Source organism: Arachis stenosperma, chromosome 4 (assembly GCF_014773155.1).
Source record: "Arachis stenosperma cultivar V10309 chromosome 4, arast.V10309.gnm1.PFL2, whole genome shotgun sequence".
NCBI classification, from domain to species: domain Eukaryota; kingdom Viridiplantae; phylum Streptophyta; class Magnoliopsida; order Fabales; family Fabaceae; genus Arachis; species Arachis stenosperma.
Genome location: NC_080380.1, coordinates 94,207,902 through 94,279,990, shown reverse-complemented (window position 1 = coordinate 94,279,990; position 72,089 = coordinate 94,207,902). Strand labels below are relative to the sequence as shown.

The window sequence follows — 72,089 nt, the reverse complement described above, 5'->3', positions numbered from 1 at the left end:
CCTCTTCTCTGTGATGGTGGCGTTGTCTTTGATGAGCAAGCTCCTCTGAGTTTCTTCATTTTGTACCCAAGTGTTTGGAGGTTGGCTTGTGTGCTCACTGCTGCCACTTGCAAGCCATCAATCCTCTTAGCCATTTGCTCAAATTGTTGTTGGATTGCTGCTGCATCATCTTGTTTTGAGCTAAGATTGATCAACTCCTTCCAACTCCATGACTCTCTTCTCTGTGATGGTTGGCGTTGTCTTTGATGAGCAAAGAAATATTGGTTTTGGCCACCATATCAATGAGGTTTCGAGCTTCCTCTGTGGTTTTCATGAGTTGTAGAGAGCCTCGGCAGAGTGATCAAGAGCTTCTTGAGCTTTAGAGTGAGGCCTTCATAGAAGTTTGTAGCTTGTCCCACTCAGTGAACATCTCTGGTGGACACTTCCTCAATAGAGCCTTGTATCTCTCCATGCTTCATATAGCTCTCGGCCTCAATTGAGTGAAGGTTTGAACCTCTGTCTTCAACCTTAGGACTCTTTGAGGTGGATAGAAATTTGGCAAGGAACTTGCTCACCAAGTCATCCAAGTGTTGAGCTTTCTTTTGGAAAGGTCTCTAGCCATTGAGTTGCTTTATCTCTAAGAGAGAATGGGAAGAAGCAACTTATAGCTATCGGAGTACACCATTTTTTCACTGTATCACAGATTCTCAAAAAGTGGACAAATGTTGGTTTGGATCCTCCAAAGGTCCTCCTCAAAGAACAATTGTTTTGCACCAGTTATGAGTTGTGGCTTGAGTTCAAAGTTGTTGGCATTGACATTGGGAGGAAGAAGCTACTCCCACAATGTTGGCATTAGCAAATGTGTATGAAGCCAAGACTCTTCTCTGTTGGTCATTGTTGGCTCCTCCTCCTGGCTGACTGGTATCTCCTTCCATATCTTGGAATTCCTCCTCAGATTCTTCTTCTTCTCCAACAATATTCTTCCTCTTTCTGCTCTTCTTATTCTCCGAAGTCCTTGGATCAATTTCAAAAATGATAGGAGAGGATCTCCCTATACCTGACATAACAACACACAGCAACAAACACACAACCCAGAGAGTTAACAAACTTCAATCTACTGCTAGAATGAGGTTTTGGTTAGTTTAAGCAAAAATTCAAACAGTTAGTGTATTATTAGGAGTTAGAATAACAAAAGAAAAAGTGCTTAATCTAGACCTCCACTTCACTTAATCATTGTCAATCTATTTCAATCCCCGGCAACGGCGCCAAAAACTTGATGTGTGGAAAGCGATCCAACACAAAACTCACCGGCAAGTGTACCGGGTCGCATCAAGTAATAATAACTCACAAGAGTGAGGTCGATCCCACAGGGATTGAAGGATTGAGCAATTTTAGTTCAGTGGGTGATTTAGTCAAGCGAATCAAGTTGATTGGGTGATTTGTGTAACAAAGTAAATGACAGTAAATGTAAAGGGAAAGGGAAATGGGCAGTAAATTTAAGAACAGAATTGTAAAAGTGCAGAAACTTAAGGAACAAGAAATTAAATGACGAAACTTAAAGTGCAAGAAAGGTAAATTGCAGTAGCTTAAATGACAGAAAGATAATTGCTAGAAGATAAAAGGAATTAAGGAATGGGATTGCAATCTAACAAAGAGAAGTAAATTGCAGTAAAAAGATAGCAAAATAGAATTGGATGCAACAGAAATTTAAACAGTAGGGAATTTAAAGTGCAGTAAAGGTTCACAGAGGAACCAAAGTGATCTCAGGATCCCAAGGGCTTAGGTAGCAGAGCCTAAAACCCAATTTCCTTCCCAGATCTGAAGTTACTAAGCAATTGACAGAAAATTAAGATGAAGCAGTAGAAGAACAGAATTTGGATTGAATATGCAGAAAATAAAGCAAAGAGTTTGAATGGGAATTGGGACAGAATTTCCCCAATTTCACACACCCAATACTCAGAAAAATAGTAAGTAGAATTGCCAAGGGAAATGAGGAAGGAGATCAAGCAATTCTCCTTTGATCCTCTTGGTGCTCGGACAAATCTCTCAAGAAAGCTCAGAAAGGAAGTTCAAAAATTCAAAATGAAAGCCAAAAATGCAAAGCTAAAAAGTAAAGGTAACTAAAGGTCCTAATTACATCAACTAAGTCCTATTTATACATTTCTATTCTTGGATGATGGGATTTGGATGGGCTTTTGGATTGGTGAAGAAATGAATTCAAATCAATTTTAATTTGAATCTTGGCCCAAAACCACTCCCAGGAGGCTCCCTGCCCTTGTAGGGGGCAGGGCAGAAAATTGATGCTTGGTGCTTGGAGTTGGTGCGGCCTTGGTGCTTGTGGTGCAAATTTGTGCGCGTCTGGTAGGAGGTTGGTGCGCCAGAGGCTGCCCTGCCCGCGCCAAGGGCAGGGCGGGAAGCTGATGCCGCGCTTGGTGCGCCATGTTTGAGGAGCGCGCGTGCGCGTGCTGCACGCTGATGCGCGGATGCTCCCTGCCCGCGCCAAGGGCAGGGCAGGAATGTGTTGATGCGCCAAGAAGGAATGTTGCGCGCGGTTGTGCGCCAGGAAACAATTTGGTGCCCAGCTTTTGAATGCTGCCCTGCCCGCGCCAAGGGCAGGGCAAGGTTGCCAATTGCACGCCTCGGGTTCGACTCTGGAGGAAGCAAACACGCTAGTTTTTCTTGGATTTCTTGGCACGCTAGTGGGTGTTAGAGCTTGGCTTCTTCATGCTCCCTTGTTCGAAACTTGTGGCTTGCATAAGCTATTTCCTTGGATTTCTTTCCTTGATGTGCCCGATCCTGCTCTCCACAAGGGCAGGGCAGAATTTGCTTCTCTTGGCTCCAAGGCACCATTTTGTGCTCTGCCCTGGAGTGGGCAGGGCAAGGTTGCCTTGTCTTGTTCGGTCACTTAATGCTGCCCTCCTAGAGGGCATTCTGCCCTTGTGGAGGCAAGGTTGCTTCTCCCATGGTGATGCGGCACGCTTCTCCCTTCTTTGGCCACGCTTCCCTTTTCTTTTGTCACGCTTCTTAGGCCACGCTTTCCATTTTCTTTTCTTTTCTTCACCTAAAATAAACCAAACAACCACTCAAAGCATCACTAAATTCAAGAGGCTTATAAATCAATTAAAATGCAATTAAAATTAGCTTAAACCTCATGATTTATCATTAATTTCATGGTGGTTGCTTGATTTAGAGAAGTTATGCATTTTCACTCCAAATCACTAACTTAGGATGCAAGAAAGTGCATAAATGCTAACAAAACAAGTGAAATTAGCTTGAAAAATGGGTATATGATGACTTGTCATCACTTATCACTTGGTAACTTGGATTAACTAATCCGGGATTATCAACTGAAAGTCCACTATCAAGAGTGACCTTTTCTACAGAACACTTAGTAACCCAAAGAGGTGCTGGTCACCAAGGTCTCAAGAAAGGAAAAATAACAAACCATGTGCCTGTGGTGTGTATGTATGAGGGAAAGAGACTTGAGGAAGTAAGTTCTTAGGGGTATCTTACACCTAGCACCTTAACCAACTGGTTTGGGTGTTGGCTGAAAGCTTATCATAGAGTCGCCCTCTTACAAAGCCTTAGCAAAAGAAAAATAACTTTGAAAAAAAGAAGTAAGGATCAATAAGAAAGAAGTCTCAAAGGATGCAATCAAGAAAGTGACCAAGGAGTTGATAAAGGCTTGAAACCTAAAGGGAGGAACCTAAGTTGCTATGCATGAAACCCCATAAACCAGGAATTCTACTTCTATTTTATCTTCTTGCTCTTTCATTTCATTCTTCTTATGCTTCAGTACTTGCTTAGGACAAGCAAGCTTTAAGTTTGGTGTTGTGATGCCAGGCATCTAGGCCAGTTTCACTGACCTTTTCTTTACTGTTTTAGGGTAGTTTCATGCTTTTCTTAGTGAATAAGACACGTTTTGGATAAAAACACTCACACCTTGATTCAAGCAACTAGTATGAACTTTGCATGATTTCATGAGAATTTTGCTAGAATTTCATGTAAATTGATGATGCATAATCTCATGACTTTGGCTAGAGCTTTGATGCACTTTAATTGCTTGATTTCAGGGCAAGGAAGCAAGGAAGAACACGTTAGTCTTCACGTTAACCTAGTTAACGTAACACTAACGTGGAATGGTAAAAAGCTTACAACGTTAATGAGAAAAGTGATCACCAATAACGCCTGCGAAGCCATCCACAGCTCACGTTACTTGCCAAGTTAACTAAGTTAACGTGGTAGTTAACGTAGAAGCAAAGGGAACTCCAACGTTAAGAAAACGTGAACACCAATAATGTTTTCCTCCAACGTTAGTGGTAAAAGTGAACACCACTAACGTTGGAGAACTTGGCAATGATCCACGTTAAGAGTCACGTTAACCTAGTTAACTGAACTCTAACGTGGAAGAGGAAAACAAAAGCCAACGTTAGTGACACTCACTTTCGCTCTCGAAGGTGAGACACACCCACGTTAAGAGTCACGTTAGCTACACTAACGTGAACTCTAACGTAGGAACAAAAGGCACAAGCAACGTTAATGGGAAAAGTGATTCCCAATAACGTTCGTGAAGGGGTATAAGCCAACGTTATTGGGAAAAGTGAGTCCCAATAACGTTGGCCAAAATTGAGAAGGCAACGTTAGTGGTCACGTTAAGACCACTAACGTTGGAGTTAACGTGGGTACATAAGGGTGGAACGTTAGTGGAAAAAGTGAATGGCACTAACGTTCTCGAACCCACAATGGCACTCAACGTTAATCTCACTAAATACCCAAGCCTAATTCATATTTCTCTGTAAGCTGGGCCCACTAAAGATAAGAACTGCTTCAACTCAAGATCCAGAGCCCACATCCAAGACTTGAAGAACTCACTAGAAGATCAAGAGGAGTAGTATATATAGGAGTAGTTTTGAACTATAGAGAAGCTGGGCACTTTTGGGAACTACTCTCTATAGATTTACTTTTCTACACTTTTAGTATGGATTCTTCTTTTCTGCCATTTTTTATTTCTAGAGCTATGAACAACTAAACCCTTTTCATTGGGTTAGGGAGCTCTGTTGTAATTTGATGGATCAATTATAGTTTTCATTCTTCTTCTTCTTTCTTTTCTCTTGATCTTACTAGAAAGCTTTTGATCTTAATTCAATTGGTTAGTTGTCTTGGAAAAGAAACTCTCCATAATTGGATCTCCTTTGAGACTTGGAAAAGGGATGAGGAGATCATGCTAGAAATGCTTTCTCATGTTGGACCAAATTGGGATTTGCGCGGATATAGTGACATGTAATCCTCCCAACACTTTGATTTGGAAATGCATGTGGTATAATCAGTAACCACACTTCATCTCTTCCCATGAGCAATTAAATCAAGGAATTAGGTAATTGTTCAAGCTTAGAGAGATTGGATTGCCAAGGAATTGGGATCCAATCACTTAAGATTGCCAAGGAGATCAATGAATGCATTGATTGAGGAAGAGATGAGAATGAACTTGATCTGGAGAATGCAACATCTCCTGAACCCAATGATTACCCCATTTCTGATCTTACCCATTCTCTTTACTTTCTGCCATTTATTTTCATGCTCCTTACCCCAAATCCCCATTTAAGATTCTGCACTTTAATTTCTGTTATTTACTTTCAGTCATTTAAATTTCTGCAAGTTCTCAATATAATTTCTGTTTAGCTCAACTAGCATATTCTTCTAACTAAAGTTGTTTGACCAATCAATCCTTGTGGGATTCGACCTCACTCTGTTGTGAGTTTTACTTGACGACAATTCGGTATACTTGCCGAAGGGAAATTTGTTGAGAGACAAGTTTTCATGCATCAGTACAGTACATGTGCATTGCTATTGCCATTTACTTTGAGGCAATTTATCCCCTTTTTATTTTTCTGCTTTTTTTTCTTTTCTTAATAATTTTTTTTTCAATGCATATCATTAAGGTTTTGAATGCATAAACATGTTCTTAACATTTTTCACATTTTTTCACCAAGTCTAACATACTCAATTCCCAAACCAAACGTTTCCAAACCCACTTTTCCCACACTTAATTCATGAGCACTCTCACTAGTCTAAGCTAATCAAGGATTTAAATTAAGGACATTATTGTTTTCCGCTTAGACTTAGTGATGAGCTAAAGTAAAGAACAAGGGGTAAAATAGGCTCAACATTGGTTTGCAAAGGATAATAAAAGGTAAGGCCATATGGGTATGTAAGCTCAGTGAAACAAGGCCTCAATCATATAAGTGCATGCATACATCAAATAATGGAAATATAGAATTAAGCAAGACAAAGATCACAATTTTAGAGAGAAAAACACACAAAAATAAAATATATTGGTTTATAAAATGCAACCAATCACATAGGCTCAAAATTTAACTGGTTTTGTGTGTTCGAACTCTAAACCATGTTCCAATATAATATTTCTTCAAACAAGTTTAAAAAAAAGTTTTGATTTAAATCAGTGAAATGCTCTAAAAAGTTTCTTGAAAAAGAAATTCTTACTTTAACCAAGTTGTTCATACCCTGACCGGGCTCCTCCAACTCGGCAAATCCATGAAAAGGTCCGACCTCGTCCTAAGGCCCACGCCTAAAGGTCGGACCTCGGACAATCAAGCAAAGGAAGGCCCATCAAAAGGAACGCAGCCCAAAACCTAAAGGCCGAAAGGGCCTAGAAAAGGCGGTTCCACAAAGATAGAGATAAAACTCCCAAAGATAAGATAAGATAAGAATATCTTATCCAGGGAAGATCACGGCCAACTACTATAAATACACTGGAGCACCCAGGTATTTCATGCATTCCACATTCTACACTTATCTGCTTGGACCCATGCTAACTTAAGCATCGGAGTGTCATTGCAGGTACAACCACCAACCACTCCACATATCAAGCTCGGGTCCCTGAACCCCCACCTCGGGCCTCTCCAGACGACCGAGCTGCACGTTTCAGGTAACCCTCGGAACATTGGCGCCGTTGCCGGGGACCTGGAGATCATCCCTCTACCATGGCGGACGACCCTCACAACAATGACCACGCTGCATCTGAACAAGAGGAAGAAATCGACACCGGAGAACGTCCGGAAAGCCCTCTATCACCACGCACTCCAGGAGGAAACAAACAGAATCGCCCAAAGACATCACTCCCAAACAAGGATCCAAAATCCCGAAAAAGAAAAGAGCTCGGAAATTCTAGAAGCAGTCCAGGCACAACAAAACCGGCTGAAACGACTCGAAGAGGACATAAAGAAACAGAAAGAAACTGAACAAGATCTGAAGAGGGAGACTCGAAAGCGCAGAGAGAGAAGAAAACTGCGGAAAATAGAGGCCAAACCTGAAAGGCCGGACAGAACGCGGCACCACCCCCGAAGGCAACCATGATCCCTTCACGCAAGATCATGAAGGAGAAGGTACCGCGAAACTTCAAACCACCCGATATGGATCTCTACGACGGCACCACCGATCCAAGTCACCACCTCAGCAATTTCAGAAGCAGAATATACCTAGTCGACGCCTCCGACGCAATTCGGTGCAAAGCCTTCCCCACCACTCTCACCAAGTCAGCCATGAAGTGGTTCGACAACCTGCCACCAAGATCCATCACCAGCTTCGAAGACCTGACCAAAAAATTCCTAACAAGGTTCTCTATTCAAAAGGACAAGACAAAACATGCCCCCAGTCTACTCGGGATCAAACAAGGTAACCAAGAAACCCTCCGAGAATACATGGAGCGATTCAACAAAGCCTGCCTGGACACACAACACTTACCCACGGAAGCAGCCATCATGGGACTAGCAAACGGCCTAAAAGAGGGACCGTTTAGCCAATCCCTATCCAAACGATACCCGACCTCCCTATACGAGGTACAGGAGCGGGCAGAAAATATATCAACATGGAGGAAACCTCCCAGCTAAGAGACTCTTCTAGGAAAGAATCAACCTACCCACTCGAGATCGAGATCGGGAACAGAAGAAGAAAGAAGAACCCAACTCGGACAAGCCACGGAAGTACCACAACTACACCCCTCCGAGTCTCCCTGGTGGACGTCTACAGAGAAGTATGCCACACCGAAAAGATCCCCCCGCCCCGACCTCTAAAACACAAGAGAGCGGGAGAGATCGGACCGAGTACTGTGAATATCACAAACTCTACGGTCATTCTACTAACGACTGCTACGACCTAAAAAATGTTATAGAAAAGCTAGCCAGAGAAGGAAAGCTCGACAGATACATAGCAGAGAAAGGAGAAGAGACCAGGAAGAGAAGGCGGGGAGATAACGAAGGTCGGGTCGAACAAACCCCGCGAACCCCCGAAAGGCACGTACACATGATAATGGAGGTTTTGCAGGTGGTGGAACATCCAGATCCTCACGAAAAGACACCTCAAAGAAGTCTATCATGTCCGAGAAGACAATCCCCTGCCCGAATTACCTACTATCTCATTTACCCGAGAAGATGCTCAAGGGATAATACCCGGGCACGACGATCCAATGGTAATCACCATTATTCTAGCAAACGCCAACTTACATCGAACCCTGATTGACCAGGGAAGTTCAGCAGATATCCTGTTCAAAACGGCCTTCGACAAGCTCGGACTTGAAGAAAAAGAGCTAAAGGCCTATCCCACCGACCTATTTGGGCTAGGGGACACCCCGATCCGTCCCTTAGATACATCTCGCTACACACTACCTTTGGAAGAGGCGAGCAATCTAAAACATTAAGCATCGACTACATTATAGTCGACGTCACTTCAGCATACAATGCCCTCATTGGGCGACCAACCCTGAACAGATTGGCAGCAATAGTCTCGACCCCACACCTCTGTATGAAGTTCCCTACCGCAAAAGGAATCGCTACCCTAAAAGGTGACCAAAAACTAGCGCGGCAATGCTACAACGAAGCCTGAGCCTAAAAGGAAGAGATCAACACAATAGAACTCGGACGAGTTCAAGCCGAAGATCTTCGGCCACAACCAGAGGGAGAAACCGAAAAAGTCCAATTGGGAACACACCTGAAAAAAACAACAACCATAGGAGCAAACCTTGAGGCAGGCCTAAAAGAGGACTCATAACCCTCTTAAAGGGGAATTCCGACCTCTTCGCCTGGAAAGCCTCCGACATGCCAGGCATAAGCCCCGACCTAATGTGCCATAAACTATCAGTATACCCGGGATCCAGACCTGTCCAACAAAGACGCCGGAAGCTCGGACCCGAACGCATGCAAGCGATAGAAGAACAAGTACAAGCACTGCTAGATGCAGGGTTCATTAGGGAAGTAAAATACCCCCTATGGCTCGCAAACGGGTTTGGTAAAAAAGCCTAACGGAAAATGGAGGATGTGCGTCGATTACACGGATCTCAACAAAGCCTGCCCCAAAGACCCATATCCACTACCAAACATCGACGCCTTAGTAGACGCAGCCTCAGGCTACAAATATCTCTCCTTCATGGACGCATATTCGGGATACAATCAAATCCCGATGTACGGACCCACCAAGAAAGACCTCGTTCATAACCCCAAGGGCAAACTACTGCTACGTAGTAATGCCCTTCGGGCTGAAGAACGCAGGGGCAAACCTACCAGAGGCTAATAAACAAAGTGTTCTCAGAGCACATCGGACTACAGCTGGAGGTGTACGTCGACGACATGCTGGTAAAAACACAAGAAGACAGAAACTTGCTGACCGACCTCACCAGTGTCTTCGGCACCCTCAGAAAACACAACATGAGGCTTAACCCGACAAAGTGCACCTTCGCCGCAGAAGCCGGAAAGTTCTTAGGCTTCATGCTGACTCAAAGGGGCATCGAAGCGAACCCAGACAAATGCCAAGCAATACTCCCAGACAAATGCCAAGCAATACTCAATATGAAAAGCCCGACGTGTGTCAAAGAAGTACAGCAACTGAATGGGAGGCTAGCCGCCCTATCAAGATTCTTGGCAGGATCAGCAATAAAATCACTACCTCTCTACTCGCTCCTAAAGAAAGGGAAACCCTTCTCATGGACCCCGGAGTGCGAAAAAGCCTTCCAAGAATTCAAGGAATTCCTCGGGCAGCCACCAATCCTAACCCGACCTTAAAGGAGAAGAACTCGTACTATACCTCTCGGTTGGAAATCGAGCAGTCGCTTCAGCGTTAATACGAGAAATGACCAAGGCAACGCCCCATATACTTTGTAAGCAAAGCACTACAAGGGGCCGAATAAACTATCAGAAGATAGAAAAATTCGCCTACGCCCTAGTGTTCACAGCTCGGAGGCTCCGTCCCTACTTTCAAGCCCACACCATCAAAGTCGGACAAACCAACCCATGAGACACATCCTGCAAAAAAAAGACCTGGCAGGACGAATACTACAATGGGCGGTGGAACTGTCCGAGTTCGACCTCCACTATGAAGCCCGGATGCCATAAAATCTCAGTATCTAGCCGACTTCATTGCAGAATACACTGAAACCCCTGGAACCCCACTCTCATGGAACCTGTATGTCGACGGGTCTCAACAAAACAGGAAGCGGAGCCGGGGTTATACTCGAAAGCGACCAAGGAACGCGGATAGAACTATCCCTAAAATTCGAGTTCCAGGCTTCAAACAACCAAGCCGAATACGAGGCCCTACTAGCAGGTCTAAAGCTAGCCGAAGAGGTCGGAGCCCAGAAAATCACGATCTTCAGCGACTCCCAGGTCGTCACATCACAAGTAAATGGAAGCTACCAGCCAAAGACCAACTATGAAGAAATACCTGGACCAAACACAGGCACAATTACGCCACTTTTCAGAAATACAGATCCAGCACATACCTCGGAACAAAACGCCCGGGCAGACGCCCTCTCAAGCTCGCCAGCACCAAGCCGGAGGCAACAACAGAAGTCTCCTCCAGGAAACCTTACAATCTCCCTCGTGCTAAGAGAAGAAGAACGCTAAATATATCCAGCCAACAGCAAGGATGATGACCCCCATACTCAACTACCTGAAGTCGGGAACTCTCCCCGCCGAAAGAAAGGAAGCTAGAAGACTCACGAAAGACGCCCAGAATTATACTCTAATTCACGACATATTGTACAGAAGAGGATTCTCAAACCCCCTCCTTAGGTGCGTCCCGACCTCAGAAACAAAGAGCGTCCTCGAAGAAGTCCACGGAGGCATGTGTGGGAACCATCTCGGAGCTCGGGCATATCCAAGAAAGTAGTCCGAGCCGGGTTCTACTAGCCGACCTTGCAAAGAGACGCAACGGAATTTGTGAAAATATGCCCCCCTGCCAAAACACGCCAATTTTCACAAGGCACCACCCGAAAAACCTTATCAGCATCACCGCACCATGGCCCTTCGCAAAATGGGGACTTGACCTACTCGGCCCGTTCCCCCAAGGACCGGGGCAAGTCAATACCTCATAGTAGGAGTCGACTACTTCACAAAGTGGATCGAAGCTGAACCCTTAGCCACCATACGGCTCAGAAAAGTCGCAGATTTCTTATACAAAAACATTGTCACAAGTTCGGAGTCCCCTACTCCATCACAACAGACAATGGAACACAGTTCACAGACACAAGTTTTCAGAACTAGGTGGCCGAACTAAAAATCAAACAGCAATTCACCTCAGTCGAGCACCCACAAGCCAATGGACAAGCAGAGGCTGCAAATAAAGTCATCTTGGAAGGGTTAAAACGGAGACTCCAAGAAGCCAAAGAGGCATGGGCCGAGGAGCTCCCCCAGGTACTATGGGCATATCGGGACAACCCCACACTCTACAACGGAGAATCACCATTCCGACTAGCTTACGGATGGAGGCAATGATCCTATCGAATAGATGAAGAGTCACCCAGAGTCATCTTCTACAACGAAGAAAGCAACCCGCAGGCGCAAAAGGAAGAACTCGACCTCCTCCCCGAGGTCGAGAAAGAGCCCGAATCGAGAAGAAGCCCTAAAACGGCGAACGGCACTCAGATACAATCAAAAGGTAATAAAGCGAAGCTTCTCCCTTCACGACCTGATTCTAATCCGAAATGACATCGGAACACAAAAGTCGGGAGAAGGAAAACTAGCTGCAAATTGGAAAGGACCCTACAAGGTAACAGAAGTCTTAGGGATAGGCTATTACAAAATATCCGACCTAGAAGGCAATGAGCTGCCCAGGGCCTGGCACGCCTGTAATCTAAAACGGTACTACAGCTAGAAAAATTTAACCCGAGGTGTACTCTTTTTCCCTACAAGGGTTTTTTAATGAGACACCCGGTTAAATAAGATACCCGACCTAGTCAAGGGTAAACACTCTGTAAATATTCTTTCTTTTTTAATACTAATCAAATTTTTCCTTTTTCCTTTTTCTCCCTCATGATGAAACGAATCCTAGAAAGTACCCCGCCAAGGCGCATTAATTTATGCTCGGCAAAACGCAAAAAATCATTTGCCAAGAGACCACACAAGGTCGGCAAAGATAAAGCGACGAGGTTCAAATTAATGTGAGAAGTTATAAAGCAACTGGTGCGCGAAATTGTGATCACTACAACTTCACACAACTAACCAGCAAGTGCACTGGGTGATCCACAGAGATTGTTGGTATGAAACAAGCTATGGTCATCTTGTAAATCTCAGTCAGGCAGACTCAAATGGGTATAGTGATAAACGAATAAAGCATAAAGATAAAGATAGAGATACTTATGTATATCATTGGTGTAAGAGCTTCAGAACAAGCATATGAAGATGCCTTCCCTTCCGTCTCTGCTTTCCTACTGTCTTCATCCAATCCTTCTTACTCCTTTCCATGGCAAGCTCGTGTAGGGTTTCACTGTTGTCAGCAGCTACCTCCCATCCTCTCAGTGAAAGCGATTGCATATGTCCTGTCACGGCATAGCGGAATTCAGCTGTCGGTTCTCGGTCAGGCCGGAATAATATCCATGATACTTTTGCGTCTGTCACTAACGCCCTAGCCTGCTAGGAGTTTGAAGCACGTCACAGTCATTCAGTCATGAATCCTACTCAGAACACCACAGACAAGGTTAGACCTTCCGGATTCTCTTGAATGCTGCCATCAGTTCTTGCCTATTACCACGAAGATTTCGATTAAAGAATCCAAGAGATATTCACTAAGCCTCAGATGCTTGTAGAACAAGAGTGGTTGTCAGTCACTTTGTCATGGGTGAGAATGGTGATGGGCGTCAATCATCACCTTCATCAAGTTGAAGAACAAGTGATATCTTGGACAAAGAACAAGCGGAATTGAATAGAAGAACAATAGTAATTACATTAATACTCGAGGTACAGCAGAGCTCCACACCTTAATCTATGGTGTGTAGAAACTCCACGTTGAAAAATAAGAACAAGAGTGATCATTGGTTTCGGCCCCAGAGAGGGAACCAGAAGAACCAAGATCTGATCAAAGAACTAGATGTCCAAAGATGAAAATACAATAGTAAAAGGTTCTATATATAGAAAACTAGTAGTCTAAGGTGTACAAAGGTGAGTAAATGACATAAAAATCCACTTCCGGGCCCACTTGGTGTGTGCTTGGGCTGAGAAATGAAGTAATTTTCGTGTAGAGACTCTTCTTGGCGTTTAACTCCCATTTTGGTGCCAGTTTGGGCGTTTAACTCCCATTTAGGTGCCAGTTCCGGCGTTTAACGCTGGGATTTCTGTAGGTGACTTTGAACGCCGGTTTGGGCCATCAAATCTTGGGCAAAGTATGGACTATTATATATTGCTGGAAAGCCCAGGATGTCTACTTTCCAATGCCGTTAAGAGCGCGCCAATTGGGCTTCTGTAGCTCCAGAAAATCCACTTCGAATGCAGGGAGGTCAGAATCCAACAGCATCTACAGTCCTTTCAGTCTGAATCAGATTTTTGCTCAGGTCCTCAATTTCAGCCAGAAAATACCTGAAATCACAGAAAACACACAAATCATAGTAAAGTCCAGAAAAGTGAATTTAACTAAAAAAACTAATAAAAATATACTAAGAACTCAACTAAAACTACTAAAAACATACTAAAAACCAATGCCAAAAAGCGTAAAATTGTTGCTTGTCAAGCAACTGAAAATCAAATAAGATAAAAGAAGAGATATACTATAGACTCCAAATTATCAATGAAACTAAGCTCCAAATTAGATGAGCGGGACTAGTAGCTTTTTGCCTCCGAACAGTTTTGGCATCTCACTTTATCCTTTGAAATTCAGAATGATTGGCTTCTTAGGAACTCAGAATCCAGATAGTGTTATTGATCTCCTAGTTAAGTATGATGATTCTTGAACACAGCTACTTATTGAGTCTTGGCTGTGGCCCAAAGCACTCTGTCTTCCAGTATTACCACCGGATACATACATGCACAGACACATAATTGGGTGAACCTTTTCAGATTGTGACTCAGCTTTGCTAAAGTCCCCAATTAGAGGTGTCCAGGTTCTTAAGCACACTCTTTTTGCGTTGGATCACAACTTTATTTCTTTCTTTTTCTTTTCTTTTTCTTTCCCCCTTTTTTTTTTTTTTTTTTCTGCTTCTTTTTTTTTTTTTTGTATTCACTGCTTTTTCTTGCTTCAAGAATCATTTTTATGATTTTCAGATCCTCAGTAACATGTCTCCTTTTTCATCATTCTTCAAGAGCCAACAATTTTAACATTCATGAACCACAAATTCAAAAGACATATGCACTGTTCAAGCATACATTCAGAAAACAAAAAGTATTGTCACCACATCAAACTAATTAAGCTAGTTTTAAAGATGAATTTGAATCCTGTACTTCTTGTTCTTTTGTGATAAACAGTTTTCATTAAGAAAGGTGATGGATTCATATTCATAGCTTTAAGGCATAGACACTAATGATCATAAGACACAAACATGGATAAGCATAAAGCATAATTTTCGAAAAAACAGAAGAATAAAGAACAAGGAGATTAAAGAACGGGTCCACCTTAGTGATGGCGGCTCTTTCTTCTTCTTGAAGATCCTATGGAGTGCTTGAGCTCCTCAATGTCTCTTCCTTGTCTTTGTTGCTCCTCTCATGATCCTTTGATCTTCTCCAATTTCATGGAGGAGGATGGCATGTTCTTGGTGCTCCACCCTTAGTTGTCCCATGTTGGAACTTAATTTTCCTAGGGAGGTGTTAATTTTCTCCCAGTAGTCTTGTGGAGGAAAGTGCATCCCTTGAGGTATCTCAGGGATTTCTTGATGAGAGGGGTCTCTTGTTTGCTCCATCTTCTTCTTAGTGATGGGCTTGAGGTCATGCCTTCTCAGTTGAACCGGCTTTGGATGCCATAAATGGTTATGAAAAGCAAAAAGCAATGCTTTTACCACACCAAACTTAAAAGGTTTGCTCGTCCTCGAGCAAAAGAAGAAAGAAGAGAGTAGAAGAAGAAGAAATGGAGGAGAGGGAGATGGCTTTGTGGTTCGGCCAAAAGAGGGGAAGAAGTGGTGTTTTATGAAGGATGGATGTGAGTGGTAAAGAGAAAGAGATGTTGAGGTGATTGGTGAATGGGTGAAGAAGAAGAGAGAGTGGTGGGGTTGTTTGGGGATCCTGTGGGGTCCACAGATCCTTAGGTGTCAAGAAAAAGTCATCCCTGCACCAAATGGCATCAAAATCCACGTTTTGAGCCAATTCTGGCGTTAAACGCCGGGCTGGTGCCCATTTCTGGCGTTTAACGCCAGGTTCTTGCCCTTTCCTGGCGTTTAACGCCAGTCTGGTGCCCCCTTTCTGGCGTTAAACACCCAGAATGGTGCCAGACTGGGCGTTAAACGCCCATCTGCTAGGCTTACTGGCGTTTGAACGCCAGCAGCATCTTCCTCCAGGGTGTGCTGTTTTTCTTCCTGTTTTTCATTCTGTTTTTGCTTTTTTCATTGATTTTGTGACTTCTTATGATCATCAACCTACAAAAAAGATAAAATAACAAAAGGAAATAGTTAATTATAAAACATTGGGTTGCCTCCCAACAAGTGCTTCTTTAATGTCAGTAGCTTGACAGAGGGCTCTCATGGAGCCTCACAAATGATCAGAGCAATGTTGGAACCTCCCAACACCAAACTTAGAGTTTGAATGTGGGGGTTCAACACCAAACTTAGAGTTTGGTTGTGGCCTCCCAACACCAAACTTAGAGTTTGACTGTGGGGGCTCTATTTGTCTCTGATTTGAGGGAAGCTCTTCAAGCTTCCTCTCCATGGTGACAGAGGGATATCCTTGAGCCTTTAAACACATAGGATTCTTCATTCACTTGAATGATCAGTTCACCTCCATCAACATCAATCACAGCCTTTACTGTGGCTAGGAAGGGTCTGCCAAGGATGATGGATTCATCCATGCACTTCCCAGGATCTTGTCTCTTTTGAGGTAATTTCTGCCTAGACAAGTCATCCAGTTCTTTGGTGAGCAAGGGAGGTTCATCTTCCCAAGTCTCATTTTCAAATAACTTGTCATTTAGCTTCATGATTGCTCCAAGGTATTTAGCAACTTGCTCTTCAGTGACATACTCATCCTCTTCAGAGGAAGAATACTCATCAGAGCTCATGAATGGCAGAAGTAAGTCCAATGGAATCTCTATGGTCTCATTTTGAGCATCAGATTCCCATTGTTCCTCATTGAGGAACTCAGAGGAGATTGGTACACGCCCACTGAGGTCTTCCTCAGTGGCGTCCACCTCCTCTCTTTCCTCTCCATATTCGGCCATGGTTATTGCTTTGCACTCTCCTTTTGGATTTTCTTCTGTATTACTTGGGAGAGTACTAGGAGGGAGTTCAGTAACTTTCTTGCTCAGCTGACCCACTTGTCCTTCCAAATTTCTGATGGAGGACCTTGTTTCATTCATGAAACTTTGAGTGGTTTTGATTAGATCAGAGACCATGGTTGCTAAGTCAGAGGGGTTCTGCTTAGAGTTCTCTGTCTGTTGCTGAGAAGATGATGGAAAAGGCTTGCCATTGCTAAACCTGTTTCTTCCACCATTATTATTATTGAAACCTTGTTGGTCTCTCTTGATTCTCCATGAGAAATTTGGGTGATTTCTCCATGAAGAATATAGGTGTTTCCATATGGTTCTCCTAGGTAATTCATCTCTTCCATTGAAGGGTTCTCAGGATCATAAGCTTCTTCCTCAGATGAAGCTTCCTTAGTACTGCCATGTGCATTTTGCATTCCAGACAGACTCTGAGAAATTAGATTGACTTGTTGAGTCAATATCTTGTTCTGAGCCAATATGGCATTCAGAGTGTCAATCTCAAGAAACTCTTTCTTCTGACTTGTCCCATTGTTCACAGGATTACTTTCAGAAGTGTACATGAATTGGTTATTTGCAACCATTTCAATGAGCTCTTGAGCCTCTGTAGGCGTCTTCTTCAGTGAAGAGATCCTCCAGCAGAGCTATCCAAAGACATCTTGGATAGTTCAGAGAGACCATCATAGAAAAATACCTATGATGCTCCATTCAGAAAGCATGTCTGAGGGACATTTTCTGATTAGTTGTTTGTATCTTTCCCAAGCTTCATAGGGGATTCTCCATCCTTCTGTCTGAAGGTTTGGACTTCCCTCTAAGCTTACTCAATTTTTGAGGTGGAAAGAACTTTGCCAAGAAGGCATTGACTAGCTTTTCCCAAGAGTCTAGGCTTTCTTTAGGTTGAGAGTCAACCATATTCTAGCTCTGTCTCTTACAGCAAAAGGGAATAGCATCAGTCTATAGACCTCAGGGTCAACCCCATTAGTCTTGACTGTGTCACAGATTTGCAAGAACTCAGCTAAAAACTGATGAGGATCTTCCATTGGAAGTCCATGGAACTTGCAATTCTGTTGCATTAGAGAAACTAATTGAGGCTTAAGCTCAAAGTTGTTTGCTCTAATGGCAGGGATAGAGATGCTTCTCCCATAGAAGTTGGGGGTAGGTGCAGTAAAGTCACCCAGACCTTCCTTGCATTGTTTGCATTGTTGTTGTTTTCGGCTGCCATGTGTTCTTCTTCTTTGAAGAATTCGGTCAGGTCCTCTAAAGAGAGTTGTGTTTTGGCTTCTCTTAGCTTTCTCTTCAAGGTCCTTTCAGGTTCAGGGTCAGCTTTAACAAGAATGCCTTTGTCTTTGTTCCTGCTCATATGAAAGAGAAGAGAACAAGAAAATATGGAATCCTCTATGTCACAGTATAGAGATTCCTTGAGGTGTCAGAGGAAAAGAAAAATGGAAGACAGAGGTAGAAAATTCGAACTTATCAAAGAAGATGGAGTTCGAATTTTGCATTAAGGGATAGTGTTAGTCCATAAACAGAAGGATGTGAGAAGAAGGGAAGTAATTTTCGAAAATTAAGTAAAAGATTTTGAAAAATTTTTGAAAAACACTAATTGATTTTCGAAAATAAGAGTGGGAAAGAAATCAAGTGATTTTTGAAAAAAGATTTTGAAATTAGAAGTTAAAAAGATTTGATTGAAAACTATTTTGAAAAAGATGTGGTTAAGAAGATATGATTGGTTTTTAAAAAAATGTGATTGAGAAAATATGATTTGAAAACAATTTTAAAATATGATTTGAAAACAATTTGAAAAGATATGATTTTAAAAATTAATGACTTGCTAACAAGAAAAGATATGATTCAAACATAAAACCTTCCTTAACAGAAAAGGCAAAAAATGTTCAATCAAATCATTAATTGTTAGTAAGTATCTTTGAAAAAGGAAAGAAATTGATTTTGAAAACATTTGATTGAAAAGATATGATTTGAAAAAGATTTGATTTTGAAAAACTTTGAAAACTTGAAAAAAAATTGATTTGAAAACAAAATTCTTCCCCTAGCACCGTCCTGGCGTTAAACGCCCAGAATGGTATACATTCTGGCGTTTAACGCCCAAAATGCACCCTTTTTGGGCGTTAAACGCCCAACCAGGTACCCTGGCTGGCGTTTAAACGCCAGTCTGCCTTCTTCACTGGGCATTTTTGAATGCCCAGCTTTTTCTGTGTGATTCCTCTGCAGTATGTTCTGAATCTTCAATTCTCTGTATTATTGACTTGAAAAGACACAAATTAAAAATATTTTTGGATTTTTAATAATAAGGAATAATCAAAATGCAATCAAATAACAATGCATGCAAGACACCAAACTTAGCAGTTTGTATACTATTGACACTAACTACATGAGAATGCATATGAGAAACAACAAAACACTCAAGTCAATAGATTTCAAAGATCAAAACAAGAAAATCATCAAGAACAACTGAAGATTAATTAAGACACATGCATAAATTCGAAAAATGCAAGAAGAACAGAAACATGCAATTGACACCAAACTTAAAATGAGACACTAGACTTAAACAAGAAATATTTTTGGATTTTATGATTTTATAAATTTTTTTTTTGTGCTTTTTCGAAAATTAAGTGAAAAGGAAAATAAAGGTATCAAAATTCTTAATGAGAATTCCAGGAATCATGCAATGTTAGTCTAAAGCTTTAGTCTAAGGAATTAGACATAGCTAGCTAAGCTTCAGCAGGACATTGCATTCAAGAGCTAAATTGATGTGATCAATCAGCTTTGGTGATGATAAGAACATCACCTGAAACACTAGAATTCATTCTTAAGAACTCTGAAAAAAAATAATACCTAATCTAAGCAACAAGATGAACCGTCAGTTGTCCATACACAAACAATCCCCGGCAACGGCGCCAAAAACTTGGTGCGCGAAATTGTGATCACTACAACTTCACACAACTAACCAGCAAGTGCACTGGGTCGTCCAAGTAATACCTTACGTGAGTAAGGGTCGATCCCACAGAGATTGTTGGTATGAAACAAGCTATGGTCATCTTGTAAATCTCAGTCAGGCAGACTCAAATGGGTATAGTGATAAACGAATAAAGCATAAAGATAAAGATAGAGATACTTATGTATATCATTGGTGTAAGAGCTTCAGACAAGCATATGAATGCCTTCCCTTCCGTCTCTCTGCTTTCCTACTGTCTTCATCCAATCCTTCTTACTCCTTTCCATGGCAAGCTCGTGTAGGGTTTCACTGTTGTCAGCAGCTACCTCCCATCCTCTCAGTGAAAGCGATTGCATATGTCCTGTCACGGCATAGCGGAATTCAGCTGTCGGTTCTCGGTCAGGCCGGAATAATATCCATTGATACTTTTGCGTCTGTCACTAACGCCCTAGCCTGCTAGGAGTTTGAAGCACGTCACAGTCATTCAGTCATTGAATCCTACTCAGAACACCACAGACAAGGTTAGACCTTCCGGATTCTCTTGAATGCTGCCATCAGTTCTTGCCTATACCACGAAGATTTCGATTAAAAATCCAAGAGATATTCACTAAGCCTCAGATGCTTGTAGAACAAGAGTGGTTGTCAGTCACTTTGTTCATGGGTGAGAATGGTGATGGGCGTCAATCATCACCTTCATCAGTTGAAGAACAAGTGATATCTTGGACAAAGAACAAGCGGAATTGAATAGAAGAACAATAGTAATTACATTAATACTCGAGGTACAGCAGAGCTCCACACCTTAATCTATGGTGTGTAGAAACTCCACGTGAAAATACATAAGAACAAGAGTGATCATTGGTTTCGGCCCCAGAGAGGGAACCAGAAGAACCAAGATCTGATCTAAGAACTAGATGTCAAAGATGAAAATACAATAGTAAAAGGTTCTATATAGAAAACTAGTAGTCTAAGGTGTACAAAGGTGAGTAAATGACATAAAAAATCCACTTCCGGGCCCACTTGGTGTGTGCTTGGGCTGAGAAATGAAGTAATTTTCGTGTAGAGACTCTTCTTGGCGTTTAACTCCCATTTTGGTGCCAGTTTGGGCGTTTAACTCCCATTTAGGTGCCAGTTCCGGCGTTTAACGCTGGGATTTCTGTAGGTGACTTTGAACGCCGGTTTGGGCCATCAAATCTTGGGCAAAGTATGGACTATTATATATTGCTGGAAAGCCCAGGATGTCTACTTTCCAATGCCGTTAAGAGCGCGCCAATTGGGCTTCTGTAGCTCCAGAAAATCCACTTCGAATGCAGGGAGGTCAGAATCCAACAGCATCTACAGTCCTTTTCAGTCTCTGAATCAGATTTTTGCTCAGGTCCCTCAATTTCAGCCAGAAAATACCTGAAATCACAGAAAAACACACAAACTCATAGTAAAGTCCAGAAAAGTGAATTTTAACTAAAAACTAATAAAAATATACTAAGAACTCAACTAAAACTACTAAAAACATACTAAAACCAATGCCAAAAAGCGTACATTTTATCCGCTCATCAGCAACTCTGAAAAGGCTCAAAAGGCCAAATAAAAAGAGATTACAAAAATAACTTAAAAGGCCGACCAACGACAAGGTCGGACCCAACAAAAGGAGGTACTCGAACGCCCGGGGTCCGAGAAAAAGCCCGGATCCAAAAAAGAAGCCTTAAAACGGCGAAAGCCAAAACGCTAGCTAAAAAGTTGTTACCCAAAAAACAACTAAAAAAGCATGAAAGCGGAACAAAAAGGCAAAGCGCACACAAGAGTAAAACAAAAGTTTCAAGCGCTAGCTAAAAAGTTGTTATCCAAAAACAACTAAAAAGCATGAAAGCGGAAACAAAAAAGTCAAAAACGCGAAACACCGCATAATAAGCTAAAAAGTTACTGCAAGTAGCTAAAAGCGAAAAGGCGTCCAAAAGCGTTCACAAAAGAGCCCACAGGCCGGGCAAAAAACCAAAAACAAAAAAGATTACTGTAGATCAAGGTCCTTTCCGGACTCCACATCAACAGAAGGCTGCGGAGGAAACATAGAAATCGGGACTGCATCGACGGCAACGTCATCCCGGTTTAAAACCTCCACACCAGATCCATCCCCGGCCAAAGATGAAGTCGGGTTCTCAACCGGAACATTGGGGTCGGACACCGGAACCTCATCCTCGTTGGGAGCAGGAACAATCTTTCCCTCCACAACAACGTTATCCGTACTAAATAAGCTCAGATCCAGGTCAGGAGCAAGAACCCGGACCTGATCCTTCAAATTTCCAAACATAGCATCCATACCCTTGGCCACATGACCCTCTAGCTCGTAAAAATCATCCCGAGCAGATTGCAACTTCTCCTTTGTCTCCACAAGCTCGGCGTATACCCGAGTATAATTCTCCGTCGCCGCCCTCGCCATCTCCTCAGATGCTTTCGCTGCCGCCACAGCCGCGGTAGCTTTAGCTTTCTCTTTCTCCAAAGAGGCCTCCAGCTCAGTAATCCTAGCAGCCTTCAGCTCACTAATCCTCTCGAACTCAGACTGAGCCTTCTCAAGTCGGGAGCTGGTCGCACCAATGGGAAATTTCTTGAACTCCCGGGCAATAGCAGCATGAAGACTGGCCATCCGAACACAACTCCGCGCCATATACTGAAAATGGTGCTCCATAGACACGTCATCAGTAGAAATAAAAGTCTGAGGGAGAATATGCTGTTCAATCCAACCAAGAGCATCGAAATCCTTATCGTTAAAACCCGCAAGCTCTTGAGAGGTCTTCTGCTTCTTGGGAGGAGGACCCGAGAACGGGGGAGGAGAAGAGGTAGCAGGCCCGGAGGTCGGAGGGTCTTGATTTATAGCTCGGAACTGGGGAGTTGGAATAGTCTTCGACCGAGTCTGAACACCCACGGTAGTCTTCTGCGGAGAAGATCGGGCAGAAGCCTCCCCAGCCTCGATATTTCGAGCAGCCACAGACTTCTTCGTCCGACGAAGGAACTTCATGGAATCCGCCTGAGAAGACATCTCTGCAGAAATAAAAGAAAAGGATTACCACAACAGAAATTCCACCAAAAACAGGCAAAACCAAAATACTAAAAAGAAGAATCTCGGAGAGGTCGGGAAACTACCTAACTCGGAACGGAGAAGGCTTGGATCTCCCAACATTTTCTTCGTATCCAAGTGAGGTGCCCGACCCCATAAACTGCTCACACACCCACAAAAGCCTGCTCAACCTCATCTAGACTCTCAAAAGTATACTTAGCAGACACTACACTCTCCTGCCAACAAAGAGGAAAAGAAGGCTCCCCACTCTCATCCAGAAAGAAAGGTCGGACGTCTCCAGTAGCCCGGACCTTGAAATAAAAGTTCTTGAAATCATGAAAGGACTCATCATAAAGGGTACAAAACTTCCTTCCCTGGTTAGCCCTAAAAGAGACCCAAGACACCTTCCCTCCACCCGACCCCGGCTTCGTCAACACAAACAAGTAGGAAAAAAGAGAAATAGAGGGAGTGACGCCCAAAAACTGACACAAAAGTTGAAACAGCTTTAAAAACGCCCAAGAATTTGGATGGAGCTGCGTAGGGGCAAGGTTACAAGACCACAACACCTCGGACTCCAGGTCGGTAAAAGGAAGTCGGACACTCAGCTTAGAGAAAAAACAATCATAAGCATAAAAGAAGAGCTTCTCGGAACTATCTAAAGGCGGGAAGCAAACTCTCTCCTCGGAATCCGGGGCTACTAGTTCATAATCCCTCTCAGACTCCCTATTCTCACATATGCTACAGTGCCTACGAAACCTAGCCAAATATTCAGAATCTACCACAGAAGGGACTTTTAGAGGAAGAGGGTCTACCCAACCAAGACCACTTGGAATCTTGGTCGACATCGCCTGAAGAACCTTTCGAGACATAAACTCTTACCTACAAAGAAGAAATACAACAGCAAGCAAAAATCACATAAAGCAGACAGCGAAAAACCCGTTCAGCCAAGCAAGAAACAAAAACCCAACAAAGAAAATGCGGCAACCCGGAACAAAGTACCCGAAAAACAAAAAGAGCCCCCCCATATACAAACAAAGCAATGGCGGCGCCTCTTTTCGGGGCAACCCAGGCATAAAGAAAAAGAAACAAACAAGAGCCACACAAAGAACAGAAGCATATGATCACAAGAAGATAGAAACAGGGGAACAAACCTGGAAGAAAGAAAACGAAGGCGAAGAGCTCCGAAGCAAGGAGAACGAAGCGGCGGCGCAGAGGAAACCCCGGAAAGACACACGGAAAGATTCGGGGAAGAAGAAACAAAGAAAGAGAAGCGGCGCTCGAAAAAGGAGATGGCGAAAACTTAGAAAAACAGGAAAGGAGCAGAATAAACGAAGAAAAAGGAAGGGAGCAAATAAATAATGCCTTCACAGAGCCCGAGCGGAAATCGAGGAAAAACGGTAAAATGCAATAAATGCAGAAACGGCCATTTTTGAATTTTGAAAAAACTATTATACCCGAGCTCGACCTCCCAAGAAGGACGAACTCGGGCAGGGGCACTGTTCATACCCTGACCGGGCTCCTCCAACTCGGCAAATCCATGAAAAGGTCCGACCTCGTCCTAAGGCCCACGCCTAAAGGTCGGACCTCGGACAATCAAGCAAAGGAAGGCCCATCAAAAGGAACGCAGCCCAAAACCTAAAGGCCGAAAGGGCCTAGAAAAGGCGGTTCCACAAAGATATAGATAAAACTCCCAAAGATAAGATAAGATAAGAATATCTTATCCAGGGAAGATCACGGCCAACTACTATAAATACACTGGAGCACCCAGGTATTTCATGCATTCCACATTCTACACTTATCTGCTTGGACCCATGCTAACTTAAGCATCGGAGTGTCATTGCAGGTACAACCACCAACCACTCCACATATCAAGCTCGGGTCCCTGAACCCCCACCTCGGGCCTCTCCAGACGACCGAGCTGCACGTTTCAGGTAACCCTCGGAACACAAGTGATGGTAAAGTATGCACAAAATCAAACATGCAAATACACATGCAAATGCAACAATGAAAAACAAAAATTGGTGTTGAGAAGGGACTAACTAACCCGTGGAGATTCGTATCGACCTCCCCACACTTAAAGATTGCACCGTCCTCGGTGCATGCAACGATGTGCAGGTGGGCGGGGGTTGTGGTTCCTCAGCCGGTGCTCGTTGTAGAGTCTTTCTTTTTACCCTTCCTGGTGGCCATACTGAAAAGGGAGAAGAGAAAGGGACATGAAGTCAAAGGTATAGAGCAAGGGAGAGGGCAGTACGAGTAATAATCATGCCAAAATAAAGAAGAATGTCGTTAACACATGGTCGCGATTTCATGAAATTATGACATCAATGGAAACATAGCATGGCATATTAAATCAATTAGATGCAAGATGTGTAAAAGCATGCAGACAAAGGCATGAGAAGCATAGGTCAAGCATCAATTTAAAATAAGCTGGATTAAAGAGCACTTGTATGATGACAATTGTGAATGATAATCTCAAATACAGGTGGATTACAAGTATTGTGAGTTAAAAGAGGAATGAAAGTAATAAATCCAAATATATATGAGAGCCAAATTTAAAATATCAATTGTCAAACCAATCCTTATAATAGTCACAAGCTCCGTTATAATAAAGTAAAATCCAAATAAAGTTCCAACACCAACATAAAAATGCATGAAAATAAAAAAGAAAGGAGAAAGAAGGAAGAAGAAAGAAGGAAGAAGGAGGAAAGGGGAAGAAAGAAATAAGAAAGGAAAAGAAAAAGTAGGATTTGAGGAAGAAAAAGATAAGATATTTTGGCAGATTAAGATAAGCTGTGTAGCGCAGGCGACGCGGACACGTGAGTGACGCGTTCGCGCGGGTAGCGCTTCCATAAAATGACGCGGACACGTCATCCACGCAGTCGCGTGGATCGATTTGTGCCATTAGCGCGAGGGCAGCCTCGCGGTCGCGCAACTCTCTATTTGAAATTCATATTGCCAAATCCTTGGGTGACGCGGTCGCGTGGTTGACGCGATCGCGTGGATGGCCTAAATTTGGAAACAGCACGGACGCGTGGGACACGCGTACGCGTGGCAGGGCTTGTGCTTCTAGCACGAGTCCAGACCAATTCTAGCTCAACTTTCGGCCATACACCCTCTTTACGTCGATTTTGAGGCACGCGTTCGCGTGGGTGACGCGAACGCGTGGGAGGCGTTTGTCCCACATGATGCGGACGCGTCATCGACGTGGTCGCGTGGACCAATTTGTGCCAAAGGCACGCCTCCAGCCGTGCTTTCGCGTGACTCTCTGTCCAACTTGTGACGCGGGCGCGTCAACGACGCTGTCACGTCGCGTGCGAATTTTTTTTATGCAGTATGCAGAATGCAAAATGCAATAAATATCATGCAAAAATTTCAAGTTCAAACAAAATTCAAAAACAAAGCAAAATGGAAAGGAAACGATCATACCATGGTGGGTTGTCTCCCACCTAGCACTTTTAGTTGAAGTCCTTAAGTTGGACACTTGGTGAGCTCCCTGTTATGGTGGCTTGTGCTTGAATTCATCCAGGAATCTCCACCAATGTTTGCAAATCCAATATCCTCCGGGATCCCAAATCTTGTTTCTACACCCGTCTTCAAGTTGATCATCAGTGTTCCAGCCGGGTGGCAAGCAATTTGAATTCTCACTAAAGCGGCCAAACAACTTCCTAGACCCATTCAGTTGAGCTCTACACCAACCTTTGTGTTTAAACTTAAAGCTTCCAACCATAATGAACCTTGCAGGACAATTCTTACCACTGACCATCTTCCTCTTACTCTTGATGCCACAAAGAGCTCTAAGTTGACCATCCGTCTCGAGTAGCCCATATTCAAGTGGAATTAGAAAGCTAAGGGATATGAATTTTACCCACTTGAATGTTGTGAAGGATGATGGCAACTTAGGGGGAGGGGTTTCTAATGAACTTGCAAGCTCCACTCCTTTGTGTTCTTCTTTGACAACTTCCACCTCTTTGCAAGCTTCTTCAATTTCAACCTATTCCTCTTGGTAGCTTTCTTCTGATTTAATTTCTTCTTCATTGTTCACCAAGGGCATGGGAGGTTGTGCTTCTTCTTCTTTAATCTCCATGTCAAGTCCAATGGGAGAGGATTCAAATGTAGATAAGAATTCATTAATGATTGAATCCATCTCTTGATCATCCCTTTCAAAGTCATCAACCATGATATGCCTTGGAGGTTGTACACCCTCTTCAACATCAACATCAAACACCTTGGAAGGAGGCTCTATGAATGGACTTTCCAATGGAGGCTCAGCATCTCCTAAGTCTTCGACCACTTCTTCTTCTTCAATAATTCCGGCTTCCTCCACTTGTTCCAGTACAAAGTCATGATCTTTACTGTCTACTGGAGTTTCTAGTATCTCTTTCATGCTACGTTCTTCATTAGATTCTCCACATGAATCCATGGGGGTTCCTTGAGTTTCCAAACATCTGGAAGGTAATTGATTTATTGCTTGCTCCAGTTGATGAAGGGTTGCATGAAATTGATCTACTGATTCCTTGAGGCGAGCCTGTGATGCTTGGGTCGATCCAAAAATTGGCAGTGGTGGTTCTTGGGTGTAATTGGGGTGGAATTGGGATGGTTCTATATATGGTTCATACGGTTCACAGGGTGGTTGTTATGGTGGATATGGGTTAGGGTCATATGGAGGTGAATGGTAGAAAGGGGCTTGTGACTGTGGTGGTTCAAAGCTATGTTGAGGAGGTGGTTCATCGGCATATGATGGGGCTTGTTGGTAACTACAAGGAGGTCCACCATATCTATCATCCTGGTATGCATTGCAGAGTGGTCTTCGTCCATGATATCTTGGAAGGTGTTGTTGCCTAAAGGGTTGATCAGATCCTCTTGGCTCCATCCATCTTTGATGGCTTAGACCTTGATGCATATTCTTGTTATAGCTTCCTCTTCCTGCAACATAGTTGTAACCAGACTCAAAGCCAAAGGGGTGAGAGTTCATAGTAGTAGGAAAAAAATAAAAACAAAAACTAATAAAAAGAAAATATTTTGAAAAAAAGAAATGATTTTTGAAATAAGATAAGATAAGATTTTGAAAAAGATATAATTTTTGAAAAAAAAAGATAAGATAAAAAAAATTTGAAAATATTTTTTTTAAAAAAATATTTACAATAACCAATAATAAGGCACAAGTTTGCAATTCCCCGACAACGGCGCTATTTTGAAGAGAGAACTTTTACGTGGTCTAGAATTCAGAATAAATTCCCGTTGCAAGTATAGCTTCTAAACCAACAAAAATCCTTTCTTACAAACGTTTTGGTTGTCACAAGTAACAAACCCCTTTAAAATTGATAACCGAGTATTTAAACCTCGGGTCGTCTTCTCAAGGAATTGCAGGGAGGTATGTTCTTATTATTGGTTATGAGTCTTGTAAATTGGGGGTTTTGAAAGTAAGGAAAAAGTATGTTAATTGACAAGTAAAAAATAAATGACTATAAAATAAACTCTTGGCAAGATATGAGAAATTGGAATTCCTATCCTAGTTATCCTTATCGATGGTGATGAGAATTAAGTTTTAATCCCACTTAGTTAACCTTTACTAAGGCAAAGGAAGGTCAAGTGGACTAATTAGTTTGATCCTCAGGTCCCAGCCAATTCCTAAAAAAGGCCTAAAGTTATTGGAATTCAATTCAATTAGCAAAAATAACAATTATCAATCACGATGTGTTTGATAACTCAAGAGTCTCCAATTAATCAATTAAAGCCAAGAATATAAAAAGCTAGATAAAAATTATAGATCTGAAAATACCTCAAATTATATTATTTAAGAAAATTGATAAACCACTATTTTATAGTTTATATTGTGTTTAATTGTGTGGTTTTGTCGTGATCCTTACCCACTTATTCATCAATTTAGCATGCATTTAGATTTCCTTCCTGAATTTATTACATGTTTGAAAATTGCTTCCTAGAGACTTTAATTATTTAATTTTAATTCTCCTTTATTCCATTCGATGCCGTAATCTGTGTGTCAAGTGTTTCAGGCTTTATACGACATGAATGAGACAGAGATTGGAGAGGAAGCTAGCAAAAATGGAAGGAACACAAGAATTTGAGGAGATAACTAGCGAAAAGTGACGCGGTCGCATGGCTCACGCGACCGCGCGAAGGAGCACAAATCGCAGTGATGCGGCCGCATGGCTTGCGCGGCTGCGCAGATTGGAAAGCACAAGCAACGCGGTAGCGTGGACGACGCGAACGCGTAAGAGGAAAAGCGCAAGCGACGCGTCCGCATGGATGACGTGATCGCGTGACATGCGCGATCTGCATAATCTGCAGAATCCAAAACCAGCGATTTTGGACCCTATTTCGGCCCGGTTTTTGGCCCAAAACAGCAGACTAGAGTTAGAGAATATGCAGAAACAACGGAGACACTTTCATTGAGTAGTTTTCAGATCTAGTTTTTCACTCTCTTAGGTTTTTCTCTCTAGTTTTTAGGATTTTAATTTTCAATTGGTCTTAGCATTGGAACATTGAGAATAGTTATTTCCTCATCAAGACTTCATCATTCTAGTTTGTTCTCTTAACTTGGTTTTATTCTTCCATGTTCTTTGTTATGTTCAATTTTGTCATTCAGATACTTTTATGATTAATTAATGCAAGGATTATTTCCTTTTAATTTAATTTCAATTCCAATAATCATGTCTTCTTTTAATTCCCTTTCATGTGCAATGGATTCTTTATTTACAATGCGTGAGTAGTTTCATTACTTGATGGGGAGTTGATTAAAAAGAACTCTTGAGTTGGAAGGATTGAAGGAAAAATTTGTAATTGGGTTTAATGTTGGATTGCTATCCTGTCACCGACGCCAATCCCTTTGAACTAAGTGGGTTGCAACTTGTGAACAGATCTGGCATTCCTACTTGTTTGACTTTCCCTTACCTAGTAAGGGATAACCAAACAGAACAACTATTAATTATAAATTGATCTTACAATCACACCATCAATGATAGAGATTCTAACCAATCAATTCTCACTCAAGGCTTTTATTTATATTATTTAAAATCCCTCAATTTAAATCCCAATTTACTTAGCTTGACTTTTTGGAATATCTGATTAATAAAACAGCACACCTTTCTGCAACTCGTTGGGAGACGACCTGGGACTTAAAACTCCCAGTAATTTTAATTTAAACTTTCTGTGACATATTTCTAAATTGATAGGCAGATTTTCGGTGAGTTAAGAACTATACTTGCAACGTAACCATTTAAATAAATTTTTAATTCACCAGCTTCTGCACTCCATCAATTTTTGTCGCCGTTGCCGGGGAGTTGCAATAGAGTGCTAATTTTATTAATTAGAATTTATTTACTTGCATTTTATTTAATTTTGCTACTATGAGCTGCATGTTTCTTCCGTCAAATGACACGTTCACTTCCTGATCTGCGCTTGCTAATATTCGATCCTGAAATTGAAAGAACAATTTCACGAATAAGGCGAGAACAGCGTAGGTTAGTCCGCTCTGAAGGCGGATCTGAAAGTGAATCTGAGGAAGAAACCAGCCCCCGTTCTACTGATTCGGTTGTTTTACGTGCAGAAAACATGGCAGCTAGAAGAGTTACCATTCAGGAGGAGGGAGCTCCTGATTTTACAATGCAACCGTTTCAAGCACATCATCTAGCGGTAGCTACGGATTTTGAAATAAAGACCGCACTGCTAAATTTGATGCCCAAGTTTCATGGCTTACCTGCTCAAGAGCCTATCAAGCACTTGAGAGATTTCCAGGCAGCCTGTTCTACTGTCAGGCGTGATGGCACTAATGAAACTTCAATTCTGCTGAAAGCTTTTCCGTTCTCTCTTGAGGGAAAAGCAAGAGAGTGGTACTACACTCAACCTCTAGCAAATGTATCCAACTGGGATACACTCAGAAAGGAGTTTATGGAGAAATTCTTTCCATCTGAAGTTACTGATAAACTGAGGAAGGATATCTCTACAATTGTTCAGGATGACAATGAGACTCTCTTTGAATACTGGGAGCGCTTCAATAATCTTCTGGAAGCATGCCCCCACCACATGATTGACAAGATCGTGCTACTCAGCTATATCACACAAGGTATGAGGCCCCAAGATAAGACCATATTGGAAAGTGCCAGCAATGGGTATATGAAGAAGTACAAGACCACTGATGAAGCTTGGAAATTGATCAGTGATTTAGCTGAATCTACTCGGAACCACAGACAGAAGCAAGGCCGTTCAAGGGCCGTTGCAGAAGTATCTTCTGGCATAGAGACTGCTGCTCTAAATCAAAGCATCTGTGAGATGACCAACCTGCTGAAGCAAATGCAGTTAAATCAACAAGCTCAGCAAACTCAACCGCAGCAAAACCAACAACTAGTTCCACAAAGAATTTGTGGAATTTGTGCTGATTACAGCCATTACACTGATGAATGCCCTCAGCTCCAACAAGAAGACAACATGGTGGCATCCACTCACAACTTCTATGACTGCCCCAACCAAGGGTACAATCAAAGTGGAAATAATAACCATGGATGGCAGGACAATTCAAACCAGAGTTGGAGGGACAACAATAATAGGGGAGGCAGAGATAATCAGGGAAATCAGAGGTGGAATAATTACAACAACAGGCAGCAAAATCAACCTTACCGAGCACCTCACCTGAGGCAAAACCAAGGACCACCGAACAATCAGCAGCAAACCTCTCAATTTACTCATTCTTCTGTATCTTCTAATGAAGATTTATTACAAGCTTTTGAGAAAAGACAACTGGCCATGGAAAATACCATCGTGAACAGTATTAACGCCAGTCTGAATGGTTTCACCTATACTCTGCAAGCTTTTATGACACAACTTGGTTCAGCACAAAATTCCAGTAACCAACCTTCAAGCACCCCTGGAATCCCCTCTCAACCACTACCCAATCCAAAGGGAGGCATTAATGCCATCACCCTGAGGTCTGGAACCACACTGCAGGAGAGGCATCAGGAGGAACCAAGCTCACCAGAATACGCCTCAGCTGAAGAGGTGGTAGAAATCGAAGATGTTGAAGAGGAAGAGGATATACAGGACATAGCTGAAGAAGAGATAGCTCAACCACAGGAAGAAGCACAAAAAGGTGCAGGCACCTGGTGCACGAAATTGCACACACTTTTGCAATCCCGCACAACTAACCAGCAAGTGCACTGGGTCGTCCAAGTAATACCTTACGTGAGTAAGGGTCGATCCCACGGAGATTGTCGGCTTGAAGCAAGCTATGGTTATCTTGTAACTCTTAGTCAGGATATCAATAATTATCAGGGTTGATTGTAAAAAGCAAAATAACATGAAATAAGTACTTGTTTTGCAGTAATGGGGAACAGGTTGAGGTTTTGGAGATGCTCTATCTTCTGAACCTCTGCTTTCCTACTGTCTTCTTCTTCAAGCACACAAGGCTCCTTCCATGGCAAGCTGTATGTAGGGTTTCACCGTTGTCAATGACTACCTCCCATCCTCTCAGTGAAAATGTTCAACGCGCTCTGTCACAGCACGGCTATTCATCTGTCGGTTCTCAATCGGGTCGGAATAGAATCCAGTGATTCTTTTGCGTCTGTCACTAACGCCCAGCCCTCAGGAGTTTGAAGCTCATCACAGTCATTCAATCCTTGAATCCTACTCAGAATACCACAGACAAGGTTTAGACCTTCCGGATTCTCTTGAATGCCGCCATCAATTCTAGCTTATACCACGAAGATTCTGATTAAAGAATCTAAGAGATATCTACTCAATCTAAGGTAGAACAGAGGTGGTTGTCAGGAACACGTTCATAGGTGAGAATGATGATGAGTGTCACGGATCATCACATTCATCAGGTTTAGGAACAAGTGATATCTTAGAATGGAAGCAAGCATGATTGAATGAAAAACAGTAGTAATTGCATTAATCCATCAAGACACAGCAGAGCTCCTCACCCCTAACCATGGGGTTTAGAGACTCATGCCATAGAAGATACAATAAGAAACGTGTAAAGTGTCATAAGGTGGAGATACAATATCAAAAGGTCCTATTAATAGTGAACTAGTAACCTAGGGTATACAGAAATGAGTAAATGACGTAAAAATCCACTTTCGGGGTCCACTTGGTGTGTGCTTGGGCTGAGCATTGAAGCTTTCATGTGTAGAGACTTTTTCTGGAGTTAAACGCCAGCTTTTATGCCAGTTTGGGCGTTTAACTCCAATTTTTGTGCCAGTTCCGGCGTTAAACGCTGGGAATTCTGAAGCTGATTTGCAACGCCGGTTTGGGCCATCAAATCTCGGGCAAAGTATGGACTATTATACATTGCTGGAAAGCCCAGGATGTCTACTTTCCAACGACGTTGAGAGCACGCCAATTGGGTTTCTCTAGCTCCAGAAAATCCATTTCGAGTGCAGGGAGGTTAGAATCCAACAGCATCTGCAGTCCTTTTAAGTCTCTGAATCAGATTTTTGCTCAGGACCCTCAATTTCAGCCAGAAAATACCTGAAATCACAGAAAAACACACAAACTCATAGTAAAGTCCAGAAAAGTGAATTTTAACAAAAAATTAATAAAAATATAATAAAAACTAACTAAGATATACTAAAAACATACTAAAAACAATGCCAAAAAGCGTATAAATTATCCGCTCATCAGTACCACAGAAAACACTACTCCCATTCCATTTCCACAACTTGCAAGGAAGCCTAGGAAGCAGCTGGAACCTGATCCTAAAATGGTAGAAATATTCAAAAAGGTTGAGGTAACTGTTCCCCTTTTTGATGTTATTCAGCAGGTACCTAAATATGCAAAGTTTCTAAAAGACTTATGTATCCATAAAGACAAAATTAATGAATTAGAAACTATTCCTTTAGGTAGTTCTATATCTGCTTTAATAGGAGGATTACCTGAAAAATGTAGTGATCCAGGTCCTTGCATAGTTAGTTGTACTATTGGTGGTGTAGTGATTTATGATTGCATGTGTGATTTAGGAGCATGTGTCAGTATAATGCCTTTGTCTATATATGATGTTTTAAGGCTCCCTCCCTTAAAAAGGTCGGCAGCTCGTTTTGTGTTAGCAGATAAAAGCATTATTACAGTGGCTGGAGTTGCTGAAGATGTTTTGGTGAACATTAAAGGACTCACATCTCTCACTGATTTTTATATCTTGGAGATGCCCCATAATGATTCAGATAAGCCATCATCAATCCTACTTGGAAGACCATTCCTGAAGACATCAAAATTCAAATTGGATGCTTTTTCAGGGACATACTCCTTTGAAATAGATGGCCGCATAGTAATCTTCAATCTGAATGGAGTCATTGACAACCCCCCAGAAGATCGTTCTATCTTCCAGTGTGATGTCATAGACGAAAGTGTGGCTGAAGTTCAAAAGGAAGAGTTTGAAGAGAGGCACACTGGACAAGGTCCAAGTGTGGGGACCCTCTTAACTGACAATGAGGACACTTCGCCATTTTCACAAGCCCCAAATAACCCAGAGCCTGCCCATGATCAAAAGTTAGAATTGAAACCTCTCCCTCCACATCTCAAATATGCTTACCTTGAGGATGAGCAGAAGCTTCCGGTTATTATTGCAAGAGAACTGACTTCTCAACAAGAAGAACAGCTACTTGATGTGCTGAGGAAGCATAAGAAGGCAATTGGGTGGAGTTTGGCAGACATAGTGGGAATTAACCCTCAAATATGCGAGCACAGAATATTTTTAAAAGAGGGAGCAAGACCTGTCCATCAACCACAAAGAAGATTGAATCCTACCATCTTGGAAGTTGTCAAAAAGGAAGTGACCAGACTATTGGAGGCCGGTATCATATATCCCATTTCAGACAGTGAATGGGTAAGCCCAGTACAAGTGGTGCCCAAGAAGTCCGGAATCACTACCGTGAAGAATGAGCATGGAGAGCTCATAGCAACTAGAGTTCAGAATGCTTGGAGAGTCTGTATTGACTACAGGCGTCCTAACCAAGCTACTCGTAAGGATCACTACCCACTTCCATTCATTGATCAAATGCTGGATCGCCTGTCAGGTAAATCACATTATTGCTTTTTAGATGGTTACACAGGTTATTTCCAGATTCATATGGCTCCTGAGGATCAGGAAAAGACTACTTTTACATGTCCTTTTGGGACCTACGCTTATAAGAGAATGCCTTTTGGCTTGTGCAATGCACCAGCTACTTTCCAAAGGTGCATGATGAGTCTTTTCTCTAATCTTATTGAGGACTGTATGGAAGTTTTTATGGACGATTTTAGTGTTTATGGTGATTCTTTTAACCTTTGCTTAGATGGATTATCTAGAGTATTAGATAGATGTATTAATATAAACCTTGTATTGAATTTCGAAAAATGCCACTTTATGGTAAAGCAAGGGATTATATTGGGACATGTAGTATCTAATAATGGCATTTCTGTAGACCCAGCAAAGGTGAATGTTATTTCTAGTTTACCTTACCCCTCTTCTGTGAGGGAAGTCCGTTCGTTCCTTGGCTATGCAGGTTTCTACAGGAGATTTATTAAGGACTTTATTAAGGTGGCACTTCCCTTATCCAAATTACTACAAAAGGATATTGAGTTCGAGTTCAGTGAGGATTGCAAACAAGCATTTGATAAGCTAAAGACTGCTCTAACTCAAGCTCCAATTGTGAGAGGACCCGACTGGAGCCAGCCATTTGAAATCATGTGCGATGCTTCCAACCATGCAGTAGGAGCAGCACTGGCTCAGCGTGAAGGTAAGAATCCTTTTGTTATTGCCTATGCGTCTAAGACTTTAGACACTGCCTAGTACAATTATACTACTACTGAGAAAGAGCTGCTTGCTATGGTCTTTGCTCTGGATAAATTCCGGGCTTATTTACTTGGTACTAGAGTAGTAGTATATTCGGACCATGCAGCTCTAAAGTATCTATTGGCTAAAAAGGAATCCAAACCAAGACTTATCCGTTGGATACTGCTGTTACAAGAATTTGATTTAGAAATCAAGGATATGAGTGGTAATCAAAATTTAGTAGCAGACCACTTGAGTCGCCTTGAACATATTAAGGATGATTCTACTCCTATAGATGATAATTTTCCCTTTGACAACCTGCAAGCAGTATCTGAGGTAATCCCTTGGTATGCACCTGTTGCTAATTATTTAGTTAGCCGCACATTTCCCCCACATTTTCTAAACATCAAAGAGACAAGCTGAAAAGCGAGTCTAAATATTATATATGGGATGACCCATATTTATGGAGATGTGGCGCTGACCAGATAATTATATGTTGTGTACCTCAATCAGAATTCCAGTCCATTTTAGAGGCCTGTCACTCATTTGAGAGTGGAGGACATTTTGGCCCCCAATGAACAGCTAGAAAGATCTTAGACTGTGGATTCTGGTGGCCTACTCTTTTTAGAGATGCTGCTGAGTTTTGTAAATCTTGTCACCCATGCCAGAAATTTGGTAACATATCCAAGAGGGATGAGATGCCTCAACAATATATGCTTTTCTGTGAAATTTTTGATGTTTGGGGCATTGACTTCATGGGTCCATTTCAAAATTCTAGTGGATATTTTTATATATTGTTAGCTGTAGATTATGTTTCCAAATGGGTGGAAGCAATTCCTACCCGCACTGATGATGCTAACACTGTTGTTTCCTTTGTGAGAAACCATATTATATGCCGCTTTGGATCACCACGAGCGATCGTGAGCGATCAAGGCACCCATTTTTGTAACAGGAGACTAACAGGATTGATGAAGAAGCATGGGATAATCCATAAAGTTGCAACAACTTACCATCCCCAAACTAATGGGCAAGCCGAGGTGTCAAACAGAGAAATTAAACGTATCTTGCAAAAGATAGTAAAGCCTCACAGAAAAGACTGGAGCACCAGACTACAAGATGCACTGTGGGCATATAGGACAGCATACAAGACACCCATTGGGATGAGTCCCTACCGCTTAGTCTATGGAAAAGCTTGTCATCTCCCAGTTGAAATCGAACACAGAGCCTTCTGGGCAGTTAAAAAGTGCAACATGGGGATTGAGAATGCTGGAGCTGAAAGAAAGTTGCAACTGCAGGAACTGGAGAACCTTCACCTAGAAGCTTATGAGAACTCCAGAATATACAAGGAAAAGATGAAAGCTGTGCATGATCAAAACATCAAGAAGAGAGAGTTCCAACCTGGAGATTTTGTTCTCCTTTACAAATCTCGACTGAGGCTCATGCCCGGTAAGTTGAGATCAGAATGGGAAGGTCCATACAGAATAGAGAAGGCTGAACCGTACGGAGTTTATCACCTAAGCCATCCTTCAAGTTCTGAACTTATTAAGGTTAATGGACACCGCCTGAAGCTATACCATGGTGAGAAGGTGCAGAAAAGCAAGGAGCTTGAGATCTTCCGCCTGGAAGATCCCCACATAGCAACAGATTGAGCTAGTGGAGCGTCTAACTTACGGACGTTAAAGCAAAGTGCTTGGTGGGAGACAACCCACCGCGGTATGATCGTTCTTTTCTTCACTTTTAGTTTTTCTTCTTTAAATAACTCTTCTCTTTATTAGTCCTTTCGTGCTCTTTCAATTACATGTCTTTATCTTTCCTTAAAAAAAAAAATCGCCGTGCGACGCGATCGCACCAGCGACGCATCCGCGTGGCAGGGGGAGTAAAGAAAAATAAAAATGAACAAAAAGTTACGCAGGAGCAGCGCTGGAGTCGTGCCAAAGGCACAAATTATTCCATGCGACCGCGTCACTGACGCGACCGCGTCGCATGGAAATCATGGCCTCCCACGCGACCGCGTGCTCCACGCGGCTGCGTGCCCTGCATTTTCGACGTCAAAGGGTGCACAATGCTATATTGTGCGAGAGTGGTGCTGGATTGGTGCTGGAAGCACAATCCTTGTCACGCGACCACGTCGCCAACGCAGCCGCATCAATTAATTTCTGATGCACACTCACGCGATCGCATGACCCTCGCGATCGCGTCACCCCAATTTGGCAATTGAATTATTTTGAACAGAGAGTTGTGCTGGAGCGAGGCTGCACTCGCGCCCGCAGCACAACGTAGGTCACGCGACCGCGTGACAGACGCGATCGCGTCCCCTTTCCTGATGCGCACTCACGCGAATGCGTGCCTTCTGCGGCCGCGTCGCATGCGCCGCACAGCTCAACTTCAATTGCCAAATTATCTTATCTTTCTTTCCTCCAAATCCTAATTTTTCTTTTCCCTCCTTCCTTCTTCTTTCCCCCTTCCCCTTCTACCTCACCTTTCACTCTCTATCTCTCTCACCACTATTAACAAGGTTTTACCTTCTTCTTCCTTCTTCTCTTTTCTATCATTCTTATTATATTATGTATATATATTATTATTTTCTTTTCCTTTTCTTTTTCTTTTCAAATCTTTATTTTTCCTTCTTCTTCTTTTCCTTTTACATGGTGTTAGAAACCTTTTGAGTCATCATTCCTCATTATATGCTTGTGGATTATTGCAAATTGTTTGACAATTATTTTTCTCCTATTTAAGGGATTGCTTGCATGTTCAATTTCATACTTTTTATCTCTTGTTTAACATGCATGCCATGTGTTTGTGAAAAAGCCCATATAGCACTATGCACTTTTTTACATTACTTTACTCTACTCTGCAATGCTTGCTTTTCACAAATTCCCTTTCATATTTTATTAATTAAATTTAATTGTCAATACAAACGTGATAGTTAGTTTGTTACTGATGCCAAGGCATCTTAGGCTAGTTTCACTAGCATTTTTCTGTTAGTTTTAGTTGTTTTATACATTTTCTTGAGCTTAAAGTAACCAAGAATGGTTAAATGAACAACAAAGCAATGAACCATCCAACAGTATGATTTTGATGCAAATTCCATGAGTTTTTAGTTATATTACTTGAATGCTATGAATGGAAGATTTCTCATGAAATTTTGCAAGACTTTGATGCAGTTGTTTGGATGATTTCAGGGAAGAAGAGGCTAGGCAAGGAAGCAACAAAATCAATAAAGGAAGCTTGAATATCACATGTGGAGTTTAAGCTCCAGTTTAAGCTCCAGTTTAAGCTCCAGTTTAAGCTTAAACTGGAGCTTAAACGCCAAAATCATGAAAGCTGAAAGTGGCGTTTAACTTCCAGTTTAACCTTAAACTGGAAGTTAAATGCCAGAATTGAGAATTGCACCAGGGAGCATTCCCACGTTTAAGCTCCAGTTTAACCTTAAACTGGAGCTTAAACGTGTTCGACTATTTTTTTTCTCCTCCAGGGTTGCTTTCTCATTTCCACGTTTAAGCTTCAGTTTAACCTTAAACTGGAGCTTAAACGTGTTCGACCATTCTCCTCCAGGGTTGCGTTTTGCATTTCCACGTTTAAGCTCCAGTTTAAGCTTAAACTGGAGCTTAAACGTGTTCGACCTTTACCTTCCAGGATGGCTTTCCTCCATTTCCACGTTTAAGCTTCAGTTTAACCTTAAACTGAAGCTTAAACGTGTTCGACAATTCCACACTCCAGGGTTGCCTTCTTCCATTTCCACGTTTAAGCTTCAGTTTAACCTTAAACTGAAGCTTAAACGTGTTCGACTTATATCACCTCCAGGAGTGTCCAACGTTTAAGTTGCAGTTTAAGCTTAAACTGCAACTTAAACGCCACTAATTAAAAAGGTTTCTGGACCAAAGATATTGCAGTTTAAGTTAGCATTTGAGCACAAACATTAACTTAAACGTACTCTGGTATGAAACCCAATTGAATATCATGGTTTATGGGATTGGGCCTGAAGAATTGATGAGTCTGGAATTTCAATTTGTTGAGTCATGTGTCAGTACTTGATTATCACTAAGTTGGCTCAATGAATGTTACAGAATTGGATCAGCAGCCTCATCAGGATTATGGATCATAAACCCAAGGCAAAAGGAAATCAGGAAAAGGCCTCAAAGCCCAAGAAACACAACAGAAGCTCAATTTAGAAAGTGTATAAATAGGATAGAATTTAAGTTTGAAAGGGGATTATTTTATCTTGGATCGGAGAACTTTTGATCATTTTGCTAGTTTTCATCTTTTTGTAATTGAATTCAAAGCTATGACTCACTAAACCCCCTTTCATTGGGTTAGGGAGCTCTATTGTAATTCAATGAATCAATAATAGTTTTTATCTTCTTCTTCAATCTTTTCTCTTGAATTTTGTTAGAAAGCTTCTCGATCTAATTCCATTGGTTAGTTGTCTTGGGAAAGAAACTATCCATAATTGGAATCCTTCGGAACCTTGGGAAAGGAATGGAGGATTCATGCTAGAGAAGCTTTCTCACAGTGAATTGGATTGGGGTTTGGATGGATATTGTGACATGTAATCCTACCAAATTGTGGTTCATGAAACTGTGTGGTATAATCAGTGATCGAACATCATCTCTTCTTATGAACATTTAAACCAAGGGATTGGGAATTTGTTTGTTTTTAGAGAGAATTGGTGAGCCAAGGGATTGGGATCCAATCATATAAGATTGCCAAGCAAAATTCAATGAATGCATTGGTTGAGGAAGGGATAAGAATGTTTTGATTCGGAGATCTCAATATCTCCTGAAACCCAATGAATTCCCCATTTCTGATCTACCACTTTCTCTTTACATTCTGCAATTAAATTCATGCAATCACCCCGATCCCCTTTTAATTTCAGCAATTTAGCTTCTCGCTCTTTAATTCATGCAATTTAAGATTCTGCACTTTCAATTTCTTGCCATTTACGTTTCCTGCCAACTTTACATTCCGCAATTCTCATCTAAATCTTGATTCCGCTCAACTAGAACACACTTCTAATCCGAATTGCTCACTCAACCAATCCTTGTGGGATTCGACCTCACTCTATTGTGAGTTTTTACTTGACGATAACCGGTGCACTTGCCGGAAGGAATTCTTGCCGATCGTGCAATTTCCTAAAATCATAGCTATCAAGTTTATAGCAACATAAAGTTTATGGCGCCGTTGCCGGGGATTGGTTTTCGATTGACAATTCTCAAATTGGAAGTTAACTAGATTGAGCATTTTTCTTATTTTGTTAATTCAGTTCAAGTTACTTGTTGAATTTTAATTTCTGCACTCTGTTACTTGCTTTCTTTCTTTATGCCTTTAAATTCAAGCAACTAACTCACTGACTCACTAACTATTTGAATTAATTCCTCAACTACTCTAACCATACTCTTCCATTAACCAAGAGTATTTCACTTGTTTGTTGCCTGTGCTGTGTTCTTGTATAACAGGTAGGAGAGGAGAGACATCAACTCCTCCATATACCGAACCAGAGAGGACCCTTCATAAACTTAGAAGGGAAGCAAGAGGGAAGAGAGTACTGAGAGAAGAAGAATCTGAAGGAGAATCTGAGGACAATTTTGAGGAAGCTCTAGATCTCAACATGGATAGAGAAGTTCACAACCATGAGAGAGCTGATGGAAACAATGCCATTTTCGAGAGGAGGGTTCTTGGTTCATACATAAACCCAACCTCTGGGAATTGTGGTAGCAGCATTCAGAAACCACCCATTCAGGCCAACAATTTTGAACTCAAACCACAGCTAATATCACTGGTGGAGGATCATTGTTCATTTGGTGGGAGTGCTAATGAAGATCCAAACCAACATCTCACAAAATTCCTGAGAATTTGCGACACTGTGAAGTCCAATGGAGTCCAGGAAGATGCTTATAAACTGCTCTTGTTCCCATTTTCACTTAGGGACAAGGCAGCTAAGTGGCTGGAATCATTCCCAAGGGGAAGCCTAACAACCTGGGATGAGGTGGAAAGCAAGTTTCTGGCACGTTTCTACCCCCCATAAAAGGTCAATAGGCTTCGATCTGAGGTTCAGACTTTTAGACAACAAGATGGTGAAACTCTCTACGAGGCATGGGAGAGGTTCAAGGATTTGACAAGGAAATGCCCACCAGACATGTTCCATGACTGGGTGCAATTGCATATTTTCTATGATGGACTTTCTTATGAATCAAGGAAGGCTGTAGACCATTCATCAGGAGGTTCATTGAACAGGAAAAAGACTGTGGAAGAAGCCATTGAAGTGATTGAGACAGTGGCTGAGAATGAGTACTACTATGCTTCAGAGAGACACAACACTAAGGGAGTCATGGAGCTGAACCATGTTGATACAATTCTAGCCCAAAATAAGGTGTTTGCCAAGCAACTAGCAGAGCTCACCAGGAAATTAGAAACAAATCAAGTGGCTGCAATACACACACAAGATCAAGAGGAAGTAAGCACTGAAGGAGGTGATTGGGAAGAGGCCAACTATGTGGGAAATCAACAAAGGCAACCATATGATCCACATTCCAACACTTACAACCCAGGCTGGAAAAACCACCCAAACTTTGGATGGGGAAACCAGCAAACCCAACCACAAAACCACAAACCTTACAACCCCAACCAACATAACAATTCCACATACCAAAACTCCAACCAAAGATCATACCAAGCCACACAAAACACTTACTCCCAACCACCATATCATGGCCAAAATAATCAACCTGCCCAACCTAATCCAAACCAACAATTTCAAGATCAATTAAACAGGATAGAAGGAATGCTTGCAACCATGGGTCAAGACATAACCGAATTGAAAGCCTTTAAAGAAGAAGTAAATTCTAACTTGCAAAACCAAGGAGCTGCCATCCAGAAGCTAGAAAATCAAATTGGGTATTTGTCTAAGCAAACCCCTGGGCCAAGCGTTTCTCATGCTGCCAAGGCTATTGCAAGGGAAGAATGTAAGGCCATAACCTTCAGAAGTGGAAAGAAGCTAAAGGAGATCTCAAAGGAAACCACAGAGGATGAAGCAAAGGAAAATGCGAGAGACAAGGAACAGGGACAATCTTTTACACCGTCTACAACAAAAGAAAAAGAAAAAGAAGTCCTGAAGCCTTATACACCCAAAGCACCATATCCTCAACGTTTGATGAAAAGTGAAAAAGATGGCCAATTCTCCAGATTTTTGGAGATTTTCAAGAAGCTTCAAATCAACATTCCGTTTGCTGAGGCAATAGAGCAAATGCCACTCTATGCAAAATTCTTAAAGGAATTAATGACCAAGAAGAGAAGCTGGAGAAATGAGGAAACTGTGTTGTTGACTGAAGAATGCAATGCCATCATTCAACACAAATTGCCTCAGAAATTGAAGGATCCAGGCAGTTTCCAAATCCCCTGCATCATAGGAGAAGTCATGGTGGAGAAGGCCTTGTGTGACTTAGGGGCCAGTATCAATTTGATGTCTCTAACAATGATGAGAAGAATGAAGATTGAGGAAGCCAAACCAACAAGAATGGCCCTCCAATTGGCAATCGAACTTTTAAATTCCCTCATGGGATAGTTGAGGATTTGTTGGTGAAAGTGGGAGATTTTATATTTCCTGCTGATTTTGTGGTGTTAGATATGGAGGAAGAAGCCAAAGCTTCGATAATCTTGGGAAGACCCTTCCTGGCTACTGCTGGAGCCATCATAGATGTCCAAAAGGGTGAACTCACTCTTAGACTACATGATGAGCAATTGGTGTTTAACGTATTCAAGGCAATGAGCTATCCATCAGAATCACTAAAGGAATGCATGAGGGTGGATGTAGTGGACATTGCAGTACAAGAAACCTTTGAGGAAACAACAAAGGAAGTGGCAGAGGAGGAGTTCACCAAGGATATTGAAGTTAGTGACATCAAGGCTGCTGAAACAACCATGCCAAGCATGCCAGAGAGAGTGATAGAAGAGAAGGAAGCACCAAAACCTGAGCTCAAAGCATTGCCCCCTAATCTCAAGTATGCATACTTGGGTAGTGATGAGAGCCATCCTGTTATCATTAGCTCTGCCCTGAGCCAAGAACAGGAAGAAGAATTGATCAAGGTGCTACAAACTCATCAAGATGCCATTGGATGGACCCTAGATGATTTGAAGGGGATAAGTTCATCCATATGCATGCATAAAATCTTGTTAGAAGAGGATGCTAGACCCTCCATTCAAGCTCAGAGAAGATTGAATCCCGTCATGAAAGAAGTGGTACAAAAGGAGGTCATGAAGTTATGGCAGGCAGGGGTAATCTACCCCATTTCTGATAGCCCATGGGTTAGTCCCATCCATGTAGTTCCCAAGAAAGGTGGCATAACTGTGGTGCCAAATGAGAGGAACGAACTCATACCCACAAGAACTGTCACTGGGTGGAGGATGTGCATAGACTACAGGAAGCTCAATGAAGCCACCAGAAAAGATCATTTCCCACTCCCATTCATGGATCAGATGCTTGAAAGGCTTGCAGGACATGCTTACTATTGCTTTCTGGATGGATACTCAGGCTATAATCAGATAGTAGTTGATCCAAGAGATCAAGAGAAAACATCATTTGTTTGTCCATATGGAGTTTTTGCTTATAGACGCATGCCCTTTGGATTGTGCAATGCACCTGCCACTTTCCAAAGATGCATGCTGTCCATCTTTTCGGACATGATTGAAAAATTTATTGAGGTTTTCATGGATGATTTTTCTGTGTTTGGAGATTCTTTTCCTAGCTGCCTACACCACCTTGCCTTGGTGCTTAAGAGATGCCAAGAGACCAACCTAGTATTAAACTGGGAAAAGTGTCATTTCATGGTCACAGAAGGAATAGTCCTTGGCCACAAAATCTCTAATAGAGGCATTGAGGTGGACAGAGCTAAGGTGGAACTCATTGAAAAACTACCTCCACCAAGTAATGTCAAGGCAGTTAGGAGTTTTTTGGGACACGCTGGCTTTTACAGAAGGTTTATTAGAGACTTTTCTAAAATAGCCAAACCTTTGAGTAACTTGCTTGTCTCTGATACACCCTTTGTATTTGATAAAAATTGCATGCTAGCCTATGAACTTTTGAAGCAAAAACTTTCCTCTGCACCTATCATTGCCCCACCTGATTGGAACTTACCTTTTGAACTGATGTGTGATGCATCAGACCTTGCTATTGGGGCAGTGTTAGGACAAAGGAAAGACAATTTGGTACATGTGATTTATTATGCCAGTAAAGTCTTGAATGATAACCAAAGGAATTACACAACCACTGAAAAAGAGCTCTTGGCAATAGTCTTTGCATTTGACAAATTTAGATCCTATCTCATTGGATCTAAAGTCATTGTCTTCACTGATCATTCAGCTTTAAAATACTTACTTGCTAAACAAGAATCCAAACCAAGACTTATTAGATGGGTTCTTTTGTTGCAGGAATTTGACATTGAAATCAAAGACAAGAAGGGTGTAGAGAACAAGGTGGCAGACCATTTATCAAGGATACCATGTGAAGAAGGAAGCACACAAAGCACACATATAAATGAGTGCTTTCCTGATGAACAACTCATGGTAATTCACAAAGCACCCTGGTTTGCAGACATAGCAAACTTCAAGGCCACTGGGAGTTTGCCGTTGGAATTTAACAAGCATCAAAGCAAGAAATTGGTAAATGATGCCAAATACTTCATCTGGGACGAACCATACTTGTTCAAAAAATGTTCGGATGGCATACTCAGAAGATGCATATCAGAGGAAGAAGGAAAGGAAGTCTTATGGGACTGCCATGGCTCCACTTATGGAGGACATTTTGCAGGAGAAAGAACAGCAGCTAAGGTGTTGCAGTGTGGTTTTTATTGGCCCACTATCTTCAAAGATGCAAAGGAACTAGTGAAGCACTGCCATGAATGCCAGAAAGCGGGGAACCTGCCAAGAAGAAATGAAATGCCACAACAGTTCATTCTGGAACTTGAATTGTTTGATGTATGGGGGATAGATTTCATGGGACCCTTTCCCACCTCATACTCAAATAATTACATTCTTGTGGCAGTAGACTATGTCTCCAAATAGGTTGAAGCAATAGCAACTCCAACCAATGATAATAAGGTAGTCATGAACTTCCTCAGAAAACACATTTTTTGCCGTTTTGGGGTTCCAAGAGCAATCATCAGTGATGGAGGAAGCCATTTCTGCAACAAACCATTAGAGGCATTGCTTCTAAAATATGGAGTCAAATACAAGGTAGCCACACCATACCATCCACAGACAAGTGGGCAAGCCGAAATATCTAATAGGGAACTCAAAAGAATCCTGGAAAAGACTGTGGGAACTTCAAGGAAGGACTGGTCGATTAAGCTAGATGATGCTCTTTGGGCATATAGGACAGCTTTCAAAACACCAATTGGAATGTCCCTTTACCAACTAGTATATGGAAAAGCTTGCCATTTGCCACTGGAGTTGGAGCACAAGGCATTCTGGGCCTTGAAACTCTTGAACTTGGACAGCAAAGCTGCTGGAGAAAGAAGGATGTTGCAAATTCAAGAGTTGGAAGAATTCAGAGCTGAAGCTTATGAGAATGCCAAAATTTACAAAGAAAGAGCAAAGAAGAAGCATGACAGCAACATAGCCCCAAGGAAATTTGAAGAGGGACAAAAAGTATTGCTCTACAATTCTAGGCTGAAGCTATTTCCAGGGAAGCTAAAATCAAGGTGGTCTGGACCATTCCTTGTCACCAAGGTCTCCCAATATGGACAAGTAGAAATCATGGAAGAAAAGTCACAACGAACCTTCACTGTGAATGGTCAAAGACTCAAACATTACTTGGGAGATGTGGAGGAGAAGGACAAGGTTAAATATCACCTCAACTGAAGCTGACCGTCAAGCTAATGACGTTAAAGAAGCGCTTGTTGGGAGGCAACCCAACCTGAGATCAACTGAACACAACAAATTTTGAATTATATGAAAGGAACAACCATTCTAAGCAATCACAGAAATGCTTAATATCCTTAGCAGCAACTTCATTCCAAGGAGAATTCAAAGATTCAAAGAACAGAAGAGTAAGTAGGAGACTATGTTTGGTGTTCACACACCAACTTAAGACTCAGACACTTGCCCATACATAGTTGAGCTAACCATTCAAGTGCTTGAGAAGCAAGCAACTTCATCACTCTTTGCAGGAAAGGAAACAAGGATCTTAGAAAGAACATGAAGCAACAACTAGGAGAAGAAGGAGAAATCAAATTGTTTCCTGGCAACAAAGAGAAAACAAGAAATTTCACAAGGTGGTGTTGTTCCTTGACCATTCTTTAAAAGGCAAACAAAAGCATGCTTGTTCTGGTTTAAACTGTAATTGTTGAATCTTTCTGGAATGTGAAGTTTTTAGTATGAGTGTTGGTTTACTGCTTTGAATAAAGTGAATGCCTAGATGTTTGGATATAACTTCACCTTCTTAAACAAATGCTTGCCATGCTTGTTCTGTTTCCAAAAAAAAAATAAAAGAAAAGTTTGAACAAAAGTAACTTGGCTCATTTAGTGACAAATCAAGTAGAATTAAGTGGTGGTATGCATGCTTGATTGTTTAGTCAGATCACTGGAAATTGAGTGTAGAATTATCATTTTTGTGTAGAAGTTTGAATACTGTCTATGGATCTTGTTGAATAAATGTCTTTGGCCATGAAAAAGAAAGAAAAAGAAGAAGAAAAAGCCACTGAAAAAGGGCAACCAAAAAGCAAAAAAATTGAGAAAATAAGCTAGGCACCAATGGTTTGAACTTCTGAGACAAATGCCTGTGGTGTTTATGTATTAAGGATATGCTTGGATGAATAGGTTCTGAGGAGTGTTTCAACACTTGGTAACTTGGGTTAACTAACCCAGGATTATCAACCAAAAGTCCATTATCAAGAGCAACCTAAATACAAAACATTTAGTCACACAAAGAGGTGCTGGGCACCAATGTCTCAAGAAGAAATGTGAACTAAAATGCCTGTAGTGGATATGTGTAGTGCACTGATAAGAAAAAGAAAATGCCAAAGGCTTGTGCAACACATGACACTGAGCAAACATGGAGCAAAAGAGCTCTAAGAAAAAGAAAAACAAAGAAGAGAAAAGTGCCAAGGACATAAGAATAACAAGAGGCCATAGCAGTGTTTGATGGATGCAATGAAAAAGTGATAATCTTACCTGATCAGAATGAAAAAGTGATGCTGCAACTTTCTGCATAAAACCCTTCTGATGAACTTCAAATGCTTGCTAATATAGCCAATGTAATTGCTTTCTGTTTCATACTTTCTTCTCAAATAACTCAGGACTTGCTTAGGGACAAGCAAGTATTAAGTTTGGTGTTGTGATGCCAAGGCATCTTAGGCTAGTTTCACTAGCATTTTTCTGTTAGTTTTAGTTGTTTTATACATTTTCTTGAGCTTAAAGTAACCAAGAATGGTTAAATGAACAACAAAGCAATGAACCATCCAACAGTATGATTTTGATGCAAATTCCATGAGTTTTTAGTTATATTACTTGAATGCTATGAATGGAAGATTTCTCATGAAATTTTGCAAGACTTTGATGCAGTTGTTTGGATGATTTCAGGGAAGAAGAGGCTAGGCAAGGAAGCAACAAAATCAATAAAGGAAGCTTGAATATCACATGTGGAGTTTAAGCTCCAGTTTAAGCTCCAGTTTAAGCTTAAACTGGAGCTTAAACGCCAAAATCATGAAAGCTGAAAGTGGCGTTTAACTTCCAGTTTAACCTTAAACTGGAAGTTAAACGCCAGAATTGAGAATTGCACCAGGGAGCATTCCCACATTTAAGCTCCAGTTTAACCTTAAACTGGAGCTTAAACGTGTTCGACTATTTTTTTTCTCCTCCAGGGTTGCTTTCTCATTTCCACGTTTAAGCTTCAGTTTAACCTTAAACTGGAGCTTAAACGTGTTCGACCATTCTCCTCCAGGGTTGCGTTTTGCATTTCCACGTTTAAGCTCCAGTTTAAGCTTAAACTGGAGCTTAAACGTGTTCGACCTTTACCCTCCAGGATGGCTTTCCTCCATTTCCACGTTTAAGCTTCAGTTTAACCTTAAACTGAAGCTTAAACGTGCTTCTACAAAAGGCCTCACTGGAAGTGTCTGGCGTTTAAGCTGCAGTTTAAGCTTAAACTGCAACTTAAACGCCACTCTTGGAAAAGGTTTCTGGGCCAAAAATATTGTGATTTAAGTTAGTCTTTGAGCACAATTATTAACTTAAACTTACTTTGGTATGAAACCCAATTGAATATCATGGTTTATGGGATTGGGCCTGAAGGATTGATGAGTTTGAAATCTCAATTTATTGAGTCATGTGTCATTATTTGATTATCACTAAGTTGGCTCAATGAATGTTACAGAATTTGGATCAGCAGCCTCATCAAGATTATGGATCATAAACCCAAGGCAAAAGGAAATCAAGAAAAGGCCTCAAAGCCCAAGAAACACAACAGAAGCTCAATTTAGAAAGTGTATAAATAGGATAGAATTTAAGTTTGAAAGGGGATTATTTTATCTTGGATCGGAGAACTTTTGATCATTTTGCTAGTTTTCATCTTTTTGTAATTGAATTCAGAGCTATGACTCACTAAACCCCCTTTCATTGGGTTAGGGAGCTCTATTGTAATTCAATGAATCAATAATAGTTTATCTTCTTCTTCAATCTTTTCTCTTGAATTTTGTTAGAAAGCTTCTCGATCTAATTCCATTGAGTAGTTGTCTTGGGAAAGAAACTACTCATACTTGGAATCCTTCGGAGCCTTGGGAAAGGAATGGAGGATTCATGCTAGAGAAGCTTTCTCACAGTGAATTGGATTGGGGTTTGGATGGATATTGTGACATGTAATCCTACCAAATTGTGGTTCATGAAACTGTGTGGTATAATCAGTGATCGAACATCATCTCTTCTTATGAACATTTAAACCAAGGGATTGGGAATTTGTTTGTTTTTAGAGAGAATTGGTGAGCCAAGGGATTGGGATCCAATCATATAAGATTGCCAAGCAAAATTCAATGAATGCATTGGTTGAGGAACGGATAAGAATGTTTTGATTCGGAGATCTCAATATCTCCTGAAACCCAATGAATTCCCCATTTCTGATCTACCACTTTCTCTTTACATTCTGCAATTAAATTCATGCAATCACCCCGATCCCCTTTTAATTTCAGCAATTTAGCTTCTCGCTCTTTAATTCATGCAATTTAAGATTCCGCACTTTCAATTTCTTGCCATTTACGTTTCCTGCCAACTTTACATTCCGCAATTCTCATCTAAATCTTGATTCCGCTCAACTAGAACACACTTCTAATCCGAATTGCTCACTCAACCAATCCTTGTGGGATTCGACCTCACTCTATTGTGAGTTTTTACTTGACGATAACCGGTGCACTTGCCGGAAGGAATTCTTGCCGATCGTGCAATTTCCTAAAATCGTAGCTATCAAGTTTATAGCAACATCAGTTACAAATGGTAACCTAAATTGGACATTGAATGTTTGATATATGCTACTCATGCCTTTGCCTGCATGCCAATAAACCTCTTGTATTCCATTGTCCTACATGCACTTGCTATATTTCCATTGATGAGCTTTTTACATGTAATCCAGACCATGTGTTAGTGCCATTTATCTTTATTGTGCATTGACTATCACTTACAATACCCTCTTCCTTGCTCTATCTTTTTGAATTTAATCTCCTTTCTCTTCCCTTCTTTCAGGATGGCCACCAAGAAAGGAAAAGAGAAAGCTACTTCCAAACCACCAGCAAGAAGAGGAACTAAAAGAGCATTAGTGGCAGAGCCTTCTTCAACCGCAGTCAAGCCCTCAACAAAAAGAGTTAAGAGGATAATAAAGGTTGACGACAAGGAGAAAGCCTTTCCAGCAAAGGACACTGCGCGATTTCCCAATCGCTACTGTGAGCAGATGTTCCCTATCCTAGCAGAAAGGAACTATAACAATGAATACCTTCTTATCCTCCCGTCCAATATTGCCACCTTTGTTGAGCCGCAAATTGAGCGAAGACAATGGGGTTTCCTACGGAGACAGCCAAGGCAGGTCAATCTTTCTTGGGTAGTTGAGTTCTACTCCAACTTCTACATACCAACCCTGCAGTCTATTTATGTCCGGCAGAAACAAGTCCCCATCATAGAAGAGGCTATTTAGCAAGTTCTGAGTCTTCCCCCTTTTCCAGCAGGAATGGACGCTTTTCAAGAAGCCACCCTTTAGCGCCAGAAATACCAATTTGACTGGGACTCCGTTCTTAGAGTCATCGCTTTACCTGGCAGCCGTTGGATCTACGGATACCACCGCAACCGCCCTAAGGGAATCTTGGCTTCCGCACTTACCTTGGAGGCTCGCGTATGGGCACAGATCATGTCCCATTACATCTTTCCGAGCACTCATGAGTCCTCCTTCACTGCGGACATGGCTGTTCTACTATGGTGCATCCTTACAGACCAACCTCTGAATCTCTCAAGACACATCCGGCATGCTATGGAACATGTACAAATCGCGGACAACTTACCTTTTTCCGCCTTGGTCTCAAATCTTGTCTCAGCAGCCGGAGTCTCCTGCAGAGCTGGAGACACCAAAGCCATGCTTCCACGGGATGATCAATATGTCCCTAACGGGAAATACCTCAGATTTTCAGCAGCCACTACATGCCAGCCTACTAAGCCAGTTGAAGATATTCCTTCTTCAACACCACAAGCATCTACCACTGAGAAATTGTTCCAGCAGATACTTGAAAAGTTGGATCGGCATGAACAGAAAGCAAAGATGAGAGAGCGCCGTAACGAGCGCCGATTCAAACACCTCAAGGAGCTACTCAAGGGACGCTTCAGAGACTCAGACACCCCGGACTCCACTTCTTCTACCAGCACCGGGAGCCATGATGATCCCGACTGTGGAGATACTGCCACCAGCCCACCCCTGTTCCTGACAGATGGTACCGAGGACGGTGCAAAGCCTTAAGTGTGGGGAGGTCGGTCAGTACCTGACTTTCGGAGGTAAATTCTCTTCTCTGACACCAATAATTAGGATATTTTAGTTAGATTTTTCTTTCTTTTATAGAATAGAATAAATTGCATAGGTTAGGATAGTTGCATGCATGTTCTACTTGATTGAAAAGACAATAAGTTTCTTTTAAAAAAAATCTATCTTTGGAACAAAATTTCACTAATTTTTCAAAATTTTTATGATAAATCTGCTTGAGTTGTATTTGGAACATGATGTTTGAGCTAAAGAACACACAACCTGTGAAAGATTTGAGCCTTTATGTATGGTTACATTATTTAACCATAATTATTTTATTCCTGTGTGCTTACTTCTCTATGATTGTAATCTATATTTTGTTTTATCTTATATGTCCAATATTTATTATATTTACATGCTTGCACATGATTGAAGCCATTATTTGTTTAAACTCACTTATCCAAATCAAGCCTACCCTTTTCAATTACCCTTGTTAACCACTTTGAGCCTTTAAAACCCCATTTGTTCTATATTTTACCACATTACTAACCTTAAGCTGAAAAACAATTGCATATCCCAAATTGAATCTTTGGTTAGCTTAAGATAGAATTGTGTGTGCTAGTTAAGTATGGGAAATTGTGGGAACAAAAGTTGTTAAGGGAATGTGTCATAAAAATTTAAAGGAAATTTGGATACCCACTCATGTGAAATATAAGAATGAAAATTCTATGTGCATTGATAAGCTTTATTTATAAAAAAAAATCAAATCAATAAATAAGGGGACAAAATTACCCCAATGTTAAATTCAGAATTCAAAGATCAATGCACATATGATAGAATTAAAATACAAGGTTGAAACATGAGTATGGGTTGAAAAAGGGAATTATGGGTAGCTAGGCATGAATTTAAAAGTATATAAAATATATGTATATTAGGTGAGAGCTTAGGTTAATTAAAGATTCAATTTATAAAGCTCACCTAGCCATATGTATATCCTTACCTGCACCTTGGCCCCATTACAACCCTGAAAAGACCTCATGATGTTTGCATTGGTATATTAACTATTGTTGATTGGTTAGGAGAAAAACAAAAGTTAGAAAGCATGACTACAGAAGAATAGAGTGATTACCCTATACACTAGAGATTAGAGCGTACATACATTATCAGTGAGGGTTCAATGCTTGAATTTTCATGTTTCCGGCCTTCATAAGCTATCTTCTTGCACTTTTATCGGTTTTATTATATGATGATAGAATTAGTGGAATTTGATTTGTAATTGTTTTGAAGGGCTTATTTACTTTTGATCAAGTGGATAATAATCATATAGTTGCATTTATTTACATATGTAGGATTGCATTGCATTTCATGAGTTTCTGCATGTTCATACTTATTTCCTTGTCTCCTTCAATTTAGCATGAGGACATGCTAATGTTTAAGTGTGGGGAGGTTGATAAACCACTATTTTATAGTTTATATTGTGTTTAATTGTGTGGTTTTGTCGTGATCCTTACCCACTTATTCATCAATTTAGCATGCATTTAGATTTCCTTCCTGAATTTATTACATGTTTGAAAATTGCTTCCTAGAGACTTTAATTATTTAATTTTAATTCTCCTTTATTCCATTCGATGCCGTAATCTGTGTGTCAAGTGTTTCAGGCTTTATAGGGCATGAATGAGACGGAGATTGGAGAGGAAGCTAGCAAAAATGGAAGGAACACAAGAATTTGAGGAGATAACCAGCGAAAAGTGACGCGGTCGCATGGCTCACGCGACCGCGCGAAGGAGCTCAAATCGCAGTGACGCAGCCGCATGGCTTGCACGGCCGCGCAGATTGGAAAGCACAAGAAACGCGGTAGCGTGGACGACGCGAAAGCTTGAAGAGGAAAAGCGCAAGCGACGCGTCCGCATGGACGACGCGATCGCGTGACATGCGCGATCTGCATAATCTGCAGAATCCGAAATCAGCGATTTTGGACTCTATTTCGGCCCAGTTTTCGGCCCGGAACAGCAGACTAGAGTCAGAGAATATGCAGAAACAACGGAGACACATTCATTGAGTAGTTTTCAGATCTAGTTTTTCACTCTCTTAGGTTTTTCTCTCTAGTTTTTAGGATTTTAATTTTCAATTGGTCTTAGCATTGGAACATTGAGAAGAGTTATTTCCTCATCAAGACTTCATCATTCTAGTTTGTTCTCTTAACTTGGTTTTATTCTTCCATGTTCTTTGTTATGTTCAATTTTGTCATTCAGATACTTTTATGATTAATTAATGCAAAGATTATTTCTTTTTAATTTAATTTCAATTCCAATAATCATGTCTTCTTTTAATTCCCTTTCATGTGCCATGAATTCTTTATTTACAATGCGTGAGTAGTTTCATTACTTGATGGGGAGTTGATTAAAAAGAACTCTTGAGTTGGAAGGATTGAAGGAAAAATTTGTAATTAGGTTAAATGTTGGATTGCTATCCTGTCACCGATGCCAATCCCTTTGAACTAAGTGGGTTGCAACTTGTGAACAGATCTGGCATTCCTACTTGTTTGACTTTCCCTTACCTAGTAAGGGATAACCAAACAGAACAACTATTAATTATAAATTGATCTTACAATCACACCATCAATTATAGAGATTCTAACCAATCAATTCCCACTCAAGGCTTTTATTTATATTATTTAAAATCCCTCAATTTAAATCCCAATTTACTTAGCTCGACTTTTTGGAATATCTGATTAATAAAACAGCACACCTTTCTGCAACTCGTTGGGAGACGACCTGGGACTTAAAACTCACAGTAATTTTAATTTAAACTTTCTATGACATATTTCTAAATTGATAGGCAGATTTTCGGTGAGTTAAGAACTATACTTGCAACGTAACCATTTAAATAAATTTTTAATTCACCAGCTTCTGCACTCCATCAAAAATCCTAACATGTATGGTGCATAAGCCAAATAGGCAACATAAGTAATACAAGCATCAAAGTATCTGAAAGTAAAAGAGAAATACAAAGTAAAAGGAATATTGAACCTAATATGAAGATGAGATAAATCCTAATCCTAATAGAAATCCTAATCCTAAATCCTAAGAGAGATGAGAGAACCTCTCTCTCTCTAAAACTACATCTCAAACCTAAAATTGTGAGTAATGATTCAATCTGAAGTGATCCCCCTGAGTCTCTGCATGTTCCCTGACTTTAATCTGTGTTTCTGGGCCAAAAACTGGGTTAAAATGCGGCCCAGAATCTCTGCCAGTGACTTTTGTAATTCTGCAGATCGCGCACGTCACGCGGCCGCGTCGTTTACACATTCGTGTCACTCAGTGTTTCTCGTACCACGCGTGTGCGTCGTCCACGCATTCGCGTCGTTCGTGCAGCTTCCAATCCGCGCAGTCGCGTCAGGCACGCAAACGCATCACTCTGATTTCTTCTATTTCATGCGGTCGTGTGAGCCATGCGACCGCGTGACTTCTCGCTGGTCATCTCCTTAATTTCTTGTGTTTCCTCCATTTTTGCACGCTTCCTCTTCATGCTCTGAGACATTCCTGCCCTATGAAACCTGAAACACTTAACACACAGATCAACGCATTGAATGGTAATAAGAGAGGATTAAGATTCGCTAAATTAAGACCAAAGAAGCATGTTTTCAATCATAGAACTAAACTAGGAAGGAATTGTAAAATCATGCAAATCATATGAATAAGTGGGTGAAAAGCTTGATAAAACCACTCAATTAAACACAATATAAACCATAAAATAGTGGTTTATGAAGCATTGAGATAGGAAGGGTGTTCAATATACCGTGGAGGAGCAAAATTCCACCATGGATAGCAATAACTACATATTTAGATGCTTCATATCCACTTCCATTTTTTCCACCAGTGCTAAGCAGAACAATGACCTGAATCAGTTGTGCTAATGAGAAATCTATACTTGTTGTCTAGAATACTCAAATTCTCAAGAATACCTGACCAATAATATTAAACCTGCATTGAAAAATAAACCAGACAGAACACTTGTTAGAGAAATAACAACTATTGGAAAGGTCCATTAAAGGAAAATAATGCAAAATGAAAGAACTGATTACAATACCAGCCAGTGCAAAAGGTGCCTAAGTTGGGCCAGCAAGCTTAGCACTCCAATAGTAGAGACCACCAGAAGTTGGATAAGCTGAACAAATCTCAGCCACTGATAAAGCAACAAACATGGTGAAAAAACCAGCAATAAGCCACCCGTAGACCATTGAAAAAGGTCCACCATAGCTCAAGCCAGTGTTGTATAGTGTGGTTACTCCGGTCAGGATCGATATAATAGAAAACGAGAATGCAAAATTTGAGATAGCCCTGCAAAATAGTGTATACTTGAGTGTTCAATACATATAAAGACTGAACTAAATAAATTTCTGATTTCATTTTACTAAAGAGACTGCAGAGTTTAAGTATTTAACAACCACATCTTAGCAAATAGCAAGACACCACAAATGTCATTAATTAAGAGAATTATACATGAAAATGTAGAAAATCACAAGATAAAAAAGCTAGCAGAACAAACCTTACCAGAATTGACAACAACCAGTGACGGGTAGCGTGTAGTGAGGGCGAGCAAGAGAAGAACGAGACTAGAACGGCTGAAATGGAGTGAGGGGAAGCAGAATGTGACCAGAAGACTGAAAAAGACAATGAAGATGGCGAGGCGAGCCGAGAGTGAGTGAGTATGGGGTCAGCAAAGAAAAAGAAAATACAGAACTTTCAACAAAGAAGCGAGAATTAGAAGAAACGTTGAAAAATGGTAACTAAGATATGAAGGGAAAAATTGAACTAACATTATCAAATTCAATTAATATATGAGAGTGTATACTTCTAGAACTTAGAACCATCAAAGATTCACCACCTTTCTAGTTTACTGAAAATGCTAATTGTTACTTCTTGGATTTTTTTAGTGTTCTACACAAAAGATATATATTTGACTATTTAATTAAAAAAATACCATACATAAATTACAATTATAGCATAATCATAAGCTGTAATACTCACTGGGCAGGCTGGGGTATTATAGCAGATGGAGCACTAGGTGTTGTTGCCACTTTCTCTCTAAGACCTTAAACATTTCAAACACATAAGTGTGAAAATTTTAGTTATACAAAATGAATTTCTTGTTCTTTATTATTATAAACAAGTCTAAAACTTTGAAATGCACCCTATGATCATATTAGAAAAATGCTACTCTTCTTCTGCAAGCAATTTTTTGGAACAAAATAAAAAATAAATCGGAACAAGCATGAAACGGAAAAGTAGAAAATCATCACCTTAATTCTTAAGAGATGTACAAGAATAGAACTAACAAAAAGTTTAGAAATCAGAAAAATTCCATCAGGTAAGATGATTAGTCCTCCTTTCTTCACCTACCACTAGGTATTGACGGAGAACAATGAAAAATAATAGAAAATTGCACCTACCAATTCCAGCAACACAATAGCAGATCTCCTCGTCGGTGTGAAGATGCTCTTCAAAGAAGCTTTTGATCTTCTCTTCATAGTTTGGCAATTTCTCTTGGAAAACCTCACAGACATCTTGCAGAAAATGTGCCTCAAGTCAATCTGTAAAAGAGGCACGCATTAACATACATCAAGAATTTTCATAAAGTCATGTTTTTGCATTTTATTCATTCTTATTTGCATATAGTTATTTGTTTCGAGTTTAGAAGTTAGTTCTAAATGAGAGTGTGGCACATGAAATTGTGGAAATGAACATTGGCATAACAAAACCATGTAGGAGTAACCACGTTCTTCACGAATCTTTTCAGCTCTGGATTTGTTTCATAGTTATCAGCATCTAACCTCTAGCTAAGCACTCCAAGTTCTGGAATGTTAACATAATAAAGCCAAATATGTGAGTGTAAATAGTGTTACCATAAAAGTCCTCAATGACACAACTATAACTGGTAGCCTACCACCAAATATGTGAAGGGTTTGATGCAGTATTCTCTAACTCACCAATGATATTAAGAATTGACTATTTATATATAAGTTTTTAGTAAAATAAACAATGCTGTATCCTCTAGCTCAACCTGTTATGTGTTTTTAGTATTTCCATTTATTAATAGTGATCCAAAATATGTTAATCTAAATACATATAAATTAAAAATTTTGTGGAGAAAACATATACTTGGTTAACCGCAGGAGGAGTTGTAGCGAAAGAAAGGAGATGTTCAAGTTTGTTGATAGAAAAATTGCTGACTCCAATTGATTTTGCAAGGCCCAATTTATGACATTGTTCCAGTGAAGTCTAGACTCCCTTTAAGTCAGATGGAACCAAGTCATTTTGATCATGATAAGAGGCTTTAAATAATCCGGGCTCGGCACTCATTGGCCAATGAATCAAGTAGAGATCTTAGTATTCTAATCCAAGATTCCTGCATATAAATTACCACAAGTCCATAAGTTATTCATTCACTACCACAACCATCCCATCTACATCCATGAAAGGCAAAAGAAGCAAAATAGAACATTCAGAATGGCAATGACAATCCCCGATCTCATGAAACATTTTCAACATGAAATAAACAAAACCAACAAACAACCATCGCCCCTAAAGCTCAATTTCAATATGAAATCAATTCAGCCGTGTCCTCAATCACATAGAGAAATCACATACTAACATATAAAAATGGGAATCAACCCTTTCCACACCAAAATGCACGAAGCATCCAAAAATCAAACAACATACAATCTATGGCTTCTAATTTTGATCCGCTGCCGCAATAGTGATTCCAGACGGCAATTAACTAAAATTTCGTCAAAATTTAATTCAAGACTAATTAATAGCAACTAAACAATATTGATCAAAACTATATGGAGATAACTTTATCATCATGCCGTAAACAAAACCAAAAAAAAAAAAAAAAGAAAAACAAGTAATTGAACTAGCTGATGAGAGTTCACTGGCAATAATGATAATCTAAATTATCCAAAACACAAAACAAAGTCGAAATACTTCCTTATATCAAAAATTAAAGCGCCAAATAGTCTCAAACATTAAAATTTGGAATTCAAAAAAAAGAGAAACCTCTCTCTTCTCAGAAGCTATTCTTTTCAATCATGAGGCACTTCGACGTCACCATCAGTAATCTCCTCTTACACATCGACGGTGATAATAACGATAGCTAACACGGAAAGTATTGGCAGCAACGAGTATCAATAATTTAGATCTGGATCGAAGTCAGCAACAATTGAGAAATTGAAGAACTCCGTGAATAGAAAAAAAATTAAAGAAGAGAGAAAATCCTTACCGCAGTGGAGAGTGAAATCGAAAATTTGAATCTGAAGATCTAAAGGCAAGTGATGATTGAGGTCTCAAGAGGAGCGAGATAGGATTTACAGCATTTTTCCAATGTGAGAACGATTGTAAGTGATTTCTATTTACCCTTCAGATTTGTTTATTTGGAAATTGGGAGTGACTTTTAATTGACAATAGGTAACATTTTTAGGAAGTTTTTTAAAAACTAAATATATTTGCTAACATTTATAAATAAATGTTACTTAATATTAAATTTTATGATTATTAATAACACTTTAACAAATGTTAAAAGAGAAATGTTACTAAATCTTCAAAATGTAGTAGTGTATCTTTATGAGTATTTTTCCGAGGGTTACCTGAAACGTGCAGCTCGGTCGTCTGGAGAGGCCCGAGGTGGGGGTTCAGGGACCCGAGCTTGATATGTGGAGTGGTTGGTGGTTGTACCTGCAATGACACTCCGATGCTTAAGTTAGCATGGGTCCAAGCAGATAAGTGTAGAATGTGGAATGCATGAAATACCTGGGTGCTCCAGTGTATTTATAGTAGTTGGCCGTGATCTTCCCTGGATAAGATATTCTTATCTTATCTTATCTTTGGGAGTTTTATCTCTATCTTTGTGGAACCGCCTTTTCTAGGCCCTTTCGGCCTTTAGGTTTTGGGCTGCGTTCCTTTTGATGGGCCTTCCTTTGCTTGATTGTCCGAGGTCCGACCTTTAGGCGTGGGCCTTAGGACGAGGTCGGACCTTTTCATGGATTTGCCGAGTTGGAAGAGCCCGGTCAGGGTATGAACAGTGCCCCTGCCCGAGTTCGTCCTTCTTGGGAGGTCGAGCTTGGGTATAGTAGTTTTTTCAAAATTCAAAAATGGCCGTTTCTGCATTTATTGCATTTTACCGTTTCTCCTCGATTTCCGCTCGGGCTCTGTGAAGGCATTATTTATTTGCTCCCTTCCTTTTTCTTCGTTTATTCTGCTCCTTTCCTGTTTTTCTAAGTTTTCGCCATCTCCTTTTTCGAGCACCGCTTCTCTTTCTTTGTTTCTTCTTCCCCGAATCTTTCCGTGTGTCTTTCCGGGGTTTCCTCTGCGCCGCCGCTTCGTTCTCCTTGCTTCGGAGCTCTTCGCCTTCGTTTTCTTTCTTCCAGGTTTGTTCCCCTGTTTCTATCTTCTTGTGATCATATGCTTCTGTTCTTTGTGTGGCTCTTGTTTGTTTCTTTTTCTTTATGCCTGGGTTGCCCCGAAAAGAGGCGCCGCCATTGCTTTGTTTGTATATGGGGGGGGCTCTTTTTGTTTTTCGGGTACTTTGTTCCGGGTTGCCGCATTTTTCTTTGTTGGGTTTTTGTTTCTTGCTTGGCTGAACGGGTTTTTCGCTGTCTGCTTTATGTAATTTTTGCTTGCTGTTGTATTTCTTCTTTGTAGGTAAGAGTTTTATGTCTCGAAAGGTTCTTCAGGCGATGTCGACCAAGATTCCAAGTGGTCTTGGTTGGGTAGACCCTCTTCCTCTAAAAGTCCCTTCTGTGGTAGATTCTGAATATTTGGCTAGGTTTCGTAGGCACTGTAGCATATGTGAGAATAGGGAGTCTGAGAGGGATTATGAACTAGTAGCCCCGGATTCCGAGGAGAGAGTTTGCTTCCCGCCTTTAGATAGTTCCGAGAAGCTCTTCTTTTATGCTTATGATTGTTTTTTCTCTAAGCTGAGTGTCCGACTTCCTTTTACCGACCTGGAGTCCGAGGTGTTGTGGTCTTGTAACCTTGCCCCTACGCAGCTCCATCCAAATTCTTGGGCGTTTTTAAAGCTGTTTCAACTTTTGTGTCAGTTTTTGGGCATCACTCCCTCTATTTCTCTTTTTTCCTACTTGTTTGTGTTGACGAAGCCGTGGTCGGGTGGAGGGAAGGTGTCTTGGGTCTCTTTTAGGGCTAACCAGGGAAGGAAGTTTTGTACCCTTTATGATGAGTCCTTTCATGATTTCAAGAACTTTTATTTTAAGGTCCGGGCTACTGGAGACGTCCGACCTTTCTTTCTGGATGAGAGTGGGGAGCCTTCTTTTCCTCTTTGTTGGCAGGAGAGTGTAGTGTCTGCTAAGTATACTTTTGAGAGTCTAGATGAGGTTGAGCAGGCTTTTGTGGGTGTGGTGAGCAGTTTATGGGGTCGGGCACCTCACTTGGATACGAAGAAAATGTTGGGAGATCCAAGCCTTCTCCGTTCCGAGTTAGGTAGTTTCCCGACCTCTCCGAGATTCTTCTTTTTTAGTATTTTGGTTTTGCCTGTTTTTGGTGGAATTTCTGTTGTGGTAATCCTTTTCTTTTTATTTCTGCAGAGATGTCTTCTCAGGCGGATTCCATGAAGTTCCTTCGTCGGACGAAGAAGTCTGTGGCTGCTCGAAATATCGAGGCTGGGGAGGCTTCTGCCCGATCTTCTCCGCAGAAGACTACCGTGGGTGTTCAGACTCGGTCGAAGACTATTCCAACTCCCCAGTTCCGAGCTATAAATCAAGACCCTCCGACCTCCGGGCCTGCTACCTCTTCTCCTCCCCCGTTCTCGGGTCCTCCTCCCAAGAAGCAGAAGACCTCTCAAGAGCTTGCGGGTTTTAACGATAAGGATTTCGATGCTCTTGGTTGGATTGAACAGCATATTCTCCCTCAGACTTTTATTTCTACTGATGACGTGTCTATGGAGCACCATTTTCAGTATATGGCGCGGAGTTGTGTTCGGATGGCCAGTCTTCATGCTGCTATTGCCCGGGAGTTCAAGAAATCCCCCATTGGTGCGACCAGCTCCTGACTTGAGAAGGCTCAGTCTGAGTTCGAGAGGATTAGTGAGCTGAAGGCTGCTAGGATTACTGAGCTGGAGGCCTCTTTGGAGAAAGAGAAAGCTAAAGCTACCGCGGCTGTGGCGGCAGCGAAAGCATCTGAGGAGATGGCGAGGGCGGCGACGGAGAATTATACTCGGGTATACGCCGAGCTTGTGGAGACAAAGGAGAAGTTGCAATCTGCTCGGGATGATTTTTACGAGCTAGAGGGTCATGTGGCCAAGGGTATGGATGCTATGTTTGGAAATTTGAAGGATCAGGTCCGGGTTCTTGCTCCTGACCTGGATCTGAGCTTATTTAGTACGGATAACGTTGTTGTGGAGGGAAAGATTGTTCCTGCTCCCAACGAGGATGAGGTTCCGGTGTCCGACCCCAATGTTCCGGTTGAGAACCCGACTTCATCTTTGGCCGGGGATGGATCTGGTGTGGAGGTTTTAAACCGGGATGACGTTGCCGTCGATGCAGTCCCGATTTCTATGTTTCCTCCGCAGCCTTCTGTTGATGTGGAGTCCGGAAAGGACCTTGATCTACAGTAATCTTTTTTGTTTTTGGTTTTTTGCCCGGCCTGTGGGCTCTTTTGTGAACGCTTTGGACGCCTTTTCGCTATTAGCTACTTGTAGTAACTTTTTAGCTTATTATGCGGTGTTTCGCGTTTTTGACTTTTTTGTTTCCGCTTTCATGCTTTTTAGTTGTTTTTGGATAACAACTTTTTAGCTAGCGCTTGAAACTTTTGTTTTACTCTTGTGTGCGCTTTGCCTTTTTGTTCCGCTTTTATGCTTTTTTAGTTGTTTTTTGGGTAACAACTTTTTAGCTAGCGTTTTGGCTTTCGCCGTTTTAAGGCTTCTTTTTTGGATCCGGGCTTTTTCTCGGATCCCGGGCGTTCGAGTACCTCCTTTTGTTGGGTCCGACCTTGTCATTGGTCGGCCTTTTAAGTTATTTTTGTAATCTCTTTTAATTTGGCCTTTTGAGCCTTTTCAGAGTTGCTTTATAACTTCTCACATTAATTTGAACCTCGTCGCTTTATCTTTGCCGACCTTGTGTGGTCTCTTGGCAAATGATTTTTTGCGTTTTGCCGAGCATAAATTAATGCGCCTTGGCGGGGTACTTTCTAGGATTCGTTTCATCATGAGGGAGAAAAAGGAAAAAGGAAAAATTTGATTAGTATTAAAAAAGAAAGAATATTTACAGAGTGTTTACCCTTGACTAGGTCAGGTATCTTATTTAACCGGGTGTCTCATTAAAAAACCCTTGTAGGGAAAAAGAGTACACCTCGGGTTAAATTTTTCTAGCTGTAGTACCGTTTTAGATTACAGGCGTGCCAGGCCCTGGGCAGCTCATTGCCTTCTGGGTCGGATATTTTGTAATAGCCTGTCCCTAAGACTTCTGTTACCTTGTAGGGTCCTTTCCAATTTGCAGCTAGTTTTCCTTCTCCCGACTTTTGTGTTCCGATGTCATTTCGGATTAGAATCAGGTCGTGAATGGAGAAGCTTCGCTTTATTACCTTTTGATTGTATCTGAGTGCCGTTCGCCGTTTTAGGGCTTCTTCTCGGATTCGGGCTCTTTCTCGGACCTCGAGGAGGAGGTCGAGTTCTTCCTTTTGCGCCTGCGGGTTGCTTTCTTCGTTGTAGAAGATGACTCTGGGTGACCCTTCATCTATTTCGATAGGAATCATTGCCTCCATCCCGTAAGCTAGTCGGAATGGTGATTCTCCCGTTGTAGAGTGTGGGGTTGTCCGATATGCCCATAGTACCTGGGGGAGCTCCTCGGCCCATGCCCCTTTGGCTTCTTGGAGTCTCCGTTTTAACCCGGCCAAGATGACTTTATTTGCAGCCTCTGCTTGTCCATTGGCTTGTGGGTGCTCGACTGAGGTGAATTGCTGTTTGATTTTTAGTTCGGCCACCAAGTTCTGAAAACTTGTGTCTGTGAACTGTGTTCCATTGTCTGTTGTGATGGAGTAGGGGACTCCGAACCTTGTGACAATGTTTTTGTATAAGAATCTGCGACTTTTCTGAGCCGTAATGGTGGCTAAGGGTTCAGCTTCGATCCACTTTGTGAAGTAGTCGACTCCTACTATGAGGTATTTGACTTGCCCCGGTCCTTGGGGGAACGGGCCGAGTAGGTCAAGTCCCCATTTTGCGAAGGGCCATGGTGCGGTGATGCTGATAAGGTTTTCGGGTGGTGCCTTGTGAAAATTGGCGTGTTTTTGGCAGGGGGGCATATTTTCACAAATTCCGTTGCGTCTCTTTGCAAGGTCGGCCAGTAGAACCCGGCTCGAACTACTTTCTTGGATAATGCCCGAGCTCCGAGATGGTTCCCACACATGCCTCCGTGGACTTCTTCGAGGACGCTCTTTGTTTCTGAGGTCGGGACGCACCTAAGGAGGGGGTTTGAGAATCCTCTTCTGTACAATACGTCGTGAATTAGCGTATAATTCTGGGCGTCTTTCGTGAGTCTTCTAGCTTCCTTTCTTTCGGCGGGGAGAGTTCCCGACTTCAGGTAGTTGAGTATGGGGGTCATCCATCCTTGCTGTTGGCTGGATATATTTAGCGTTTCTTCCTCTCTTAGCACGGAGGGAGATTGTAAGGTTTCCTGGAGGAGACTTCTGTTGTTGCCTCCGGGCTTGGTGCTGGCGAGCTTTGAGAGGGCGTCTGCCCGGGCGTTTTGTTCCCGAGGTATGTGCTGGATCTGTATTTCTGAAAAGTGGCGTAATTGTGCCTGTGTTTGGTCCAGGTATTTCTTCATAGTTGGGTCTTTGGCCTGGTAGCTTCCATTTACTTGTGATGTGACGACCTGGGAGTCGCTGAAGATCGTGATTTTCTGGGCTCCGACCTCTTCGGCTAGCTTTAGACCTGCTAGTAGGGCCTCGTATTCGGCTTGGTTGTTTGAAGCCTGGAACTCGAATTTTAGGGATAGTTCTATCCGCGTTCCTTGGTCGCTTTCGAGTATAACCCCGGCTCCGCTTCCTGTTTTGTTTGAGGACCCGTCGACATACAGGTTCCATGAGAGTGGGGTTCCAGGGGTTTCAGTGTATTCTGCGATGAAGTCGGCTAGATACTGAGATTTTATGGCAGTCCGGGCTTCATAGTGGAGGTCGAACTCGGACAGTTCCACCGCCCATTGTAGTATTCGTCTTGCCAGGTCTTTTTTTGCAGGATGTGTCTCATGGGTTGGTTTGTCCGGACTTTGATGGTATGGGCTTGAAAGTAGGGACGGAGCCTCCAAGCTGTGAACACTAGGGCGTAGGCGAATTTTTCTATCTTCTGATAGTTTAATTCGGCCCCTTGTAGTGCTTTGCTTACAAAGTATATGGGGCGTTGTCCTTGGTCATTTTCTCGTATTAACGCTGAAGCGACTGCTCGATTTCCAACCGAGAGGTATAGTACGAGTTCTTCTCCTTTTAAAGGTCGGGTTAGGATTGGTGGCTGCCCGAGGAATTCCTTGAATTCTTGGAAGGCTTTTTCGCACTCCGGGGTCCATGAGAAGGGTTTCCCTTTCTTTAGGAGCGAGTAGAGAGGTAGTGATTTTATTGCTGATCCTGCCAAGAATCTTGATAGGGCGGCTAGCCTCCCATTCAGTTGCTGTACTTCTTTGACACACGTCGGGCTTTTCATATTGAGTATTGCTTGGCATTTGTCTGGGTTCGCTTCGATGCCCCTTTGAGTCAGCATGAAGCCTAAGAACTTTCCGGCTTCTGCGGCGAAGGTGCACTTTGTCGGGTTAAGCCTCATGTTGTGTTTTCTGAGGGTGCCGAAGACACTGGTGAGGTCGGTCAGCAAGTTTCTGTCTTCTTGTGTTTTTACCAGCATGTCGTCGACGTACACCTCCAGCTGTAGTCCGATGTGCTCTGAGAACACTTTGTTCATTAGCCTCTGGTAGGTTGCCCCTGCGTTCTTCAGCCCGAAGGGCATTACTACGTAGCAGTAGTTTGCCCTTGGGGTTATGAACGAGGTCTTTTCTTGGTCGGGTCCGTACATCGGGATTTGATTGTATCCCGAATATGCGTCCATGAAGGAGAGATATCTGTAGCCTGAGGCTGCGTCTACTAAGGCGTCGATGTTTGGTAGTGGATATGGGTCTTTGGGGCAGGCTTTGTTGAGATCCGTGTAATCGACGCACATCCTCCATTTTCCGTTAGGCTTTTTTACCAGGACCACGTTTGCGAGCCATAGGGGGTATTTTACTTCCCTAATGAACCCTGCATCTAGCAGTGCTTGTACTTGTTCTTCTATCGCTTGCATGCGTTCGGGTCCGAGCTTCCGGCGTCTTTGTTGGACAGGTCTGGATCCCGGGTATACTGATAGTTTATGGCACATTAGGTCGGGGCTTATGCCTGGCATGTCGGAGGCTTTCCAGGCGAAGAGGTCGGAATTCCCCTTTAAGAGGGTTATGAGTTCCTCTTTTAGGCCTGCCTCAAGGTTTGCTCCTATGTTTGTTGTTTTTTCAGGTGTGTTCCCAATCTGGACTTTTTCGGTTTCTCCCTCTGGTTGTGGCCGAAGATCTTCTCGGGCTTGAACTCGTCCGAGTTCTATTGTGTTGATCTCTTTCCCTTTTAGGCTCAGGCTTTCGTTGTAGCATTGCCGCGCTAGTTTTTGGTCACCTTTTAGGGTAGCGATTCCTTTTGCGGTAGGGAACTTCATACAGAGGTGTGGGGTCGAGATTATTGCTGCCAATCTGTTCAGGGTTGGTCGCCCAATGAGGGCATTGTATGCTGAAGTGACGTCGACTATAATGTAGTCGATGCTTAATGTTTTAGATTGCTCGCCTCTTCCAAAGGTAGTGTGTAGCGAGATGTATCCTAAGGGACGGATCGGGGTGTCCCCTAGCCCAAATAGGTCGGTGGGATAGGCCTTTAGCTCTTTTTCTTCAAGTCCGAGCTTGTCGAAGGCCGTTTTGAACAGGATATCTGCTGAACTTCCCTGGTCAATCAGGGTTCGATGTAAGTTGGCGTTTGCTAGAATAATGGTGATTACCATTGGGTCGTCGTGCCCGGGTATTATCCCTTGAGCATCTTCTCGGGTAAATGAGATAGTAGGTAATTCGGGCAGGGGATTGTCTTCTCGGACATGATAGACTTCTTTGAGGTGTCTTTTTCGTGAGGATCTGGATGTTCCACCACCTGCAAAACCTCCATTTATCATGTGTACGTGCCTTTCGGGGGTTCGCGGGGTTTGTTCGACCCGACCTTCGTTATCTCCCCGCCTTCTCTTCCTGGTCTCTTCTCCTTTCTCTGCTATGTATCTGTCGAGCTTTCCTTCTCTGGCTAGCTTTTCTATAACATTTTTTAGGTCGTAGCAGTCGTTAGTAGAATGACCGTAGAGTTTGTGATATTCACAGTACTCGGTCCGATCTCTCCCCGCTCTCTTGTGTTTTAGAGGTCGGGGCGGGGGGATCTTTTCGGTGTGGCATACTTCTCTGTAGACGTCCACCAGGGAGACTCGGAGGGGGGTGTAGTTGTGGTACTTCCGTGGCTTGTCCGAGTTGGGTTCTTCTTTCTTCTTCTGTTCCCGATCTCGATCTCGGAGTGGGTAGGTTGATTCCTTCCTAGAAGAGTCTCTTAGCTGGGAGGTTTCCTCCATGTTGATATATTTTTCTGCCCGCTCCTGTACCTCGTATAGGGAGGTCGGGTATCGTTTGGATAGGGATTGGCTAAACGGTCCCTCTTTTAGGCCGTTTGCTAGTCCCATGATGGCTGCTTCCGTGGGTAAGTGTTGTATGTCCAGGCAGGCTTTGTTGAATCGCTCCATGTATTCTCGGAGGGTTTCTTGGTTACCTTGTTTGATCCCGAGTAGACTGGGGGCATGTTTTGTCTTGTCCTTTTGAATAGAGAACCTTGTTAGGAATTTTTTGGTCAGGTCTTTGAAGCTGGTGATGGATCTTGGTGGCAGGTTGTCGAACCACTTCATGGCTGACTTGGTGAGAGTGGTGGGGAAGGCTTTGCACCGAATTGCGTCGGAGGCGTCGACTAGGTACATTCTGCTTCTGAAATTGCTGAGGTGGTGACTTGGATCGGTGGTGCCGTCGTAGAGATCCATATCGGGTGGTTTGAAGTTTCGCGGTACCTTCTCCTTCATGATCTCTTGCGTGAAGGGATCATGGTTGCCTTCGGGGGTGGTGCCGCGTTCTGTCCGGCCTTTCAGGTTGGTCTCTATTTTCCGCAGTTTTTCTTCTAATTCTCTGCGCTTTCGAGTCTCCCTCCTCAGATCTTGTTCAGTTTCTTTCTGTTTCTTTATGTCCTCTTCGAGTCGTTTCAGCCGGTTTTGTTGTGCCTGGACTGCTTCTAGAATTTCTGAGCTCTTTTCTTTTTCGGGATTTTGTGGATCCTTGTTTGGGAGTGATGTCTTTGGGCGATTCTGTTTGTTTCCTCCTGGAGTGCGTGGTGATAGAGGGCTTTTCGGACGTTCTCCGGTGTCGATTTCTTCCTCTTGTTCAGATGCAGCGTGGTCATTGTTGTGAGGGTCGTCCGCCATGGTAGAGGGATGATCTCCAGGTCCCCGGCAACGGCGCCAATGTTCCGAGGGTTACCTGAAACGTGCAGCTCGGTCGTCTGGAGAGGCCCGAGGTGGGGGTTCAGGGACCCGAGCTTGATATGTGGAGTGGTTGGTGGTTGTACCTGCAATGACACTCCGATGCTTAAGTTAGCATGGGTCCAAGCAGATAAGTGTAGAATGTGGAATGCATGAAATACCTGGGTGCTCCAGTGTATTTATAGTAGTTGGCCGTGATCTTCCCTGGATAAGATATTCTTATCTTATTTTATCTTTGGGAGTTTTATCTCTATCTTTGTGGAACCGCCTTTTCTAGGCCCTTTCGGCCTTTAGGTTTTGGGCTGCGTTCCATTTGATGGGCCTTCCTTTGCTTGATTGTCCGAGGTCCGACCTTTAGGCGTGGGCCTTAGGACGAGGTCGGACCTTTTCATGGATTTGCCGAGTTGGAGGAGCCCGGTCAGGGTATGAACAAGTATCTAACAAATTATTTTTCATAATGGCATTACCTAGCTTTTAGGCAATTTGTATGATAATTGGTGGACGAAATTGTGATCATCAATAATGGCTCTTTGGTATGTGCATCTGTTAACTCAGCACTTTCTTTCCACAACTTCGCTCAACTAACCAGCAAGTGTACTGGGTCGTCCAAGTAATAAACCTTACGTGAGTAAGGGTCGATCCCACAGAGATTGTTGGTATGAAACAAGCTATGGTCACCTTGTAAATCTCAGTCAGGCGGATAATAATTGATTATGGAATTTTGAAAATCAAATAATAGTAAATAAACATAAAATAAAGATAAAGTTACTCATGTAATTCAATGGTGGGAATTTCAGATAGGTATATGGAGATGCTATGATCCTTCCGAATCTCTGCTTTTCTACTGCATCCATTCAATCCTTCTTATTCATTTCCATGGCAAGCTGTATGTAGGGTGATGAGCGGATAATTTATACGCTTTTTGGCATTGTTTTTAGGTAGCTTTTAGTATGATCTAGTTACTTTTAGGGATGTTTTCATTAGTTTTTATGTTAAATTCACATTTCTGGACTTTACTAGGAGTTTGTGTGTTTTTCTATGATTTCAGGTAAATTCTGGCTAAAATTGAGGGACCTGAGCAAAACTCTGAAAGCAAGGCTGACAAAGGACTGCTGATGCTGTTGGATTCTGACCTCCCTGCACTCGAAATGGATTTTCTGGAGCTACAGAATTTCAAATGGCGCGCTCTCAACGACGTTGGAAAGTATACATCCAGAGCTTTCCAGCAATATATAATAGTCCATACTTTATTCGGGAATTGATGACGTAAACTGGCGCTCAACGCCAGTTCCATGTTGCTGTCTGGAGTCAAACGCCAGAAACACGTCACGACCCAGAGTTGAACGCCCAAAACACGTTACAACTTGGCGTTCAACTCCAAAAGAAGCCTCAGCTCGTGGATAGATCAAGCTTAGCCCAAACATACACCAAGTGGGCCCTGAAAGTGGATTTATGCATCAATTACTTACTTCTATAAACCCTAGTAGCTAGTTTATTATAAATAGGACTTTTTACTAGTGTATTAGTCATCTTTTGACCATTCGGTCTTTTGATCATTCAGGGGACTGGCCATTCGGCCATGCCTGAACCTTCATCACTTATGTATTTTCAACGGTGGAGTTTCTACACACCATAGATTAAGGGTGTGGAGCTCTGCTGTACCTCAAGTTTTAATGCAATTACTACTATTTTCTATTCAATTCTCTTTATTCATATTCTAAGATATTCGTTGCACTTCAACTTGATGAATGTGATGATCCGTGACACTCATCATCATTCTCACCTATGAACCCGCGTGACTAACAACCACTTCCGTTCTACCTTAGACCGGGCGCATATCTCTTGGATTCCTTAATCAGAATCTTTGTGGTATAAGCTAGAATTGATGGCGGCATTCATGGGAATCCGGAAAGTCTAACCTTGTATGTGGTATTCCGAGTAGGATTCCGGGATTGAATGATTGTGACGAGCTTCAAACTTCTGAAGGCTGGGCGTTAGTGACAGACGCAAAAGAATCAAGGGATTCTATTCCAACCTGATTGAGAACCGACAGATGATTAGCCGTGCTGTGACAGAGCATTTGGACCTTTTTCACTGAGAGGATGGGATGTAGCCATTGACAACGATGATGCCCTACATACAACTTGCCATGGAAAGGAGTAAGAAGGATTGAAGGAAGGCAGTAGGAAAGCAGAGATCCAAAAGGGACAATTCATCTCCATGCACTTATCTGAAATTCCCACCATTAATTTACATAAGTATTTTTATCCTATTTTATTTATCTTTTAATTATCTAATCTCCCATAACCACATGGATAAGCCTGACTGAGATCTACAAGATGACCAAAGCTTGCTTCATACCAACAATCTCCGTGGGATCGACCCTTACTCACGTAAGGTATTACTTGGACGACCCAGTGCACTTGCTGGTTAGTTGTGCAAAGTTGTGAACCATGGCATTGACACCAAGTTTTTGGCGCCATTGCCAAGGAAAGAAAAAGCAATGAATTTTACAAAATGCAATAACATATGAATCACAATTTTGTGCACCATAGGGCATCACCGTTGTCAATGGCTACATCCCATCCTCTCAGTGAAAAAGGTCCAAATGCTTTGTCACAGCACGGCTAATCATCTGTCGGTTCTCAATCAGGTTGGAATAGAATCCAGTGATTCTTTTGCGTCTGTCACTAACGCCTAGCCTTCAGGAGTTTGAAGCTCGTCACAGTCATTTAATCCCGGAATCCTACTCGGAATACCACAGACAAGGTTAGACTTTCCGGATTACCATGAATGCCGCCATCAATTCTAGCTTATACCACGAAGATTTTGATTAAGAAATCCATGAGATATGCGCCCGGTCTAAGGTAGAACGGAAGTGGTTGTCAGTCACGCACGTTCATGGGTGAGAATGATGATGAGTGTCACGGATCATCACATTCATCAAGTTGAAGTGCAACGAATATCTTAGAACAGGAATAAATCGAATTGAATAGAAAATAGTAGTAATTGCATTGAAACTTGAGGTACAGCAGAGCTCCACACCCTTAATCTATGGTGTGTAGAAACTCCACCGTTGAAAATACATAAGTGAAAGGTCCAGGCATGGCCAAATGGCCAGCCCCCAAAACGTGATCAATAGTCTCCTAAGATGAATAATAAAATAAAACTGAGACCAAAGATGTAACATGGTCAAAAGGACTACTAATACACTAGTAAAAAGTCTTATTTATACTAAACTAGCTACTAGGGTTTACAGGAGTAAGTAATTGATGCATAAATCTACCTCCGGAGCCCACTTGGTGTGTGCTTGGGCTGAGCTTGATCTATCCACGAGCTGAGGCTTCTCTTGGAGTTGAACGCCAAGTTGTAACGTGTTTTGGGCATTCAACTCTGGTTCGTGACGGGTTTTTGGCGTTTGACTCCAGAAAGCAGCATGGAACTGGCGTTGAGCTCCAGTTTACGTCATCTGATCACGAATAAAGTATGAACTATTATATATTGCTGGAAAGCTCTGGATGTCTACTTTCCAAAGCCGTTGAGAGCGCGCCATTTAGAGTTCTGCAGCTCTACAAAATCCGTTTCGAGTGTAGGGAGGTCAGATTCCAACAGCATCAGCAGTCCTTTGTCAGCCTCCTATCAGAGTTTTACTCAGGTCCCTCAATTTCAGCCAGAAAATACCTGAAATCACAGAAAAACACACAAACTCATAGTAAAGTCCAGAAATGTGAATTTAGCATAAAAACTAATGAAAACATCCCTAAAAGTAACTAGATCATACTAAAAACTACATAAAAACAATGCCAAAAAGCGTATAAATTATCCGCTCATCACAACACCAAACTTAAATTGTTGCTTGTCCCCAAGCAACTAAAAATCAATTAGGATAAAAAGAAGAAAATATACTATAAATCTCAAAATATCAATGAATATTAATTCTAATTAGATGAGCGGGACTTGTAGCTTTTTGCTTCTGAACAGTTTTGGCATCTCACTTTTTCCTTTGAAGTTTAGAATGATTGGCTTCTCTAAGAACTTAGAATTTCGGATAGTGTTATTGATTTTCCTAGTTAAGTATGTTGATTCTTGA

At 41.8% G+C, this 72,089-nt stretch overlaps 2 non-coding genes across 2 annotated transcripts; both read right to left on the bottom strand.

The window, feature by feature from the left end:
- Positions 1-30,590: 30,590 nt before the first annotated feature.
- On the bottom strand, positions 30,591-30,698 carry LOC130977726 (small nucleolar RNA R71). Its single transcript, XR_009085405.1, has one exon. It is a non-coding gene; the product is annotated as a small nucleolar RNA R71 (small nucleolar RNA).
- Positions 30,699-41,443: 10,745 nt separating this feature from the next.
- LOC130978786 (small nucleolar RNA R71) lies at positions 41,444-41,547 on the bottom strand. The gene has a single exon (XR_009086401.1). It is a non-coding gene; the product is annotated as a small nucleolar RNA R71 (small nucleolar RNA).
- Between the last annotated feature and the right edge of the window lie 30,542 nt (positions 41,548-72,089).